General features: G+C 41.4%; 1 protein-coding gene across 7 annotated transcripts; it reads right to left on the bottom strand.

Annotated features, from left to right (window-relative positions):
* Positions 1-262: 262 nt before the first annotated feature.
* LOC102904934 (TRPM8 channel-associated factor 1) lies at positions 263-42,385 on the bottom strand. Of its 7 annotated transcripts, none has more exons than XM_006997164.4 (9): positions 42,097-42,385; positions 14,826-15,459; positions 10,082-11,076; positions 9,722-9,819; positions 8,977-9,190; positions 8,431-8,670; positions 7,286-7,623; positions 5,646-5,896; positions 263-2,632 (listed from the first exon to the last, which is right to left on the bottom strand). In XM_006997164.4, the coding sequence occupies exons 2-9, from the start codon at positions 15,443-15,445 to the stop codon at positions 2,623-2,625; spliced, it is 2,766 nt and encodes a 921-aa protein (XP_006997226.1). In that variant the 5' UTR covers positions 15,446-15,459; positions 42,097-42,385; the 3' UTR covers positions 263-2,622. The 7 variants fall into 7 exon arrangements, with proteins under 7 accessions (XP_006997226.1, XP_076422530.1, XP_015845805.1 ...); XM_076566415.1 differs by having other exon boundaries at positions 5,620-5,896; positions 42,097-42,270; XM_015990319.3 differs by lacking the exon at positions 42,097-42,385 and adding an exon at positions 21,541-21,717 and having other exon boundaries at positions 5,620-5,896.
* Positions 42,386-60,948: the final 18,563 nt, after the last annotated feature.

The following is a 60,948-nucleotide window of genomic DNA, read 5'->3' as shown; positions in this document are numbered from 1 at the left end:
CCTGCAAGCCTGCTATATAGGAACCTTAGTCACAAGACATGCAAGAAGAGCAGCAGGTTTTGTGTTTTGTAGAATAGCCATAGAAATAAGGGAAGGTGAAGTGTCTTTGAATCTTGCCAGACAGAGTGGCTAGAATTGCAATCATTGGGGACTTGTGATCACTTAGACTGGCACAGCAGATGAACCCCAATGCCTGCTGCCCTCATCAGCTAGTCAGTAGTTTTGGTTCAACCACATCCTCGTCAATATGAAGCCTCTGAAGGATGTTTTATTTCAGTTTATTACAAACTTGTCCAAGTAATACATGCACAAGGTAAAAAATTAAATAGTACAGAGGAACTTGAAATGAAAACAGAGTTTCCTATCCCACCCTCTTCTCTAATCCCATTTCCTAGATGCTTTTAACAATATCTACTTTTGGATCTTCTGGTGGCTAACTTCCTACCTTTAAATAACATGTTTGAACAATAATCTCTTGACTTATTAACTGTAGACAATCTTTAATAATTCACCCTTACAAAAGATAAGAATTTAACGTACAGCATCTCCACCTTTCCCTGCCTGCCCTTCTCTAAATGTTTGATAGGTATACCATTTTTTAATTCTTTTGAGGGTCTAACATATAGCATTGGCCAGGACACTAACCATGTAGTTGTGTTCCATTAATTGAAGACAGTGTCTATACAACCCCACTTTGAATATTCAAGTAGCCCCACTCTTCCTTCTACTTCTCTTCTCCCAACTAATTCAGTCTCCACTTTCCTGTGCCTCAGCTGGCTGATATCAATTCAATTTCTCTTCTGGGTAAAACATTTAGACTTTCAGGCTTTGTTCATAGGTGGGTCCATACTGAAGATCTATAAGTGGCATCTATATTATTTTGGCTATTAAAATTCATTTTACTGAGCCAAGTGGAAGATATACATGTTCCTACACTCCCAATGTCATGATGCCTGTACCATTGGAAAAGAAACTTACCTACCTACTGCCAATGACCAATCAAGTCTCTTCTCATAGTCCACAAGTCTTCAAAATCCTATCTCATTTTGTTCTTCTTCACAGTTGAGCCTAAATTTCTTGATGGTTTGTTTGTTTATTTATTTATTTTTTTGTGATAAAAGACTGTATGTCCTCCACATTTCCAAATGTCTCATTTACTCAGTATTACTCTGGCACATTCTTCTCAGAGTCCAAGGTTGTGTTCTTTTCTATTAGATAACTACCACTCTAGACGGAGACATCCTGGGTGAGGTCCACTGGTGGCCAGGTCCTCTTTCCTCCTCTTTTTTTTTGGACTTTCATTCTTATTTTTTTAAATGGAAAACTTCCTTAATAATGGTACAAAGGAGAGAAGTAGGTTTTCTAAAAACTCACCTGTCCACAGATATCTTTATTTTTACATTGCTCTCATCAGTCTGACCTATATGGAGTTCTGGAAACAAAAGTTTTCAAAAGTGAACACAAGTAAACACAATTACTCCCTTGACTTCTAGCATTCAGCTGACATTGCCAGGCTCTTCTCATCCAGGCTTGGCTCAGTTGTCCTCTCTTCCCTGGGAACTCGGAGTAAGTTCTCTCTAACCCTACCATTCCAAGTTTTCTTAGCACTGTACCTAGATGTAGTTGGTATTGGGTCCCCTCAGTCTGGTATTCCTCAAGTCTTTCTTCTTCACTCTTCATCCATGCTATCTATATCCTGTCTTCTGGGAACTCACAATGGTTAAACAGTGATTGTCTATTTCTCTTTCCTTCCTTCCTATTGTTTGTTATTTCATTTTTCTGCATATATCGGGAGATTCATTCTACTTCATTTTCCAGCCTATCTATGGAATATTTTTGGCAATCTTATTTTGCTTTACAAATGTTCGGAATTTTCTCTTAGTATATTATCTTACAAATGCACCTCAAATCTCTCTGGAGAGATGGTCAGAATTTTAAGGATTTTTTTCCCATACGAGCTTTGTTTCCTTTACTTTATAATACTTTTTCAATTTTTTTTTACATCTAAGTGGTTATTTTTCTTATGAGTCTCCCTTGGTTCCTTCTATGCATGGAAATTCCTATCAGAAAACACACATTAAGAACCGTGCTAACTATTGCCTTTGTAAAAGACTCCTGTTTCTCTAGCAAATCTCTGTTATGACTAGAAGCCCTGGTTATGTGAGTAGGGGCCTCAATGCTCAGAAGAAAATTAACAGACAGCCTAGGGAGCCACTTACATCCACGAAAAAAATATCATCTGGAGCACTAATTCTTACCTCTCCTCAGGTGGTTTATTTGATTCCTTTATTCAAACAACAAGAACAAAGACAGCTTCACTAGGACCAATGGGAGATTTTCTGTGTTCTATGTACAAGAGTTGGGGCAGAATAGAATGGGGGTCAATTTACAACTGGTACAATTATTTAGTAGCTAGACTTTTCTAGTGCTCAAGTCTCTTTGGGGTTACGGTGGTCAGATCTGGGTATTCTGTCTGAAATGTGCCTTCATGTTTCCCATTCATTAACAAGCTTCATTTACTTTATCTCTTCCAGAAATGTGTTGAGATCTTCTCCACCCAAATGCTTTTAGATTCCTTTGCTGCATGGTTTCAGTTCTCTCTTGCATTCCTTCACTTCAGTTTCAGTGGGGCCTAGGAAAGGAGGGAAGATAAACTTACATGTTTAGTCCATCATCCTAGGTCGGGAGCATCCCTGGAAGTTTCAGACAGGGAAACAGCATAGACAACTTGATTTAAAAGATCCCAGGCTCTACTGCTGAAAGCAGATTAAAGGGGTGGGGTGGGAATGGAAACAGATTAAGGGGAAGGGAGTGAGAATGGAAAAAAAGCTTATTCTAAAAGATTGAGAATCTAATTTTCTCTGAGAACATGAAGCATCTGGGACTTTGGGAAATCAGGTACTTCACTAAAATAGCCCGTGACTCAAAATCCAATAAACCAAAAACTGCTTTCATGTACCCAGGAGAGAATGACAAGCACTCTGAATAACCAGAACCTAAGGAGTTGCCTGATGCTAATGGCTCTCTCACACTTCTACCAGGAGGTACCTTAGGAGCCTGTTTTAAGTTCTTCCTCTCCACTGATGTTCAGGAGAATCAGAGACATTTTGTCCTGTTAAGGTTAGATAAGGGCTAAGTATGAAGACTCCAGGCTCTGACAATCCAGAATATAAATGTTGTTGGCTTGTTTCTTAATTTAATTATTCAAAGCACCACAATTATGAATACCCATTCTGCAATCAGAATGCTTGGCTTCAAAATCATGGACCTACAATTTATTAGCAGTGGTATCTTTTTTTTTTTTTTTTTTGGTTTTTCGAGACAGGGTTTCTCTTGTGTAGCTTTGCGCCTTTCCTGGAACTCACTTGGTAGCCCAGGCTGGCCTCGAACTCACAGAGATCCGCCTGCCTCTGCCTCCCAAGTGCTGGGATTAAAGGCGTGTGCCACCACCGCCCGGCCTTAGCAGTGGTATCTTACATATTCTACTTAATCTCCATAAAATCCAGTTCTCTTATTCATAAAATAAGTGATAATAATTTCTACTTCATAAGATTATTGGGAAGATAAAATGATATACCTATATATGGGGATGAGTATAATGCCTGGAAACACTCAATACCTCATAATTCATAATTATTTTAAAGATTGAATGTTTATGTTCAAAATGCCTAAATGATAAATATACATGAAATAAATTTAGAATTGAGAAGTTGCATGGTAAATAAACACACACACACACACACACACACACAAATTTTATAGTCTGTGCATTCACTCACTAACAAGATATGCAAATAAAATAGATTAGACTAAAATAAATTGAAAATAAGTGGGAAAACTGGTTATGCACAACATCAATCCTAGAGGTAACACTCATTAAAACCACAAAAGATACTTTAAATGAAAATGGGGAAAACCAAGAGATCTTTGAGTGTGTAGTAATTAAATTAAAGTTGGGTTAGCTCTGTGGAATTATCTTGTCCCAAAGTGAAGTTTTCTATATGTATGTAATCGGTAACCCTTGACAGCAACTATGTCTTGAATCTCACTGTGGAAAAATAATAAAAGATTGGTATCTATTGTTTGCTAAGGCTAAACACTATCTTATGATTTTTCTGGTTTTTGTCAAGATCTCTAGATTTTAGCAAAGAAGAAATTTGAGCTCAAAGAACTAGGTAAAGGGATCAAACATAAGTAGCTGTGAAAGACAAAAGAAAAAGGACTGCATTGTGTAACTGGGTGTGGCTGTGCACATCTGTAACACCAACTTGGAGGCTGAGGATGAAAAAAATCATTGAGTTTGAAGTCAGCCAGCCCTGCCTAAATAGAAAGGCCTGGTCTCAAACAATGATCAAAAGAACTCCATTGTGAGTTTAGAATGCTTTCTTTAGATTCATAAAGTAATATACCAAAATAATCTTAGAGGCTGGTATGTGTAGTGTAGGATAGGGTAGGACAGATAACAATTATTTCTTTTAAGTTTGTTTAGTGTGTTTGTGTGTGTGTCACAGAACGCATGTGGAGGTCAGAGGACAACACACAATAGTTGGGTCTCTCCTGCCACCAGGTGACTTTTGAGGATTGAACTCAGCTCTTGAGTCTCGGCAGCAGGTGTCTTTACCCACTGACCACTCTCTCTGGCCTTCAGTGACAGTTACACACTGTCTATCTTAAAAAAAAAAACTATAAATGATTTTGAAGAAATGACAGATGCTCGAGTAGACAGATGTATTATGCTCAATTCAGGTATAAAAATGTATCCATGCATTAGACATCACATGGTATCTTGTTGATATATGTAGGTTTTATATTTTCATGTATCAGTTTGAAAAATGAAAAGGCTATGAGAGCATCTGTTAATACTACCTAAAAGTGAAGTCTGACTCTAGAATAATTTTGGGTTAATTAGGTAATAAAAATGCCAAATGACATTTCCTCAACACCCTCTTACTTCTGTAATTACTTTAGAGGCATTGTAAAACTTAGTTCTCCCAATAATCAGATGCAATAGATCCCATTTTATAGAATGAGATCGTAGAGCCATGGACAAGTCAAGGATCTTGCCAATAACACAGAAATGGTCAATAAAAGACCTAGAGTTTGAGTACAGGGAGTCTACTAAGAAAAAGGGTGATGTTAACCTCTGAGCTGTGAAAGAGAATGGGTCAGCATGAAATGAAGCAACGCTTTAGTTATCAGGCACCATATAGTTCACACGTTTCTTTAAAACCATCAGTCAGACACTCCATGACCACTCCAAGAGGCAGAGACTTTTGCACGTATCCCGAAGACAAGGAGGCCAAGGGAAGGCTTGTCCTCCATGGTTCATCAAGACAGACCAAGGGCCAGCACAGAAACAAATGCCCAAGCTCCCAGCACTGGGCAGGGTCAGGAGGGTACCTGACAACTGAGAGGCAAAGGGGTAGAGCTCATAAACACAGGCCTTATTCCTAAGGGATTCTGGCTTCACTTTGTGCCATGTTCTTAACCCACTTCCTAGAGACAGGAGTCAGGAATAAGACACAGGAGCAATGAATTAAGAAGACAAAGCCAGAACTTTAGAAGACAGAGGTAGAGGAATAAACCCCCACCTCTGCCTACCTCCCCAAACCTCTCTACCTGCCACCTCGATGGGCACTTCTTACATCTGTGTGAGGAGGTACAGTTTCATTATATTTTCCTTCCACTCAGGCAGATAGGCTAGGCTGGTAGCCACTTCCTTGTGGATGGGCCAGGCCCAGGACTCAAAGAACGGAGCCAGATTCTTCTGCACTTGCTGGGAGAACAACTTCACCCACAGATTCATTTTGTCGGCATTATCCGAGGGCATGTTGGTCTGGCTTCTGTACTCCGTGAAGAGGCGAATAAATGGCTCCCAACCAAAGGCCTCTTGGAGCTGGAAAGGGAAAGTTCCAAGTAGGTGAGACATCCAATCTACCAAAAGAAGGACCCCCAACCCACACAAGTGGAGTTAGTCAGTTCAGTCTCCTAAATGTTAGTTCGCTTTGCATCCATCACTGGCCATTTTGTGTGCTGGCCTTACGCCACTAATCTTAAGGAAAGTGTCGAGGACAGCACAGCGCTTGGCAAACCCTCAGTGAGTGGCAGCTGCGGAAGCAGCTCCAGTGATCAGTGCTTCCCTCCACTGTCACTGCTCATCTACTCGTGAGATCATGAAAAGAATAATGTGATCAGAACCCAGGGATTTCACACTGGGTGGGGTAGAACAATCCTCATTATCTTTCACAGTTGCAAGGTTAAATTCCAATAGCTTGGAAATTCCCACAACCCTCATTCATCCTAATACTAATTCACAAGGCCACTAAAAATGGCCTTTGAGGTAGAAAGTGAATCAGGTAGAAGTCTATTAGGTACAGTCTAGATAATTGTAACAAAGAATGAGCTCGTTAAAAGTGTTAGAAGTCGTCATCCTCTGGGGCTATTGGAAAGAGCCCATGCTTGACAGAGTCATAGGGCCTGTTTAAAAGTAACCTTCATGTGACTATTGGAATGAGACCATGCTATCTACAGTCACATGGTTTTGGCGCTAAGGGGCCCCTTGGTAGTTATTAGAACTAATCTGTCTTTACTTCATGGATGAGCCAAGTAGCTCACACAAAGAGAAAGTAGCAGTAAGCATGGACAGTGAAGGATTTGAACAGGTGGAAGAACCAGAATAAATCATGCCGGGCTTGAATCCAACATGATGTCGCGCCCCCCCCCCCCCCCCCCAGTGATCTAGGGACTGATCTAGGCACTGGGGCTGAAAACTGGAGCAAAGAAAGACAGTTCAAAGGCAAGGTGAACCTCCAGACCCAAGGCAGAGAGGAGACCTGAACTGCCTACATACAGTGGAAAAAATTGGGTCACAACCCATCATAGAATGTGTGAGGAGGGTGGCCTGATAGCTATGAAGTAGGAAAGGTGACTTCAATCATCAGTATGCCTGGCTTTAAAGCCACATTGAGTAAAGTGTATTTGTAGTACTCCATGTGCCTCAATCAGATTTTAGATTTCTCAGTGCTATGTTCTCTGTGCCTCTCTCTGGGGGTGTGGTTGACATTATGAAGTCAGTGCAGGGCTATGCACTTTGTAGGGTCATGCAAAGGATTGCACTGAGAGGCATCATTACATTATCTGTTATCCCCAGACTCTCTCAGGGTTTCATATGGCTGAATGTGGGAAGCAGATGGAGTAGGTAATCTCCAGAGTCACTAGCTTATGAATTAACCATGTGGGCTTGGTGGCCCCACTTGTCTTACCACCTCCCAGTCTTTCTCAGTACCTGTAAGTATGTTTCCAATGCAGTCCAGGCAGTCCAGTTCTTTATATTGGGTCCCTTGCTCAGGTAGATTCGGACTCTCTTTTCCCGAACAGGGGGCCACAGGGCAATATTGGCACGGCTTCGAGGTATGCCCAGCACTGTTTCATGTACATAAACACACCACAGGTTGCAGGTGGCTTCAGTGGTGTGTGGCGGGAACTCCCACTCCTGCCTCTGCTGGTTGCGGCCCAGCTCATGCACAGGGCCCCACAGTCCCTTGGTCCTGATGATCTTCTCATTGATGAGCTCCTGCACTGACTCCAGATGGCACATGATGGGATACCCTGCATGCATCCAGCCTGGAGATGCAGAAGAAAGAGGATAAGGTCAGAATCCTCTCACCTCATCATGAAATCTATCTTGGAACTGTTTCTTTTCCAAAACACACAGTAGCCCCAGGCTCCTTCTAACACCCTACAGCTTCAAGAGGTCATCCAAGCCCAGACACTCCCAGGTTTTCCCTCTGCTCATTTTGCAGTGACAATTTCATCTTTCTTCTGACTTGAGCCCTGGGGGAGTATAGGTTGCTGAGGCCTATATATGCTGTTATTGGAGTGTCCTATTTTATGGGGCAGGGTGGTCGTGGTACCCACGGGAGACTGTGTAATTTATAACCCTTTCTCAGATTCTTTGAAGATGCCTCTGCCCCACTCCTCAATGTGGGATTACCGACATTGACACCATATTACAGGATTTATTTATGCAATGTAAAAATAAGGATCTAGAGAAATTTCCATGGGGCTTCCTTGTTTGCACCCACCCCTTTTGTTCAGGCTCCTTGGTTCATTTTCAAACAGCTCTTTGTTCACAGTCTTCCAGTAATCTCAACTAGGTCAAGGCCTTCTACTGTATTTTCCCACTTCTTAAGATTCCCTGAGAGGAACCTAGCAAAGCTCAGGCGACATCTCTTGACTTCTTTGATGACATTTCTTGACATGCTAACTTAAGCTACTATTTATCTTGATGTAATTTCTCCCCTTTTCATTTAAACCACAAGAAATATACCTATATGTCTTGCTAGCAAAAACATTTTTACTCTCTGTACCTTCAAGGCTGTGGAAAGAAGGGAAGTACTTGAGGAAGTGAGCATCACTCGGAATACCCACCGACTGAGATCTGCACATCTGCCACAATCCTCTGTGGCAGCCGCAAAGGGAAAGGCTCTCCACCCAGCCTCGCCACAGCCTTCATCACTTCGTCCCAGAGGCGAAGCAGGGACTCGGGATTGTCCAGAGCTCGAAGATTTGCAGTTGGCACAGTCAGGATGATGTTGTTGGTGGCCAGCTCTCCCCATGGACCAGGATGTTCCTGGAGACGCCTCCTCCATTCTGCCTGGGTTGTTTCCCCTATGAAGAGAGGCCATAGACTTTGAACTGTCCTTTTTCAAATCCCTTAAGTAAAAACATACTTACAACTTGGGCCCCAGATGAGAATCCCAAGATGAAAACCAGTGGCATCCCTTTCCTCCACCCTTCTTGGAAGCCCCTATGGGTATAATTTGATTTTTTTTTCTTGGCATCAAAGCAGAATGTAAGAAACCCACCACCTCCCTCCACTGGTCTACCCCTGTCCCCTGTAATAAACAGCCCCAGAAACGTCTTCATTCTCCACATCTCCCACCTCTCACTGTGCACCTTGTAGTGCTGACTTACCTAGCTTGAAGTATGGAGCACGGACAGCCCCCTTCACTGAGATGGGCACAGACCCCAACTTGCTATGCTGAGGCACGATGATATAAAGGAGACCACCCCAGAGGCAGGTGATTGATTTCACGGGCTTGTCTAAGCAACATCTGTTAATCACAAGGGGGCCTCGGAACAACTTGCTGGCCCTGGTCAGGTCATCAGTATGACAGCCGATTTGTATCTAGAGCAGAGAAATCACCCTCACAGTCACATGAGTGATGGGGTGGTAGTGGTGGTAGAAGAGAATCTGAGGCAAACTCAGGAAGGAGCATTAGGCTATGACCGCATGTACCATTGATGATATCGTGTATGATCATCATGAAATCAGAGCATTTCTTGAGTTCATATGTACTAAGTTATGAGGTAGAAAGTAAACTAATATCCACTGACTGAATACCTATGGAATGTCAGGGAACCTTCCATTGAGGTCTCTTAGTCCTCACTCTATGATATAAGTCAAAAGAGCAAATTTTAAGAGTAGAAGTTGGCATTCTGAGGCAAAATGATACAGAGTCCTAGGCTCCAAAATGTGTCACTTGGATATATTTTGTTATATATCAAAACACAGTTTCCTCATCATTAAGAAGGGAAAAGTGTTTAAAAACTGCCATGAATTACCAGTAGGGCATTATGCTGACCCCATACAATGCCAACTGGGATAGCAGGAGCATTTGGATTCTGCATCAGGTGGTGAGATGGGGAGTGGCCTTACCTTCAGATCAGCCGAGGCAGCTTCTTCAGGCAAGGAGACCTCTATGACTTGCCTTCCGGGTATATAGAGTCCAGTGCTCATCCAGCAGTATCGTGTGCCTGCCAAAGCACAGGAAGGGCACTTTATCTCTGCTTCATACAGTGCTGCACAGACCCCATGAAGCCAACCACTCATTTCCCTGCCTCTGTGCTGACTCCTCCAAACACTGCTCAATACCCAACCCCTGTCTTCTTGAAGAGAAAGACAGTGAAGGATAGCAATGACCCTCTGCAGGTGACCAAACTTACCAGTACCACAGCAATCTCATGTCCCCGTTTTTGTTGATGCACATAAAAGTAAGCTTTCATCCTCCTGCCATACCTCGATTGGTGCAGTTGATATCCACGGTGATGGGAGACTCTGGGGGGCGCAGATGGAGGCTGCTGTACATGTCTTCAATTTCTGGGACTAGTAGTGAGAGGTCACTTCCAGAGTGGGCCAGACCTGTGGCCAGGGAAAGCATGGCCCCCCTACAACAGTCATTGATTACAGGGTTTTCTCGGGTTGCCACTGGGAGCCGATAGCGGCTCAGCAGCTTCCGCAGGAGTCGGTGCACGGACATGTAAACAGGGATCTCCTCTGCAGGAATCTGCAGGAAAGCTGCCCCATCTGGTCCCAGCTTGGCTAGCCAGCCCTTCTCCACATTCCCTCTCTTCCTGCCCATTATCACCTCAAACTCTGCCAGGGTCGAGCGGAAGTGATAGGTCCTTACTCCCAACTTAGGGGTGCGGAATGGGCCTGGGTTGAGGCTTTGGCTTGTGATACTGATGCCAAAAGGGTTGAGGAGCAGGTTTCCTGGGAAGCGAGCCAGAGGGGACACTCCTGGGTTCTTAAAGGCCCACCACCAGGCTTGGGCTCCAACAAACAGCCCGCCACCCTCTGCTACAAACTCCTGCAGCTCCTTAACCCCCACGTCACTCGTGGGTTCAAAGCAATAGACACTTGCATCACTGGTCAGCTGGGGCTCAATGCTGGTGTCTATACCCCCGACTGCAAGCAGACCACTTAGTGTTCTTAGCTCTGTCTGCACCACAATCTTGCCTTTGCGGCCCCCATCCAGCCAACGGACAGCATTGAGCAGAAATGGGCCAAGTTTACCCACAGTGAATAACACCTTATGACCAGTTACAACCACTCGGCCCCGGCCATAGCGGGCAGCTGCTATCACACACCCATGGTAGGTATCTAGCCCTAAGGGAAAAGCCAAAGCCCCATGCACTAGTAGCTGGGATGGGAAACAGTCCGAGTTGGTGATGTCCAGATCTGAGATGCCACGCAGAAGTTCACTTCTGTCATCTGAGAGGTCATCTTCACAACTGCAAAAGACATACATACACTCTTGATTAGGGGGGCCACTCTGCATACAGTTCCTTGAACACTGCCTGGGACACAAGAGCACTACTACTTTGACTAATATTGTTATTTTCAGATGTAGAAGATTTGGGAGAAGAGAGCAGATGAAAATTTGTTGGAAAGGAGACACAAGATATCACCATTAATTCTGATATGCTCATTTTCAAGTCACACATTCTTCAATGGAAACTGCATAGAAAATCTGATACTAACTTAAGTTCATGCTTATTCCATCCATGTCTTCCAGTACCCAAAGAATTAGGTGAGGCATCATGTTTTTAATCTTATAATGGGTTTTGTTTATACATTTCACACCACTAATTTGATAGAAGAGTCTGTGAAAAGCAGAGTTTGTGGTGCCAGCGAATAGTCAGTATCTCAGAAGATGGAGTAAGAGGCAGTCATTAGTCTCAACTCTCATGAGTCCTATGGTCCCTTAGTGGGAGGGAGTACACATCCAGAACTCCACCTGTCCGTAGCTTGCCCAACAGGAGTGCTGCATGCTATGGCATTTTGCTCAGAACCAGTGTTTTTCCTATGCATAACCCAACCCCTCCCACCATGAGGACCTCAGGCCCCCTATAAACTCCAAAGTGAGATTGAACCCTAATGCTTAGGATGACCTCTACATGCTTGCAATTTCAGAATTGAATCTCTCACTTCTGTAGGTGTCAAGCTATGGTACTCATGTGTCAGGAATTGGCATAGAGGTAATACAAAATGGGTGTCAGATAGACAATGGATTTTCAGTTTCTGTGCTGTACACAGCTCAGGAAAATTTTCAGGGAAACTGGGGCCTTGTTGCAGGCTGGCCCTCTCCTTCCTTGAAGCACTAGCCACAAAAATGATAAACTATCTCTCCTGGCTCTGATTTTACTTGTCTTTCACAGACTATTCTGAGATGGGTCAGAAGTTACTAAAATAAAGATAAACTAGTAATTATCACCCGATCTTGTACAGGGCACAATCAGAAAATTGGGAGGGGGGGTATTTACAGAGGTCACAACATAGATGGAACCAGAAGAATCAGAAACCTATGGGAGCAGAAGAATCTGGAATGCATATAAGTAAGAGAAAATGGAGAAACAAAAGGGCCAGGATTATCATTTGTTTGGGAAAACACATCACAGGAAGCAGGATTGATCAGCCCAGAACTTCAGTGCACTCTACAATGGACGAGATCACTACACATCACAACATACAGATGGTCAACAGGTCTACAAAAAGGTGCTTGCCACCACTACTCACCAAGGAAATGGAAATCAAATCCACAGTGAGGAACCTCTCCCCATCTATTAGAATGAGTATTATCAAACTGTCAAAAGATATCAAGTCTGATGAAGATGGGAAGAAGGAGAAATTCTTGCAAACTGTTGGTAGGCATGTAAACAGGTTTGAGGAGTCCTTGAGAAACTAAAATAGAACTACCATATGACCTAGCTAATCCTCCATTGAGTAGGTACCCACAGAAATTAGATCAGAGACTCTCACGTTCCTTGCAGCATTTTCACAATAGCCAAGATAAGAAGAAAATCTCAGTGTGCTCAGTGATGAGAACATAATTTGTTACATGAAGTTTTGGTGAGGATATGACTTCATTTCTTTGGGGCAATATTTAGGAAGGAGATGGCTGAGATGCTACCAATCTTTTCATTTTGTGGTCTTGTGCAAAGTCATCCACAGGCAATCTTTGCCTAAGGCAAGGTTGCAAGTGTTTCTGTTGTTTTGCTTGTCTCATTTGCTTTTTCTGTGCTATCATTTAGAAGTTTTTCAGTTTCTCTTCTATACCTGGGTCCAGACCTGTTTTTGAGTATTGTATGAACTACGTTAAGGGTCAGAGTTCACCTTTTCCATTAGGGTGTCTAGTTGTTCCAAAACTATATGTTGAAAACACTGCTTGTGTTTCATTTATTTTAGTACACATTGTCTCTTTTCTTATGTTTAGTTTCATAATTTGTGTCTATCAAGAAGTCTGTTTCATCTGTGTTGTATAATTTACTGGCATAGATTGTATCAGTTCCCTTATTACCCTGTTAATATCAGTAGACCCATATTAATGACACTCCTTCTATTCTTAAAATTTTTAATTCTCTCTTGTTGTCATGATCAGTTTATTTAGCAGTTATCACTTTGCTGATGTTTTTCAATCGAACAAGTACAGATTGTATTGATTTACTCTATTCTATATATATTCAGCACATAACTATCAACGACCTCTAAGGATTTACAGATCCTTCTTGCAAATATTTACCTACACCTGCCCTGATGTTTTCTAAGTCACTTGGGGGAGACAAGCTAATGTTTATTTTCAAATTTAAAAGTTCGGAAATCTCTTACAGTAATCTGAAAGTCTAAAGATTCTTCTATGGCCAATATCATTTCACTAATATTCAGGATGGAAGGGACACGTATAACATACACTTGAAAGTTGGATAATTCAGGTTTCAATGTAGTGTTTAAGCAAATGTGTTGAGAGCATGTGGGTATGCAGGCTATGATCAGTTGTCCAGCATTCATTTCTATGCATGCCTGATGACTTTGGGAGCACACAAGGATAGCACTAACCAGAAGATGTGAAGGGAATGATGTCTAAAAGGGGAACCCATAGGGTGTACTTAGCCACTCTCCTTCTAGGTGGAAAGAGTTGGAAGGACATCCTAATGGCACCCTGTACAGTTACTAGCCTTAGATCCATTTCTAGATTCTTCTGCACTACAATGCATAATGTCTTGCTACACAGTTACTTGGCTTTTAAAATGTCTTCCAGATATTGTCACTTGAGAATCTTCCATGCCTTTTGTACTCAGATCTTTGCAACTCAGTCCTAAGATAATAAATAATATCTGAGACAATATTCAATAAACTCTGAAATGGGTAAATGAACAAAAAGAGAGCTTGAATTCCTTGGAGAAGTCCCAATTTGGGGTTAAGATGAGACAAGGTGACTTCTTTCCAAAAATAGAGAGTACATAGATTGTCTGGTTAATTTATCATGAAGATTTATTAATTTCACTTACTTTTCATCCTTCTAAAGGCCTCATTGTTTCTTCCTCACTCAATCCAATTCACTTTGTTCCCATCAGTCAGAAATAACAGTGTTATTTGTTCTGAGAAAGCTAAGGATTTTATGTATAATGAGAAGTGGACTAGTGTACATTTTCTGCTTTTAAGAGGACTGCATCTTAGAATACCTTTCATTCCTCAATCAAATTACACATCTAATGAATGTGTGCTGAGTGCTTATTAATCTGTTGCATATACAATACTGTTTGTACATAAAACCAACCTGAATATACTCTCAAGAACTTTCAGTGAAGCTTGCCTCTGTACCAGCATCGTCTTCTCCATTCTCAGATGATCATTTGACCCCAGAGATAAAAGTCCTCTTCGAAAGCCTAGTATGTGTAACTGTACTGTCTCTTTTCAAATCAACTTCCAAACCAACAACTTCCTGTTTCCATCCTAACCCCATGTAAACATTTCAAAATACTTCACAGCCCTCCAGACTTTGGCCCATGGGGTTGTTCTGTGGTTTTCTTTTTCTAATATTTAATACTCTGAGCCTCAGAGTATTAAAAAAAACATCTAATGGACTGTGGCAAATACAGGTCTGAGTTTCAAATTCTTTTTTATTGGTCTGGAAGGAAGCTGAAGATGGAATCATGTCTGTGTTTTAATATGAGGCCAGCTTCCCACTAGGTAAGATACTCACCTAACTAAGACAGGGATCTTAGGCATCTTCTTAGAAACTTTATAGAAACTTGTGTCAGCCTTGATTTCAGTGAAGTACACACCAGCCACACTGGTCACCAGATTCCCAGGAAATGTGAACAGAACTCTTTCATCTTCGCCCTGGTTAGCCCAATCCCAGGCTTGGCCTCCTATGAGCAAGCCCCCTCCACGTTTCACAAACTGGACCAGCTTATCAGTCATGCTTTCATTGTAGGCATCAATGCAGTAAACTCCCAGGGAGTCATTCACTTCGGGCTCAATCGTTGAGTCTATTCCACAGCTCTCGAGGATTTTCACCAATGGTGCTAAGGATGAGTGTATACCAATGGCAGACTCAGAGGAGGAACGAAGCCACCCCACAGCATTGACAAGAAAGACAAAGAGCTGGCTTTCCACCAAGTAGTCCTCATGAGCTACTACCACCATGCGACCTCTGCCATAGGAAGAGGCAGCAATGAGGACCTGGCCCATGTCATTCACCATCACAGGAAATGAAGCCTCTCCAATAAGAAGCAGTTCACATGGGACAGCTTCCTCAGGAACATCCCAGCTCGTCACTCCAGTCATAAGGGCCTCAAAGGCAGCAGAAGGAGTCGCCATGGTTTTGCTGGTTTCTGCAGAGAAAAAGAGGAAAGATTCAGTTTGGTGAAGAATGGCTAAGTAATCAAAAACCAAGCAAGGTATGGTTGCTGTGGAAATGACCTTACCATGTGATAAGACTGACATCGAAATAACTCGAGGCTCAGTATACACGCATTTAGTCCATCCTCATGGTCAAACTTAGAGAAAGTAAGATTCTATTCACCCACAGAAGGAAACAGCACAGAACGGAGGGATGATGGTAGAATTGTGTCTCCAAAAGACGGTAGTTTGAATTCCTAACCCTCTGTTATCTATGAATGTGACTCATTTTGGAAGTAGGGTCTGGAGGTGATACCTAGTCAACAGGAATCATGCTGGATTTGGAAATTGGAAATTGAGAGATTGAAACATAGCGTAGATTTCTATCAGAAGATGGAGATAAAGAATGTTGAGATGTGTCTGTAGACTGAGGAATACCAAGGATTGCTGGCAAAACCCAGAAGCTATAAGAGAGGCATGGAACAAATTCTACCTCTGAAACTTCCGAAGGAATCAGCACTGCTGAAGCCTGGGCGCTACAATTCTAACCCTCTAGAACAGTGGCTCTCAACCTTCCTAATGCTACAGCCCTTTAATAGAGTTCCTCATGTTGTGGTGACCCCTACCATAAAATTATGTCACTGCTACTTCATAACTGCAAAGTTGGTACTGTTATGAATTATAATGTAAATATCTGATATGCAGGGTATTTGATATGCAATCCCTATGAAAGGGTCATTTGACCCCCACAGGAGTCATGACCCACAGCTTAAGAACCACTGCTCTAGGATTTTGAGGAAATAAAATAGCATCATTTTAAGCCACTCTAATTGTAATCATTTGCTGTGGAAGCCTCTGGGAACTGGTGCAGTGGTGCAGACTGCTCTGCTCTCTCACTCCTCCCATCCATCTTCGCTTCCTCGCTGATCTTAGTAACCTCAGTTTGGAGCATTTAAAACAATAGGCTGAACAGTCAAGGATCTGCAGCTTGGGTCAGTGTCACAAGCTGAATAAGAGGGACATGAAAATTCTCTGTGGCTGAATACCTGTCCCAGACAACCAGAAGCAGAAAGTAGCAAATTATGAAATTATGGCAGATTCTTCCTTGAACCCAAGACATAGGTGAGGAAGGTGTACCGGTATATGTCAGCTCCAAACACCCTTTGCTTCTTCACTGCAAGTGCCAACTCAATGCTGCTTTATAATCTTCCATTGGTGTTCAGTCATGTGCACATACCACACATTTGCACTTCTACTTGTTTGGTTAAGAGCAAATCATTCAATTCACTTCTGTTTGTGAATAATATGCAATACTCACAAAGTAGACGAAGAAGCATAACCTGTTGTTGGATATTGCAATCACCAGACTGAGTGTTTATTCATGGTAATTGCATAGTTCTTCTATTTTGAAGCTAATGTTAAGGCTAATGCTAACCCTGAGTAATAATGGCAATGGCGTATATTTTTACATATTTCTCTGGACCACTGGAAAAGTCCTTGGCCTGTGTGCTTTGACTTTCACAGCCATGGATGGGAAAACCTCTGTCCCAGGTATCTAATAAACTCAAGTCTCTGCTGAAAAAGTGCAGCGATTATCTGTATATAGCGTGTCACTAACACAGAAGCCTTAAATTTGAAGTTGCACATGGTGGTACATTTCTGAAATCTCAGCACTCAGGAGGTAGAGGCAAAGTGAGAAAATAAAATCCTGTTACGTTAAGCCACCCTATGTGTTGTCATGTCATATGGCTGCCTCTGGGAACTGATACGGTGGTGGTCTATGTCACTAATTCGAGGGCAGTCTTGGCTACATGAGACTCTGCCTGTGAAAAAAAGAAAATCTTCTCTCACAGAAAAGAAGAGCTTCTCTAAGCAAAATTATATCAGATGCCTTTAGCTGTTAAATACCAGCATTAACTTTTTAACCACTTCACAGAATATCTAAAGGATACAGAGTCAGGAACTGGGTAGGGAGAAGCGTGTCCCTTCCTCGCCCTTCCTGCTGCCCACAAATAACCGGGACAGCAGCACACTGTGCAGAGTCCTAGTGTGGCCACTCTTCCTATTTTATCCTACTTCCATTTGGCCACAAGCCCTGTCAATGTCTTTTCTGACATTTTGCCAGCACACAGCGATTAACCCAATTTGGTTCTTTAGTAATTCATGTCTGTACTGAAGGAATCTGGTTTCCAAGTCTCTTGGGCCTGTTCCTACCTTTATTCTTCTGAAAGTACTCTAATAATATTTTGTCCTTGAAGAGCAATCCACAGAGCTTCACCTGTGTCCACTGGACTCCCTTCCCCAATGTGACCTTCCACTGGGTAGGGCGGCTGCTCCTGCAAGTTTATGGTGGATGCCCTTCTCCCTCCTTCCAGCTATTACCAGGATAGTCTTGACTTCTCCTCCCTCCCTCATGTTTTAAGAACAGGACAGATTCTCCTTCTCCTCCCCTCCTCCCTCAAACTATTACCTAGGACAGGCTCTGCTTCCATTGCCAATTCCCTTTCTGTCTCCCCCTCTCGCATCCACACCACTACCTTTCTGTCCTTGGGAACTCTACTTTTCTAAGTTAAAATGTACACAGAGGAGGAAACTTGAGACATTTGGTATGAAAAAAATAATGCCATGAGACAGGCAATAGGAAATATAATTAAGGTTATTAAAGAATGAACTAAGAGGAGGAGGATACAGAGTAGAGAAGATGGGAAAGATGAAGGAGAACATGAAGATAATTAATTGACCCATCCATACTCCCTTGTAATAAGAGTGGCAGATTTAAAGATATATGTCCATGGATCCTGAATGCCCCACAAAACTACAAATGGACACCAGTAAGTGAAACCCAGGAATGAACATAGATCAAAGACAAGGGAGTTTCCTAGGATCATTTTCATGTATGTGGGTTCCAGGTCTGAAACTCAATCATGTACTTAATCAATTTCCACATATCTCCCTAGACACTCCATTGTACCCCAATGATGTCCTATTGTATATCTCCTCACACTCATACACATTCCCTCAATAGATGTCCATCAGACTCTTCTGTTTTGGCCAATGCTTTCCACAGTGTAGACGGTCACACACTCTGAGAAGAGAATTCATATTCATCTTTCTATCTCATTAGTCATTCTTAGCTAGTTTGTGTGTACATGAGCTAAATCTATTTGGCATCTACTTAGAATGACCTAGATAATACTTTTAGTGAGGATTTCAAGCCCCCGTGTAAATTTTGAACCTATTTTCTGTGACTAACACAATGATAACAAGAGTAGCAACTGTAGCAATGACAGTCATAACAACACACTCATCAGCTTTCTCATATTGTAACACCTAATTTATTAAATTTGCTTAATTCCAACAAACTTATAAGGCATATATTATCATTATCCCCATAGTACAGTTTCTGGGGAAGAAAACCCCAAATGTTTTGAGTGGCCAGGGAATTTGTCACTTGCTTAATATCACATAGGTAGGTAAATGATGAATCTAGGATCCCAATACAGGAAATGCAGAGCTGAAGTACAGTTCTTTTAAAATAGGTATCTATTTTATGTGCATGGATATGTGTACTGGCTAGTTTTATGCCACTTGACACAAGCTAGAGTCATCTGAAAGGAAGGAACCTCAATTGAGAAAGTGCCTCCATAAGATCCAGCTGTAGGGTATTTTCTTAACTAATGATTGATGGGAGAGGGTCTAGCCCATTGTGGGTGGTGCCATCCCCAGCCTGGTGGTCTTGGGTTCTACTTAAAAAACAAACAAAACAAAACAAAAACCAGGAGAACAAACCAGTAAGCAAAGCTGCAGCCCTCCACAGCCTCTGCATCAGCTCCTGCTTCCAGGTTCCAGCCCTGCTTGAGTTCCTGTCCTGACTTCCTTCAATGATAAGACTATGATGTGGAAGTATAAGCCAAATAAACCCTTCCCTCCCCGACTTGCTTTTGATCATGGAATTTCATCTCAGCAATAGTAACCGTAACCAGTACTATATGTGTCTGAGTAGTATGTATGTTGACCATGTGCCTGCAGGAGCTGACAGAGGTCAGAAGGAGTTGGAGTCTCTGGAATTCGAATTACAGGCAGTTTTGAGTCACTATGTGTGTGCTGTATTTGCTAAGTTCCAGGGTTTTCTTTATACTCAGAGGAGCTCCATGGAGCCCACCATTAAACACAGCAACCTTGTCATATTAGGAAGGGAAGAGGTGAAGAGTTTTTCTCATACAGATTTTCATCCTGTAAATCGCTCCCCCATAGTTCTTATCCTCTCTTCCCTGTGCTAACTATGGTCCCTTTGAACTTACAACTGTCTCCTTCAGTGCAAACCGTATCCCAGGCAAAACCTGAAAGCAGACTTTCTAATCCTATCATAAAGCAGTCCCATAGACTCAAACATGGTTTTCCCCATGAAGGATTTATGGGATTGGAGGTGGGGCCATCTTGGGAAAAAGGATCCCTCACAGCTTGCATTTCAGTTTGATTTCAGATCTTGAAACACAGACTTAAGTATGTGAGATCAGAGAATGCATTTTATGATTTGCATTCCCTAGGTAGCTATTCCATGGATGTATGACTGAAAAATGGGTATGAGACTAAACGCACACCCAGGGGTACTTCTCAGTAAACAGCTAGCCTGACCTTGCGTTAATATCCGGAACACAGTTCTCGATGTCTTCTCTTTCCCATGCCCTTCTCGTCTAAGAAGCCTTTCTTTCTTATACATCGGATATTTTCCCCAATGTCCACCACGTTCTGCTAAACCAGAATTGAAACTGCTTCAGTTCTTTTTTTTTTTTTTTTACACTCCATCCTAGACGGTTTCCATTACATCTTTATTTAATTTTAACTTAAATTGTTTCATTCACACATCTCCAATCTCCAAGGATGTGTAATGCATACAGAAGAATAGGCAATAAAATGATAATACAATAGTTAAAAGGCTAGGCTTCCATATACATGATTATGATTAACAGCATCAGCACCCCAAAGTCATATCTCTGGAGCCCCTACCTTGGATCCCTCCATCCCATCCTCCACAGGAGTAAGATTAAAAACTTGGCTTTTACTTCCCATATTTCTGCCTCATCACACTGACTCCTGCCTTCCACGGTTTTCACGGGACTGTCTCCTTCTAGCTCACGTTTGTTCGTTTTTCTCACTGGGTAACTAAGAACAAGGTAACTGCGGATTCTGACCCAGGAGTTGAGAGACCCGCCCTTCGCCATTAGAGGCCCAGGTGCTGCCTCCTAGCTGTGGGTCGGCTTGCCCCAGAGGGATTCTATCAAATTCGCTGTGTGATAAAGATCTTTCCGAACCACCCGGAGCAGCCCCAACTACGCAAGAGCCTGGCGCACGCACGCTGCCCCATTTCCTTTCCCTTCCCTGTAATGGTTAGTCTTCACAGTATGTGGGTGACGTCAGAGGAGGGGTGGGGGCGCAGGAGAAGGGAGGTTTGGCTAGCAGAGGAGGAGGGCAGCCAAGTGGAAAATCTCAGGCTGCGGATTCTCCAGGCCTCTGGACCAAGGACTGCCCTCTTCTCTAAACACACCCACACTCCAGTCCCCTGTGAACAATGCGGAGTGGGCCAGAGATCTAGGTCCTAGTGACCCTGCTTGCTAGGCTCAATAAGCCTTAGGATGGAACGGTGCTCTATCACCAGCTACCTGTGTGACAAGTACGCCCAGCCCCCTCCGCTAAAGCCGCGCATTAGAGGTGGCCACAGCTGGTGGGGCCAGTCTGGAACTCGCCCACACAAAGCGGTTGCACACAAACGTCACTGTCAGACACAGGCCAGATAGGAGCAAGATAGCGGGGTCCGGGATGGGGGTGGGGGGTGGGATGCTCAGCCACCGAGCAGAGCAAAATCACCGTTAGCAGGCAGGCAGGAAGCACTAGGGAGCCTCTGGCCAGATCTGGACACACCCAGACCCTCAGCACCCAGGTCCCTCTCGCAATTCGCCAGCGTCCCCCCCCCCCCCCCCCGTAGCCCTGACCACCCGCCCCGCACGCCTCCAACCCAGGCCCCAGCCCTGGTCACAGGCTCCTTCGCCTACCGGCTGTCCCTGCAGGCCACTCACCCTGAGATTCCACCAGGGCAAGTGTCTTAGCGTTTCGAGGGCCGCGCAAGCGGGCGGGCCTGGGGCTTCTCGGCAGAGTACCGAGGCGTCTCAGAGCAGCCGCCGAAAGCCTGGAGCCGAGCGGGGAGGAGACCGGAGCAGGAGGAGAGGAGGGGTTCCTAGCCAATCTCCTCCCCACTTCCTCCTGGCTGGAGTGGGAGCCCGAGGGGCGGCGCTTGGCAGGAGACAACGCTTCTTTGTGTCGCTGGCTCAGGCGACAAGGCATTGAGGTGGATCAGGGACACCTAGAGAAGGTCTCATCCTAGCAGTGTGAATGGCCTTTTTTTATTAAAACTTCTGTGGGTGATGTCTATTTGCTAGGAGGGTACAGAATGAGCAAACCAAGGCATGAGCATTCTGTGACTGACTGAACGCTTACGCAGAACCTGAACCCCTGTTTAGTTTAGGATGGATGGACCTTGATATATTGCCCAGGGAAACACACGAATTTCAGGGGCTGTTGAATATGCTTTCGTTTTTTTTTTGTAGTGGGGAGGAGAAAGGAGACAGACCTTTCTTCCTGTCAGTACTGTTTAATCTGAGGAACAGGAGAGGACACGGTATACAACCACACTGATCTCACCGTTATGTGTGTGTGACTTTGGTAAGTGCAAAATAATATTTCAAAAGAACAATAGACAGTTGGAGTGCATTGTTGTGGGAAACCTTTCCTTCCTGACAATCAGCTGACCTCCCTTTATGAACTGCCTGGCCCTGTTTGTTGATGACGCCAGCTGTTACACTGCCAGGTCTCGTAAGGAAAATGCAGAGAATGACTGTCAGTGGTGGGGCTGACTCAAATCTCAGTGTTGTACTTCACCAGCGGTGTGGATTTAACCAACCATTCTACACCTCTTTTATTTTCTGCGAGATGGGGATGATAAATGAATACCTCTGCCACAGATAGAAGGCTTAAACGGACGGGCTAATACTTGTTCTCAAGTGAATACCAGGCATAAATAAAACTGTGTGATTATCTGACAAAAATAAATATTCAGACATCCCAAGATTCAGTGTTTTGTGTTTGAGGAACACACACACACACACACACACACACACACACACACACACACACACACACACACATTTGAATCCAAGTAGGGTTGTGATGCATATCCAAACTCCACTTCTTCTCTCCATTTCCTTCCAATAGCTTTTCTCCCATATAAATCCATATGAATGCCAATCAAAGGTCCTCTGGGCAGGTGAGCTCAGTGGCAGGGTTTATTTAGAGAGACCAGTTGGAACAAAATCAAATAACCAGAGTTCAGGTCCTGCCATGTAAAGGGCATCCAAGAGACAGGAAGTATAGCCCATTACTTGTCCAGGTCTCAGAATTCCCAGGTAAGGGAGAAGGCTGTTGACATGCTCGCTAAGTCCTGTTCTAATACAAGAAGTCAGGATTGACAGTACAGTCAGGAGGTCAAACGTTAGAACTAAAATGCATGTTGCTTCTGTAGAAATATACATAAAAGGTAAAAATCATATGGGAAGAGTCCAAGCTAACCTGCCTCCAAGGATGGGGTTATGAGGCTAGGTTTCCGAAAAGGGACAGGAAGGGAAGCGGGAGCAGGAAGGAGAGGGAGAGATTAGGAAAGTGATAGAATGTCAGCATCTGAAAAACTGTACAGTTTCGTTATGTAGCTTTGAAACACTTCATAATGAAAAATGTCTAAGGACAGAAATGATCAGACTTTTCGTTGATTAAGTTTCAGGGGAGAAAAGTCAGCACATTGAACAAGCATAGGAAAGCTAGGTAGATAAAACGCAGAAGCCACCTAGGTGGGAAAACCACACCCAGCAGCCTTGAGCCCAGTGCTCCTCGTCCTAGCGTTCTGAGCTTCCAGGGACCTCAGAACTTCAGTGTCTCACCCGGACTGCAGCAGACCCCAGAGACTAGGGCCTTTAACTCGGCCCCCATGCCTGTGCCCGCTCTGGTTCCAGAAACTGTCTTTGGAAGACTCACCTTGGGTCCACAGATTTCTATAAAGGGGTCACTATGGTAGGAAGGGTGTCCTTCCTGCAGGGGTGTGACAAGAAAATACACATGCAGTCCAGGGATTCGGTGGGTGGTGGTAGGTGGGCTGCAGAGGGGAGCGAGGAGGGGGCCAACCCCAGGAGCCAATGGGCCACTTTGGGGATGAGGGTGGATCTCCGCCAGACGCCCGGGTTTTCCCAGGACTTACTTTGTGTCAATTTCTGACTCAACTCTGGTTAAGATCCTAAACCCTGGACCCAGCCCAGGCACTTATCCTGGGAGTGTAGACACACACACACACACACACACACACACACACACACACACACACACACACGCACACACGCACACACGCACACACGCACACACGCACACACGCACACACGTGCACACACTTAAAATATTGACACACACATATTTAAAATACTTGACACACATTTAAAATTCTCTCTCTCTCTCTCTCTCTCTCTCTCTCTCTCTCACACACACACACACACACACACACACACACACACACACACACTTAAAATACCTGATAAGTAATGACTGATTTTCAAGATTGACTTTCACTATGTAGCCTAGGCTACCTTCAGGTTCCACATTGACCTGCCTCTGCCCACCTAGTACTGGGGTTGCAGACTATCCCACCCTACCCAGATGCAATAGGTCTTAATGTTAAAAACACACAACCTGTTTTCAAAGGACAAGTGATAGCTCTGTATATCCACTAGTAGTTAAGAGCCCTCTGGAGTCCTCTCCTTTCGAGTCCCCCCTCCTCTTTTCTCCCTTCTCTCTCTTCATCTCTCTCTTTCTTCTCTCTTTGGTCTTCCCTCTCTTTGGTCTCCCTTTCTCTCCTTTCTCAAGATCATATTATCATATGTATACTCACCACATATGTTATTATACATTATTTAAATATAATATAGTCAAATAGTTCCAATTTTGTACTAGAAGCATGATAATTATATAGAAACTATGTCAAAGTATTAGAATCAAATACTTCAGAAAAGAAAGTGAATTATTTATTAGTTTTGTTCCCCTGATACACACCCCTTGATCTTGCTAAGTAGCCTTGGCTAGCTTCCAACTCTTGAGCCTCCTGCCTCAGCCTACAAAGTACTGGGATTACAGTCATGTATCATCCTTTCTGGTGCAACTGGGTAATTACTACTTATAAGTATTTATTCTTCACACACTTCATTAACATTTCAATAATAACCCATGTTATTTCGCAATAAAAATAAATAAATCCAGTCAATTAAAAAATAGATTACAAATTCCTGTTCAACTGCTGGCAGTGACTTCTTTGTGAAACCTGTATCAGGGTTTTTTGAATTTTGTTTCTAGTCCTGACTCCCTTAAAATTGAGGTGGGATCTAACACCCCACCTTGTAGCCACGACCTGGCTTTGTGCCATGTCCTGCTTGAACCTTATCAGTCTATGTAGCTTGTGATCTTGGGGCAGAACCCTGAGGGAAAGCCACTATGCCTTTTCATGGCGGGCCCCAAAGGCTGAAGGAGGTCTGTGCTGGTCCTGAACATTCTCCAGCTTCCCACCCCTCAACTTCCTTGTCTCTGTTCTCTTGGTATCAGGTAAAAGAAGTAGTTTCCCAGATAGGATCTTTGTGGGAAAGCAGATTCAATGGCTAAAGGGTACAAAAGTGATACACTATATCACTTAAGACTTCTTGACCATTCTGCAATCTAGAGGAAGTATAGGTTAACAACTGTGCTTTATTTTTCTTTCAATTTCCCACTTTACCCAGGTCATATGCTGGAGTTCCACAGTGTGATAGTTGCTATCAACTGGCAACTTGTTGAGATCTAGAATCACCTGGCAGATGGGCCTCTGGGCATGCCTGTAGGCAATTATCTTGATTAGGTTAACTGAGATGGGAAGACTCTGCCACTATGGGTGGCTCCATTCCCTAGGCTGGGATCCTGGACTGTATAAAAAGTAGAAAGTGGGCTGAGCACGGACATTCACCATTTTCTGCTTCCTGACTGCTGAGGCAATGTAAGGAGCTGCCTCAGGCTCCTGCCGCTGTGGCTTCCCCCATAAGGAAATATCACCCCAAACTGTACACTAAAACAAGGCCTTCCTTAAGTTGCTTTGTCACAGTATTTTGTAATAGCAACAGAAAAGTCACTAATGCACATGGTGTCCACTGGATTGATAAAAAGGATAAATGGCTGTGGGGGTGAGGAAGGAAGTATCTAGAATAATTCCTAAGCAAAACCAACAGCTGTCAGATGTAGAAAAGTGACCACCTTTCAGGTTTTCTGCACCATGAGTTTTCTCTTCTCCATTTTCAAATGAGTTTCCCTCTTAAGCCTTTTGATATCTCCATGTATCTCCAAATGCCCTCTAAAAATGATGTATTTTATTATATTTTAATATTGAGTGTGTGCATGCACGCCACACTTGGGTGCCTTTGGAGGACAGAGAGGGCATTGGGACCCTCAGGAACTTGAATTACTGGTAGCTGTTAGCTGTCCACTGTGGATGCTGAGAACTGAATTCAGGGCTTCTGGAAGATCAGCAAGCAGTCTTAACTACTGTGCCATATTTGTGGCCCCTCAATACCTTCTTCAACACATCAGCTGGTTCTTCTTTCGTATTGTGTCACAAGGTCTGCATTACTAAATCAGTTCTAAGTTCTACACCCTTTCTTATTTCTACTCCCTGAGTCCCCTTGTTTTACTTATTGTTTTTGCCCTCCATAGTCCCAAGTAAGGGACATTGCTATGGAATTCTAAAGGTACTGATATAACTTTTGAGACATTAAGTCTGTGTGCCCAGCCACATGAAGGAACGATGTATCCACAATCTATAGTATAAAATACTCTTTCAAAGTATTAGCTGATGAATTCTCTCAACATGTATTTTCAGTGAAAAATTTATGATCCTACTTTCACAAGGAAAAATGTGATCACATAAAAATAAGGAAATACTAGTTACTTCAAGAACTGGAGGAGCAATAATTTTTTCTTTAGAAGTTTTGTATTTAAAATAAAATGTTAAGAGCAACATTTTGAAATGAAAAACAAAACTACTTGCTAATCACCCTTACATTTCTCTAGCCAATAGAAGTACATACACATATTTATTTAAAAAACCATGTACCAAGCACCATCTATAATACTATAAAACTGAAAAGTACTCAATGCAGTCCTCCCTGCCTTCTCAACCACTGTGCCATTCAGCTATCACCCAAGTACTATCAACAATGTGTTCATCTAAGTCTTGTCTATTTTGTAACAACAGTCCCGTGTGACTGAATCTCACCAAATGCAGTAACATGATAGAAGAAAGGAAAGATTACATGCTGTAGGAATGTGGTGGTTTGAATGAGAATGGCTTGTGTATTTAAATGCTTGGTTACCAGGGAGTGGAACTGTTTGAGAGTGATTAGAAGGATTAGGAGATGTGACCTCGTTGCTGTAGATATGGCCTTTATTGGAAGAAGTGTGTCAGTGGAAGTGGGTTTTCTTCTAAGAGTTGCCTTGGCCATGGTGTCTCTTCACAGCAATAGAACTGTAACTGAGACAAGAAGTATATTTACATTGCAGTGGTTTAAACATGAATCGTCTATCCCAAAAGGCTCATTAGTTGAAGGCTTGGTTCCCAGTGATTGGTGTGACTGGCAGGTGCTTAGATCATGAAGGTTCTCCCTTCAGACTCTAAAGCGAATGGGCTAGTAAGAAGAAGTGGGTCACTTGCTGAGAACCTTTGTGGCCTTTATCTTGTCTCAGACTTTTTCTTTCTACTCCTCTTTGCTTCCTGGCTGAGATGAGGTGAGCAGCTTTGCCCAGGCCTGCCTTACCACTGTAATATTTCCTCCTCTCAGCCCACAGCAAGGGGCCAAGTCTACCATGGATTGAAACCTCCAAACTCACCAGCCAGAACAAGCAATTCCTCTTTTGAATTGTTTCTCTCCAGCATTTGTCATAGCAACAAGCCTAACACATACATGCATTTAAAAAAGGAAAGCCAACTTGAAAAATAAAGTTCAGAATAATGTTCATCTGTGGATAAGACAGTGAATGGCCCAAAATGGGCTCTGGCTTATTTTTAATTTTTTTGTTTTGTTTTACATGTTATTTTTAAACCTTTTAGGTACTGAGCCAAGGATGTTTTAAGTTCGTAAAAATTCATAAAGCTACACAAACATCTATGATTTACTGATGATACATTTTCTTGCAAGTGTTATGCTAATAGGAGTTAAGGGAGTTATTTTTATTTTTCATTGTAAAATTATTTTGGTTAGCTATCTCATGTTAAACCACAAATAAAAGACTACAAATACAAAATATAAATGCACCATTATGATATGAAAGTAATATGCAAAGCCAAAATAAACTGACACTAGGAGCCCCGAGAGAAGCAAGCACAGGAAATACCTTTCACCATGATGGTTCTGAAGAATCCCAGAGAATGAATGAAGAGAGACGATGGTGTCACCAGCCTACAACAGCATGAGCAAGCTCACATTGTAAAGGGTGGGATTTAAGGCTCACTGACTAGATGGGTACTCTTATAAGGTAAATTTAGCAAGAAATAAATTACCCAAAAAAGGAGAAATTAATGCAACTTGTCTATCTTAGCTTTCCTGGAGGATGAGAGAAAAGCCATTAGGATTCATAACTAACCTCACATCAGTCACTTATATAGATTTAGAATGTAAATGATTGCTACTTTTACTAACTGAAAACTCTAAGCAAATAACATAATTTGAAGTAGTCCCAGTTTGGTAATACTTCAAGTATGTAGAAACTTATATAGGTTGTTTCCAGAGAAAGTATACTTCAATGTATATAAGGAATTGTTATAGAGAACAAAACTCCACACAAACAAAGCACCTCACAGTAATAGTTGTAAAAATTCAACAGACATTGCAGGAAAGACCATGGACAGGAATCATCAAAAACAAGATATCAGAAACAGCTAGAATTGAGAGAAGTATTAAGCATAGAATATAAACTAACCATATTTAACAGATAGAAAACAAAGGAGAAAATTTTAAAACAAATATGAACATTAAATAGCTATATTTATAAGATATCAAACAGAAATGAAAGAATAGGATAGATAAAATATAATGTTCAAAATAAAAACAATTGTTGAATAGATTAAATAGAAGATTAGACAAAATTAAATGTAAATTACTGCACTGGATCTAAGGAAATTAAATAAAATTATTGGACTATATTTAGAGTAGAGGAAAGCAAAGGAATGTGGAAATACAAACAATGAATAAAAGATATGGAGGGCGCCTTAAAAAAATTAAAAATGTACCTGCTCTGATCTCTAAGTGAATATTAGAGAAAATTACATCAGAGTTAATTTTGGCAGAAGTACTACCATTAATTTTCTATAGTTATTGAAAAGCCTCAGTTCTCAGATCCAGGAAGCCTAACACATTCAAACAAGATAGATCTTTTTTCAAAGTTATATCATAGTGAACTCAAGGACAGAAAGAATCAACGGTGTGGTGGTGGTGTGGGGTAAGAACTGTTCTAGAGGGTAAAAAGAATTAGGATCATTGAGAAGTAGCTGACAGCTAAACATCATACAGCCTTCTCTGAAACAAGAAGACAATATGATGATATATCAACATAAACAAAAACCTAGGTATTGGAATTTCACAGCCAGCAAACTACATCTTAAACATTTTTTTTCAGGCCAACAAGTAATGAGAATTTATGAGACCTGATTAAAGGAAATTTTAAAAAATGTATATTAAGAATAAGGACAGTGATCTGAGCTAAACAAAGTGAGAAGTTAGGGCATAATGGTGAGAGATCAGCTGTTCTCACCTTGCAAATGTTATCTTTGGAGTAAGACCCACTGAAGACAGAATAAAATAAAATAAAATAGCAGGAAAATATAGACAGCCTCCTCCAAAGAATAAACAACTGAAGACCCTCGATGAGGATTTTAAGAAACAAATCTTCCAGAAACAGAAAACCCAAGACTCCACCTTCCCTATAACTTTTTCCATTTGAACATTTTCCCACTCATAACAGAATAACTGAGGCTACTGTTAGCCTGACTAGTTAGTTTGAGATTAGCAAACAAACTGAGCTCAAAGGCAGACCTGAGAAGGAGAGCCCCAGAAAATAAACAACAACAAAAACTCTACGTGGAGATTTCCTTTTCTCATTGGGTGTTTCCTATGATACTTGTAGGAAAAGATGCCAGAAAATCTTGGCAAAAGGTCATTCATTTCAGCAGCTGAAAACAGTAGTGGACATCAAGCTAAAACGAGAAGGTTCCTGTACACATGCTGTGATTGCAGCTGACACATTAGGAAAACTCACAGTTTATCAGTAAAGTTCACATTTTAGCAGCAAAGATTATGTTTTCAGAGCAAAGTCAAGTCTGAGCTGTACCAGTACTAACAGAAAAGAAGGTATGAAGGTGTAAAAGTTTTCTTCTAGACCAGTAGTTCTCAACCTTCTTAATGCTGCAACCCTTTAATAGAATTCCTCATGTTGTGGTGACCCCCCAAAATAAAATTATTTTTGGTGCTACTTCATAATTTGGCTGGTGTTATGAATGGTATATAAATACCTGTGTTTTCTGATGGTTTTAGGTAAAGTGTCATTCAAACCTCAAAGGGGTTGACCCACAGGTTGAGAACCATTGTTCTAGAATGTTATCTGCACCTATATCCATAGTCTTCTTAGATGGCAGCAACATCAACCAGAATCTTAGAATTTTTTTTACCAACAATATCTTAAATTCAGTGAAAAGTTGAAGGAAGCTGAGAAGTAGGAAAAGCTGTCTAGAGCTCAAGAAAAACAACAGATAAGAGAGAGGTTTTTGAGTGGTTCTGATAGGTAGGAGATGGCTCAACAAATAAGGGCTGGTACTACTGTTACAGAGAACAGGTGCTCAGTCCCAGCACCCACATCACGGCTGCTCACAATCACCTGGCACCAGGGGATTTGACCTCTTCTTCTAGCCTCTGAAGGCGCCACACCCACATGCACACACACACACACACACACACACACACACACACACACGCGCGCGCGCATTAAAAACAAATCTGAAAAAAGAACTGAACAGAATTATGAGGCATGGCAAGAAGCTACAAAATGTGTACAATTGGTGTTCTGTGGGAAAGGAGAGAAAGAGAAGTAATACGCTGATAATTAATATCTGAGAATTACTTAAGGCAAATGAAAAGCATTAAAATACAAACCAAGAAGCCTTGAGCTTCTGAGCAGAATAAGTAGAGAGAAATCCACACTCTGCATAGTCAAACTGCTGAAAATCAGATTTACAGAGATCTGAAGACTAACCAGAGACAAGGATACTTCTATTCAAAATATTAAAAATACAGGAACAGGGACAGCATAGAATTGGAAGAAAGAAACTAAAATCTGCCAACCTTTAATTCTGTGCATAGCAAAAATATCCCTCCAAGTTAAAGGGAAAATAAAGACAGTTTTAGGTAACCACACTCTGTACAAATTTGGAACAACAGAATACAGTACAAGAGCTACTCAATGGAGCTCTTCAGGATTAAGCAAAACTACCCCAGACGGACACACCACACTGTGGGGAGAAACAACGCATTATAAAGAGTAAACCATACACAAATGTAAATGAGGATTGGCTTTCTTAAATAAACAAACATCAGATCTTGTGGTAGACTATAAAGTGAAATTAAATATGTGATTAACTCAGCTGAATGGTTGGATTTATGGAAATTAACTGGGTTAAGATTTTGTTTTTAAAATAGGTAAAAGTAATAATTTGAGGTTATAAAGACTATAAGTCATAATATGCATACTTTTCATTAAAAATGATAAAATTATATTAGTCAAAAATAATATAGGGCCTGGGAGATGGCTTAATGGGTAAGTGCTTGCTCTCCAAAGACACGGAGCTGAATTCAACCCCTAGCACTCACTTAAACAGCCAGGGCGGGGAATTGAACTGAATTCAACCTCTAGCACTCACTTAAACAGCCAGGGTCGGGGATTGGGAGAACTCATCCTCATAACCCCAGTGCTGTGAGCTGGAGACAGGCAGATCCCCTGACTTTCTTGGTCAGGCACTGTAGCAGAAATAGCAAGTCCCAGGTTCAGTGAATCACCTTCTCTACAGGGAATAAGGTGACAGAGTAACACACACATTTTTCTTATCTTGTCTCTGTGCATGTCTAATTATGCTTAACTTATGTGTGCTGTACCCACACAATACACACATTCACATCCACACAAATAATATAGAGGGAAAATACTATAAAATATTTGATTCCAAAGGAAGCAAAAAATCAATAAAGAACAGAGAGGAAACAATGCTCAACTTAGTAGACTCCAACCCCACTGTTAGAGACATGTTTGTTTCCTTCCAAACTCACCTGTTGAAACTCAAACTGCCAATGAAGTGGAGGCTTTGGATGGCAAAGAGGTCTAGATAATGTCATAAATGTGGAGGACTCATGATTAGTTTTCTTGTAGGAAGAGAAAGAGACTAAAGTTTCCTCTCATGTGCCAGTGGAGATACAGTGAGAATGCGGCCATCTCTAAACCAGAAGCTTGCCCTCACCAGACACAGTACCTGTCCCATCCTTCTTACATCTCATGCCCAAGCCCCTAGAATCACGAGAAATAAGCATATGGGGTCTAGCCTACATAGTCTAAAGGATTTCTGTTGCAGAATCCTGAAATGGCTAAGAAAGCCATTAATCAATAATCCCATTAAACATAAAGGAGTTAAAAAAACTATCTACAGGATGAACTTTATTTAAAAGAGGACCAGGAGCCTGCAAGATGGCTCAATGGGTTAAGGCATTTGCTGCTAATCTTGAATGCAGTTCCTCATGCTTCCATAGCAAGTACTGTTACCCAGTCCCCAGAACCTACATGGTGGAGGGGAGAACAGATTCCCACAAACTGTCCTTTGACCCCTAGAGACACACACCATGGCATATGCCTCTCCCTACAAGTAAATAAACAAATACCCACAAAGTAAATAAATTTTAAAAAACTGAATTATTTTAAATATATAGATGTGGAGATTGAAAGTTGTTAAAGTTTTATTTTATTTTGAGACAGGGTCTCATTGTACAGCCCTGGCTATCCTGGAACTCATTATTTAGACTTCAGGCTCACAGAGATCTCCCTGCCTCTTTTGTTCAAGTTTTAGAATCATAAGCATGCTCTACCACATCCAGATAGTTGGATTTTGATTTTAAACATCCCTTCAAAGGCTCACAAGATAAAGACTTATTTTTTGATGGCTAATAGGATACTATGGAAACATCCAGAGGTGGAGTCTAGTGTAAGACCTCTGGTCACTGGAGGTGTGCCAATGAAGGTGGACAGTGGAAAACACACCCTTTCTCTTTCTGTCTCTCTTGTGCTAGCAGTGAGGTGACGGGCTTTGCCCGACAATGTATTCCCGACATGATACAGTACCTCATCACAGGCCCAATAGTAATGGGTCCCACCAGTTATAAATTGACACCTCCCAAACTAGACATCAAACCACCTTTCTTTTTAAGTTGGTGATCTCAACTGTTTGTTAATAGTGACAGAAAGATGGCTGACCCAAAAGGAAATTAGTAACAGGCTAAGTAAATGCCAGTGCAGCTAATGTTGCCAGATAGAAATCTAAAACAAAATTCATGATGATAAAGTAATTTGTTCTACAGAGCAACAGAACAGTCTTAAATTTGTATTCTTAATAAGATAATTCAAAATTCATGAAGCAAATTCAATAGCAAAAAAAAGGTGAGAAATGAATCCACAAACAGAGTTAGCAGATTTAAATATATGATTGTCACCTATTCAATCAAACAAGGGCCAAAAGATCAGTAAGAAGATAGATGGTTTGAATAACATAGTTGACAAATGGATCTTATTAAAAGTATAGAACATATACATTCCAAACAACAGAATACTTCATTTCAAGAGTATGTCAAATGTTTTCCCCAAAGAAATCATATTGTGGGCATAAAACAAGTTGAAGTTTTTCATATGTATAAGGAATACAATTTCTGATAATAATGGAATTCAAATAGGAAGAATAACCATTAGAAATTTCTCAGTTTCATTTGAAAGAATACATTTGTGTATGTGTGTACTGCGTGTGTATCTATGTGTACTGTGTGTGTCCCTGTATTTGTGTATGTGCACACATGTATACTGCGTATTTGCAGGCATGCATATGTCATCCTAGTAGTCACGTGTGTAAAGGCCAGAGGCTGACATCAGGTGTCTTCCTCAGTCACTCTCTCGTTATTTTTTGAAATAGGATCTCTTACTAAACCCAGAACTCACCAATTATCTAGACTGGCTAGACAGCAAGCTTTGGCTATCCTCTGGTCTCCATACTCCACTCAGCACCAGGGTTGCTGATATGTGCTAACAAACCCATCTTTGTGTGGGGGTACTGGCGATCTGAACTCAGGTTTTTATGCTTAGGTGGCAGGGGCTTTACTTACCATGCCATCTTCCCAGCCCTGAAATAATACGTTTCTAAGCAGCTTAAGTCAAATGAGAAACCATAGTGGAAATTAGAAAACATTTAAACTCGCCAGGTGCTGATGGTTCATGCCTTTAATCCCAGTACTGGGGAGGCAGAGCCAGGTGGATCTCTGTGAGTTTAAGGACAGCCTGATCTACAGACTGAGTTCGAGGACAGGTTCCAATGCTACATAGAGAAACCCTGTCTCAAAAGACAAACAAACAATAAATAAATAAAGATAGATAGAAAGAAAGAAAGAAAGAAAGAAAGAAAGAAAGAAAGAAAGAAAGAAAGAAAGGAAGGAAGGAAGGAAGGAAGGAAGGAAGGAAGGAAGGAAGGAAGGAAGGAAGAAAGAAAGAAAGAAAGAAAGAAAGAAAGAAAGAAAGAAAGAAAGAAAGAAAGAAAGAAAGAAAGAAAGAAAATATTAAAACTCAATAGTTATAATAGCAAAAATTGTGGGAGGAAAAAATGTCAAAAACTTTGAAAGTAAGACTGATTGCTGATTGCTTGGGAGAAACTGTAGCACTAAGTGTGTATGTATGCATGTATGTATGCGTGTGTGCGTGTGTGTGCGTGTGTGTGTGTGTGTGTGTGTGTGTGTAAACTGAGATTCCCTCTTAAATTAGCAGGAAAAACAATTGCTTAAAACTAAAGAAGGTGAATAGAAGGATAGTGAACGTACAAGCAGAAATCGAAATTTAAAAAAACATTTGTATATTCACAAGAAACAAAAGCTGGTTTTAATGAACCTAAGTAAGAATAATTAGTAAGCAGAAGAGAGAGAGGGAGGGAAGGAGAGTGAGAGTGAGATGCTTATTAGAAATGAAAAGGCTACGCTGTCATAGTCCCAAAGGGCAATGGAAATATGATGAAGGATGCTAAGTATTTCAGTGTGTCAAATTATTGAATGTAAGCTTGACAAATTCAGATGAATTTTCATATTCTTTCAAAACACAATTTATCCAAAATGACACAAGAAGAAGCATAAAATATAAATGATCCTATCCGTTATGGTTAATCAAAACTTCAAAAACACCCCACAAGATGTTTAGATTCAGAAATAATCCTGTAGTAAATTCTTTAAGCATTTAACACAATGCATTACTAATATACATTTAAAAATTAAAAAAATCCTCCAAAATCTAATAATAGTAAAAAATAAAGCTAGTACTTATATATGGTAATGCTCACTAAAATAATTAAAACTCTATGCAAAAGTCCAGTGTGATGGCGCACTACTTTAATCTTAGCACTCAGGAGGCAGAGGCAGATGGATCTCTATGGGTTCAATGACAGCCTGGTCTACATAGAGAATATGAAGCGAGCAAGAGCAAAACAGTGAGATGGTCTCAAAACGAATCAATGAATAAACACATTTAAAACATTCTAAGCAAAGTATTGGCAATTCAAATTCAGTGATATTTTTTAAACAGTTCTGAAAACACATATATACAGTTACTTGCTTTATAACAAATAAATTCAATCCATTGGTGTCAAGATATGTTTTCAATAACTGATTCTTGAATGATTACGTACTTGTGTGGAAAAAAAATAAATCCTAGTTCACATCTCAGGTCTTGCACAAAGAATAATTTGAGATAATATGCAGCTTTAATGCTGGTAGGAAACAACTAAGCATAGGGCAGATTTGGGGAACTAGATAGACAGGGTTTTCTTAAACAGGATTCAAGTATCCACTACAAGTGTTTTGCTTTAACGATGAAAGTTCAAGGGTACTAGCTGAGTGTGAGCGCTCACACCTGTAAGACCAGCACTTGGGAGTGTAAAGAAGCAACATTGCTGTGAATTTGAGGCCAGTCTTGGTTACAAAGTGGGACCTAATCTCAAAATTTGTTATTATTTTTAATGATATTATTAAAATTAAGAAAAGTAACACAGTCATTTTTGTTGGAAGCCCTCATTGTCAGAGTGAAAAGGCAAGCTAAAGCAGGGAGAATATTTTAAATTTATTAATATAATGAAGAATGCATCTGTATGTCCAGAATATGATAAAGACCCATGTCTTACCTGAACAAATGAACAAAACACCTAAAGACTTTATGAAAGACGAAACCTAAATGGCCAGGACATAAAATAAAGAAATGTTTCATGTAACTCTACAGTGAGAAATGCCAAATTTACCTTATGATGAGATATTTTGGCATAACTTTCTGTATTTAATAATTCTTGCAGACAAAAATTTGATGAGAATGCATCAAATATACATATAACATCACTTAACATTAGACAGTATACATTCTTTCCAACCTTAAAGAAAACTGAGTTTCAATCCTAGTTTTAATAACTCAACGGAGTCATTATCCTATTCTTCAACTACAGTGTGAGTTAGGCTGCATTTACCATACGGTGATTTAAAAAAAAAACTTCTTTTTTTTCCAACTGATAGATTTTTGCATTTTATTTCCGTGCTTAATAAATGTCATTATTAATCTTTTGTTCCACAAATATCCAGGCAAATTTAAACACTGGCTTGCTACTGTCACCCTCAGGGATCTTAGAGGAGTCAGAGAAGCCAAAGAGGTATCCACTGAATCATTGTCATTACGACAAGCTAACAGTGAAGAAGCTTCCTATGACCAACTGGAAACTGAAAGGCACATTTCTGGACTAAGGAGATATCAGTTGATAAAGTTCGTGTCATAAAAGTGTAAAGACTTGAGTTCAAAACCCATCACAGAGAGATAAAAAGCTCTGCATAGTGGTATGTGGAATCCCAGAGCCTGGGTGCTGTGGATGATTGATTGATAAATAAAACGCTGATTGGCCAGTAGCCAGGCAGGAAGCATAGGCAGGACAAAGAGAGAGGAGAGGTCTGGGAAGTGGAAGGCTGAGGCAGGGAGATGCTGCCAGCTGCCGCCAGACGCCACCATGAGAAGATGTTAAGATACCGGTAAGCCATGTGGCAACATATAAATTAATAGAAATGGGTTAATTTAAGACATAAGAACAGCTTGATAGAAGCCTGAGCCATTTTTTTTTAATTTTATAAGTGGGTTGCAGGACTGCGGGGGTTTGGTGGAACCTGGAGAGGAGCTCTCCAGCTACACCTGGGAAACAAAGACAGGTATCTGCAGCTCACTGGCTGGCCAGAAAAGCTCAACTGCTGAGTTTAAAGTCCCAGGGAATGGCTTTGTCTCAAAAAACAAGATGGATAGACCTTAAAAAAACAATGATGCCTGAATATTGACCTCTAGATTCTGTATGTACACATGTGCACCCTGTCACACACAAATATGCACATGCTGCGGGGACACACATGAGACACATTTCTAAAGAAAATATGACTAAAACAAGATCACAACACTAATTATAAGTTCCTAAAGCTGTATAATAAGAATGTTCATATCAAAGCTTGTGGGATCTAGCTAAAACATGGCAACAGAGCCTTAAAACTTTAAAAGCTTAGGAAGAAAATTCAATTGATGTGCTAAGTACCTAAATTTCAGGCTTTAAAATACATAAAAAAACTAATGAGGTAAAAAAAAGTGTGTGTGTGTGTGTGTGTGTGTGTGTGTGTGTGTGTGGTGTGGTGTGTGTGAGAGAGTATGTGTGTAAGAGCCAATAAAGTACACCAAATTCTGGCAAAACAAAGTGGAAATAAAAAAAAGATACACATATTACTAAAGAAAATGTCATATCAATAGAAAATAGATTTAAAGCAATAATGATTTTATTTTATTAATATTGAATACATATATACAGTTTATCAAAATTGGCTTAATAAGAAAACCTAAATAGTCCTATAATTGTATTTTAAATAATGAAATCATTTCTTTCTAATTAACTTACAAATAAAAACACACAGCTAGTTTAAAAAGGGCATTCTCAGCTGGGCAGTGATGACGCATGCCCTTAAACTCAGCACTCGGATGGCAGAAGCAAGCAAGATCTCAGTGAGTTTGAGGCCAGGCCAGCCTGGTCTACAAAGCAAGTTCTACAAAAGTTAGGACTGTTACACAGAGAACACTGTCTCCAAAAACAAAAACAAAAAAACAAACAAAAAAGGCATTCCCTATAATTATTAAAGTAACTAAAACAACAAGCCTAAAATCCCCTGAACTCCAAACCTAGAAGGCTTTACTAATTAATGATTAAATAATTGCAATATTGTGCAGATTTTTCATGATAGGGAAAGAAAGAACACTACCCATACTATTTTGAGATGATACTAACAGCAGTTCAGGACAGTACAGAAACACATAACTGTAGACCAATGTTTAACTTACACAAATGTAAATAATGCTTGTCTTTGTATGTTATGTATAAATGCCATAATATACACTAGAGGGGGCTTATTCTTGAGGTATCAGATAGCTTACTAGTAGAAGTTAAATACTATGTCTTGCCACATAAACATATTTAAAGAAAAATAATTAAACTTTTTTTAAAAGATTTATTTTATTTTGTATTACGTGTAAGTGTGTGGGTATACGCATGTGAGTGCAGGATCCCATACAGTCAAAAGGTGTTGGCTCCTTCTGGAGCTGGAGTTACAGGGAACAGTGAGCTACTCCAATCCTCCACAAGAGAAGTACATACCCTTAACCACTGAGCCAACTCCCAGCCCCATGAATTACATGACGCTTTTAATAGCCACAGAAACAATTGATGAAACATTCACTTATGATACACATACTCACCAAACGAAGAATTTGCTGGATAGCTATGTGAAAGCTAATTTTAAAGTTTACATAGTAAAACCTTCCTATGTGGCATACTGTACTGATGGTCCTCGCCAAAGTAGGAAAACAAGAAATTAAAGATAGTAGATATACAGATAAGGAGAGAAACAAAATTGTCATGATTTTTAGATGATATTATTGTCCATGTGGTAAATTTGAAAGCAGTTACAGATAAATAAAATGTCTAATGAATCCCATAAAATTTGATTGACAAGTAATTAATATATAAAAACAAGTATATTAATGAGAGTGGGGAACTTAAAATAAATTTATACACATATGGAAAAATTGATTCATGTATACTATTGAAATAAACAATAAAGTAATCAATTTTCATGTGGATTAAGCCTGACTGCCAAATACAAAACCATTGGCAGCCTTAGAAACTACTGGAAGACAACACAGTAAGTTAATTTATAATTTCAAGGACACAACTGTGTCCTGTGTGTGCCTTTGTGTATGTGGTATGCATGTGTGTGTATATGTTTGCATGTGTATAGATGCACTAGGGTATAGGTTTACATGTACATATGTATAGCTCCTTGTGGAGGCCAGAGGTTGATGTCAGGTGATAATAGGTGCTTGTGAGCTGTCTGTGAATGCTGGGAATTGAACTCCAATCTTCAACAAGAGGAGTACACACCCTTAATGGCGGAACCATCTCTCAGCCCCATGAATTACAAGATACTTTCAATAGCTACAGAGACAATTGATGACATTGTTTTCACTTTATTTACTGAAGCAGGGTCTCTTCCTGGACCTGACATTGAGAATTTGATATTCTAGTAGGTAATCTTGCCTTGGAGGGGTCCCCTGTTCTCTCTACACTGGGATAACAGGTGGGCTACCACACTAGCCCAACTTTTACGTGGGAGTGTGGTACCCAGCCCTGATCCTCATACTTGCACAGCTTTATCCACTGAACTACTGAACTACCTCTCCAGCCCCTCGAAGATACAATTCTTAAACAAGACACACGATAAGAGAAAGTACTAGAGACTTTAAATTTCTCACTGAGAGATGTGGAGAGATAAAGAGAAAGAAAATGTCAGAAGCAATCTGGAAGCAGGTATTTGCAGCACATACCATAAATTAAATATTGACTAAGACATGGATTGTATAAAGAAAAGACTCCGATGTCAATTAGATACAGTAAAACAACTCACTAGAAGAATACATACAAACCGGGTTATCAGAAATGCAGACAGAAAGCTTAACTCTTAGGCAGCATATATAAAAGCAGACTGCCTTGTTAGCTATGTGGATGCTAAGTAAAATCCTAGAGTATGACTACTTGCTACTTGCCAGGCTGACTAAAAATGGACTTTGTTATGACAGCTCTGTGGAGCATCAAGATCTTTGATCCTTTGTTAGAGGAAGTGCCAGCTAGTTTAGCATTCGAGGAAGAGCTTGGAAATAACCCAATAAAGTTGGATATATACAAATCTTATGACCTACTCATTCCACTCTAGGATGTGAGCTCTAAACATGTGCACACATAGTCATGGATGCTAGAAGGCATTATCTAGTTGCTGTTGTTGGCAGTCTTGAGAATGTTCACCTGAAGGCATCCATGCCCTTGTAAGATCTACCCCCTTGGGTGTGTGGGGGTGTGGTGGGCAATCACTTCTAAGGAACAGAAAAATGATAAAAAAAAAAAAATGAGATGTCACTTTTGAGATTAGGAAAGAAAAAAAATCTGGCTCTTGCCTTTCTGTTGGCAAGCCCTTACTCTGTGGTGGGGGTGAGGGGAGCAAGATGCTATGTGGTAGCAAACCTCTATAAAGAGGCCCATACTGTAAAGGAAGATATGCCTAGCCGAAGTCAGGAAGGTCCCAAGTCTCCAACAATCCCGAGTCAGCTCCTGTGAGTCTGGAGGTGACTTCAGCCTGAGCCGATAGCTTTTTACTATAGCCTGTGAGAACCTCCAGAGACTCCATTTAAGCCACTAGGGAATACTAGGTCCGCAGAAACTGGGAGATGGCAAGGAAATATTGGAGGTGGTTTTGTTGTTGTTTATTACTGACTTTATAGTGCTTACTGTTGGGATAGTTTGTCAAATAAACAACAAATGCATCTCCCAAGCTAGAATCCCAGATGTCCAGCAGTAGAATTCAGGAAATTAAATGGTAAGAAATAAAAAAGAAAGAAGCATAAACAAGGGTGAATCTCAGAAATGTAAGAATGTAGAGGATAATATTCATGATATGAAAGTAAGACAGAAACATAAAAAGCAATGCATGTATGTTTTACACACAAACATTAAACTATGCAAAACACCAAGGAAGACGTTCAAAAGGAAAATCACGCAGGATGCCATGTCTCAGGGAGGGAGGGGCAGGGACGAGCCCCTCCAATGTGGTATCCAAGGTCCCACTGTACCTTATTTTTACCCACAAGATGGTCAGGCTCTTTGGGATGTTATATATTCTTTTTATTCTTAAATTTATAAGCAAAGCAAAACAGAAAGTGAAGAGCTGAAATGCAATCAGTTCACAAATCCTTTGGAGAATAAACAGACGGTTGGCTAGTCAGCGCGTAGACGGGGACATTCTATTCTTCACATACATTTAAGGGGTTTTTCCTCCACATTTCCACGATTGTCTAAATTGGCAAGATCCTTTTTTTTCTCCCATTGTGTCCTTTGGGGCTTCCTGCTCCGCAGGTTGGGCCAACCCGGAAGGCCAGCTGGGGGACTATTTATCCCCCAACTGGATAATCCAGCGCTTGCTGTTGCAGGCCAAAGGCATTCTAGACCCGCATTCTCTGGAATGCCCACACCTATTCTCAGCAGCACCCTGCCCACATCCTCCCACCCACCTCTTAGCGCAAATTCACTCCAGGCTCCCTCCTGAGTGCTTAAAGCACAGGTAGAGGACTTTTACCTGGGAGCAGGGGCAGGAGGCTAAGCAGAGACCATGACCCTTAAAGAATTCTGCGTGGAGCCCCCCTCCGGTGTGTGTGATAACATCACCTTTAAGGTTCCTTTGATCAAATCCGGATGGCTCCCTGCTGCACACAAACCACGCAAGAAGGAAATGAGGCGGGGGAGGGGAGTGGGGTGGAGGGGGGGATGTCCTGGCTGGCGAAGGGATAACAATAAGGGGATACGCTGAAGGAGATAGGCTGCACCGGAAAGCTCAGAAACTGACAGAGAGGAAAATCACCACGGTGGAATACCTCAGCCACGTCAGCATGCTCAGGGTGCCCACACAAGTCCCCCACGCAGCCCCTGGACACTCGCCACCCTCCCCCTTTCCCGCGGAGCACCCCACCCTTCTGGCAGTGGCCTTTGTCACTGCAGGCCTCTCCTGGTGCAAACCCAGTCTCTGAACCCTACTCACTCTTTGCCTCGCTGTTCCCTGAAGTGCAGGTTCCGGGCACAACGAAATAGCTGCGAAGGGGGCACCGTGGTCCCCAGAGGGAAGAAGCTTCGGGCCTAGAAGGGAATGGGCGGCGGACTAGAGGCTGGGGGACGTGGAAAGTCACTAGCAGAGAAGGGGAGCAAGCGATGGACCAGCCCCGAGAAACGATTGGCCACAGGAACGTGTGGGCGGTGCTCGGCTCTCTGTTCCCAGATCTCAGAGGCTCTGCTTTGTGTCAATTTCTGCTCCAAGATGCACCACTCTGTCTGGGATGGAGATGCAATTCCACCTCCTTGGACATGCAGCCGGGCAATTTGTTAAATAAATAAATAAATAATCTTTAATACTATGAACAAATAGAGCATTGATAAAACAACAAATCTTTGTAGAAAATAATACACACTATACTAAGAGTTAGATCTATGAGTCCTGTATTAATTTTAGTTAAAAAGTCAAGTTTTGGTTAAAAAAAAAAGTGTGATTACATTCTGTTATATCTTATGTAAGAGAAGGCTAAGAGTGAAGACGTCAGCTCCTGATTCATGCATCCACAGCCACGGAATTGAACCTGCTCTGTGTGACGAGTTAGGAAAACCAGTGAAAAGCCTGGATTTTTAAAAATAAGTTTTGCTGCATTCTTTTTTTCCCCAATTACATTTATTTATTTATTTGTTTGTTTGTTTGTCTGTTTACATGTGGCGTGTGTGTGTGTGTGTGTGTGTGTGTGTGTGTGTGTGTGCGCGCGCGCGCGCTTCTGCTTGGGGGTGGGGGTGGGGGGACATGCAGTGTTGGAGTGCATCATGCCACAGCCTGTGTGTGGAGGTCAAAGGACAGGTTGTGGGAATCAGTTCTTTTCTGCACAGTGGAGTTCCTGGAGAACAAACTCAGGTGGTCAAGCTTGGCAGAAAGTGCCTTTACTCACTGAGCTGTTTCACTTTCCCAAGCCTCTGGATTTTGAATAGGTTGCATCTTTGTTTCATAAGCTAGGGAGTGTATGAGTTAACAGTGGCTGCTACAACAAACTGCCACACAAGGAGGTGAATTAAACAACACACTTTTGGCATCTTGCAGTTCTGTACATCAGAAGCCTGGCACAGGCCCTACTGGACAGAGCTGTCCATGCTTTCTGGAAAATCAAGGGGAGAATTCATTTTCTCCCTACTCCAGCTTCAAGGAATGCCTCAAAGTTTTCTGAATTTCCCTGCTCAGGGCCTTTTCCTGTGTGCAGAGACAGTGGGCTCATCACTCTGCTTGTGTTGGTGCTTCTCAGTTTCCCTGCAGCCTTTGGTTCCTTAGGGGACCAGTGGTTCTATCCAAATGATCTCTCAGTTCAAGGTCAGATATCTAGCAGGCCTAATTCCATCTGCACCATCATTTCTTGGTCCTGTAACATTGCATGGTCATAGGCTCTAGAATGACAGACATGTGGTTTCTATGGGGCCATGTGTCTATCACAAAGGCTATGTTAGTATCTATCTTTTTATCCTGCTCTGTGATACTTGTCTCCATCAGGGTCAACCTAGGACTTTACCAGTCAGTACACATGACAAAGAACATGCAAATGTCTTTTATAACCTTAAAGGGGGACGGGTATTTTCAGACCACTGCCGTGGGTGACTGCATCATACCATCACATTGACCTCACTCTACAGTGAGTAGGACATCCCCCTTGCATTGTGGGTCTCTTCATCACTGGCCGTCAGCTTGCTGGTACCTAACTCAACAACTTATCCTTCCTTGGGGTCTTTGTCACAGCTCCATCCTCTCCCAGCCCCTGTGGGGAGTTTCTTCTGACTGTTACTCTCATGTTCTTTGCCAGCTAGTGCTGGGCCCTGAAGAAAAAGAGGGGTGAGGAAAGCCAGCACCAGGCTCCCAGTGTAGTTCTGACAGCCTCCAGGAATTTGAGACTTTTCTCACATTGTCACGGAGTGTCACAGTTGTAAGCTGAGTGATTGCAGCCTGGTCCTGTTCTACACTGGTTCTAGGTGGCCTCCCTCCCTCACATCTTTTGAAGGTTCACATCTCTCATGCTGTTCACTCCTCTTTTCTCCCCTGGATTGTTCAGCTTCCTCCCTGAGGTAGTTCAGTTCTATAGGCGGACAGCGCAGTGGGTAGATTGTATCAACAGAACACTTGCCTTGCTCTCTTAGCACCACTTATGACCACTTAAAATTCTACTGCTTTTCAGAATTGGAACTCACTGGGACAATGTGTGAGAAAAGTCTTCGTGAATTCCCAGCAGCCCTCAGAAGTAGAGTGGGAGCCTGATGCTGCTCCCCTTCTTTCCTCCAGGGCCCAGCACTACTTTAGCAAAGAGCATGTGAGTGACAGGCAGAAGAAGAGTGGAAGCACGCGAGCTGGGAGAGGAGGGGGCTGTGACAAGGACCTCAGTGGTGGAGGACAGTATCGCCTGTGTTTTCTCCACACTGGGTGAGAAGGATCTCCTTGCACTGGCTCTGTGTTTGTGCATACCCCAACAGGCAGAGAATGGGGTGGGGGAAAGGAGTGGGGGAGCTGCCTGGTGATCTGCAGGCTGGGGAGAAGAAGACATAGTTCAGTCTATTTGCCACACAAGCGGGAGGGGCTGAGTTTGAGCCCCAGAACCAAGTAAAAAGCTGGCTGTGGTGGCATAGGCTTGTAATCCCAGTACTATGGAGGCTGAGACAGGTGAATCCCTGAGGCTTAGTAGACATCCAGCCGGCTTACTTGGTGAGATCTGAGCCAATGAGAGACACTGTCTCAAAACAAAATGAAACAAAACAAAAACAAGCCACAGCAAAAACTCAAAGGCCGACGGCTCCTGAAAAAGAATACCCAAGGTTGGCCTTTGGCCTTCACATATGGCCACGCATCAACACACACACACACACACACACACACACACACACACACACACACACACACACACACACTAGCCCCCAAGTTTGATTGTCTTCTCCATGTCTATCTGTGCAAACCCTTTCTGCTGCCTGCATTTTGGAGTTCATTTGTCCACAGAGGAAACCGGATGGCATGCCTCTGCTCTGAAATGCCATGGCTAACGCCATGCCTAAGTCCATAGTGAGAACAACACAGACTGAAAACGGTCTCTTATCTTCTGTTCCTGTGAGGAGAGAGAGGCCTGCAGACATGCATCCCACTGGCTGTCGACTTTGAGGGGAGGAGGGGTATGGCAAGAGAGCAGTGCAGCCGCCTTGGCAAGCAAGCATCAGCTCAGCTGCAAGGAGCTCTGGTCTCCTGGAAACAACAGATAATCCCCAAACCCCACCTACTTCCACAGCTCCCCTCACACACTCAATTCTGCTCCACAGAAACACCAGAATCCTGCAGCTCTAACCGTGGCAGCTATATAAACTAGTTCCTGACCTTTGGAGGTATTTGGATTTGTAATCACGTCTCTAATGGCTCACTGCATGATGTCCCCTTTGGTGGATAAAGGGTAATCCCAGCAATGTGGCAACTTGAGCTGAGAAAGGGAGACAGGACTGCAAAACACTTGGAAAGTCTCCAAAAGAAAAAGCTAAGGATGAGGCATCTTGTGACTCCCTGGACTTTGAGCACTAGAAGTAGTAGGTGGCAAGGACTCATACCACTATCCTCAATTATGAGAGTAGGGAACATAGTTTTTCTTTTGCATCCCACCTCACACTGGGGATCCAGGGACTATCATGAGACAATATCCTAGGGCAAAGGAGCAGGTGGTATTCAGATGTGTCCCAGGGCACTAGCATTTTGTATTTAGAGCTATTTGTGGAAATGATGCTTAGTGCCATTTGATGAGGAAGTCATTGTACTCTACGAGTTTTGTAGCTTGATTCATTCAGGTAATGCTACTGGGCTGGAGCATGTACTACCTGGGCATTTGGATGAACATTGTTCTGTATGTTTCTATGAGAGTGATGAAAACAAATTGTCCTTCTTAATGACAACCTGAATGGAGGAAAAAGGCTGACCTCCCTGCAACTAAAATATTATTCCTTTACAACTGCCTTCTAACTGGGACATTGGCTTTTTTGTGTGTCTTTCTTCCTTCCTTTCTTTCTTTTTTGAGATAGGGTCTTATGATGTAGACTTGGTGTCTTAGTTAGGGTTTCTATTGCTATGAAGAGACACCATGACCATGGTAACTTGTATAAATGAAAACATTTAATTGGGGCTGGCTTACAGTTTCAGAAATTTAGTTCATTGTCATCAAGGTGGGAAACATGGCAACATGCAGGCAGACATGCTGCTGGGGAAGGAGCTGAGAGTTCGACATCTGGATCCTCAGATATCAGGCAGAGCACTGGCTTGACCTTCAGAAACCTCAGAGCCTATCCCTAATGACAAACTTCCTCTAACAAAACTATACCTACTTCAAAAAGACCACATCTCCTAATAGCGCCATTCTCTGTAGACCAAGTATTCAAACACTTAAGTCTATGGGGGCTTTCCTATTCAAATCATCACATTCTACTTCTTGGCCTCCATATGCTTGTAGTCAAAACATAATGCAGAAATGCATTTCCATCTTCAGTAGTCCAAATAGTACATAACAGTCTCCAACTTGTTTAACAGACCAAAGTTCAACATCTCTTCTATAATCCCTGGCAAAATCAAATGAAAAAGCAGATCATGTACTTCCAACATATAACAACACAGGCAATTACTGTTCCAAAGGGAGGAGATGAGCATAGTGAGGAAATACTGAACTAAAGCAAGAACAAAACCCAGCTGGGCACACTCTAAATTCTGCAGCTCCCTGTCGAACATGAAAGCACTCTTCATTTCTCCAGTTCCTTTCAGCTTTGTTGACTGCAATACACCTCTTTATCTTAAGCTGGTTCCACTCCCTGTTAGTAGCTCTCCTCGGCAGGTATCCCACAGCTCTGGCATCTCCAACATCTTGGGGTCTCCAACACAATCCAGGCTTCACCTTCACAGTTTCACTCAGTGGCCTCTCTAGGTGTCCATGCAGGGTCATCACTGTCACATGCCTGGCCTCAGCAGCTTTCTTTAGTCATGGAGGGAGATTCAATAATCCCTTTCTTGTATCCTTGACTCTGAAGCCAGAACCATGTGGCCAAAGCTGCCAAGTTCTACTGCTTGCTGGGCCTAGAACATGCCCCCCTAGTTCAATTATATCTTCATTAGCTTGCTGGTTTTGATGGTTTCCTTCACTACCTAAACTTGGCTATCCTGAAACTCAATCTGTGGACCAGGCTGGCCTCAAACTCAGAGATTCTCTGTCTCTTGAGTGCTGGGATTAAAGGCATATGCCACCACACCTGGAGGTAAGCTATTCTTTAATTTCTTTTCATGTGTTGGAAGCTTAGCTGGGTGGAGTCTTGCCCCGAGGTGACCACTCCCTTTATCCCATTTAATACCAGGCTTCTCTTTAATCTGTTTATCTCCTTGAACACAAGACTGAGCTCCATTCCACTTCCTGGTGCCCCCTTTCTCCTCAAATTGTACATTTTGTACTTTTCTTTGCTCAGCTTGTTTCTTTTCATTATAGAGCTGTATAAAAGTAACCAGTAATAACCATATGACAGAATCAATACTAGGCTATTTTGGGATTTCCTCTGCCAACTCAATTAATTCAAAACTCTTCACTTTAGCCTCAGGCAGATTTTTCAGACAAGGGGAAAAAGCAGCCACATTCTTACCTAGAGACAAGAACAGTCTCTAGGCCACATATTAAAATTCTTTTCCTCTGAAAACAACTTGAGCCAGGCCCCCACAGTTCAAATAATCCTCAGTATCACGGTCTCCCATGTTCCTACTAGTATGGCCCACTAAGTCCCATTTAAAGCATTCCACTGCTTTCCTAACTCAAGGTCCCAAATTCTACATTCCTTCAAACAAAAACATGGTCCAGCTTATCACAGTAATACCATAGTCTCTTACGAAAATTCTACCTTAATTAGGGTTTCTGTTACTGTGAAGACACACCATGACCATGGCAACTCTTATAAAGTAAACATTTAATTGGGGCTGGCTTACATTTCAGAGGTTTAGTCCATTATTATCCTGATGGCAAGCATGACAATGTGCAGACAGACGCAGTGCTGGAGAAGGAGGTGAGAGTTCTACATCTTGATCTGAAGGCAGCAGAAGGAAGACTGTGAGCCAAATTGGTCATAGCTTGAACATATAAGACCTCAAAGCCCACCGCCACATTGACACACTTCCTCCAACAAGGCCACACCTCCTAATAGTGCCACTGTCTATGGGCCAAGAATTCAAACACACGGGTCTATGGGAACAAATTCTATTCAAACCACCGTACTGGTTGGCTTCAGACTCATAGAGAACCACTTGCCTCTGCCTCCCCATACTGGGATTAAAGGTATGCACTACCACACTCAGCCTGAGACTTTAGTTTTTATCTTGCTTTTGGGTGTGGCTAGAAACTAAAGCTCTCCTGATTCTAGACCTGTTGGCCTTCAGCTCCCTTGATTCTCTCAGGCCTTTGGCTACTAAGTGAACCAGGACATTGGCTCCTCTAGGTCTCTAGCTTATTAAAAAGCCTAGAAGACCTTTTAATTTGTTAGCCTCCACAATTGTAAAAACTGATTTCTTATAATCAGCTTCTTTATGCCCATTTCTTTCTATGGTACACGTGTGTGTGTGTTTGTGTGTGTGTGTGTGTGTGTGTGTGTGTGTGTGTGTGTGTGTGTGTGTGTATACTTCCTCCCCTGGGTTCCATATCCTGGCCCACAACTCTGGCAGAAGACTCTTGCTGTACTGGAGACCACACCAGTACTAGGAATCCCAGGTAAGATACTACCCACTCACTGCCTGCTAGCACTCTTTAAAGCCTGCCTAGCATTCTCCAACAGCACCCTCTCTCCTCAGTTCTAAACCCCAGCCTACAACTCCAGGAGCAGATTCCTTCTGTACCAGAGGCCACAGCAGCACTAGAAACCTCAGGTACCAGGAACAACAGAGACCACACCAGTATCCAGAATCCCAGAGGCCACACCAGCTCCCAGAACCCCAAAACCCCAGAGACAACACAAGCACCCCAAACCCCAGAGGTTATGTAGGCTGCCAAAACCCCAGCAGAGACATACTGCTGCACCTGAAGAGTCACTGGTCACCAAAACCACAGGCCACTCAGGCCAGAAAACTAGAACGAAAACAGAAAGCAAGGGAAAAAAACACCCAAGAAACATCCATTCAACAAAGATAAACCCAGAAATCAGCACCAAAACCTATAATAACACTAAATCCAAATGACTAGAGGCCAGTGTAAGAACACAATCAACAACGCCCAGGGCAATAAGGCACCACCAGAATCCGGCTATCCTACTACAGCAAGCCCTGAATATTCCAACACAGCTGAAGCACAAGAAAATGATGGAAAATCTAGGTAAGCAATGGGGACTACAGATGCAAGTATCACCAATAGAATACAAGAGATGGAAGAGTTCAGATTCTCAGACATAGAAAATATGATAGAAAAAATTAATAAGCAGTCAAAGAATAATAGGAATAGAAGAGTAAGAATAAAATGAAGAAGAGGAAGAAGAAATAGGAGAAGGAGAAGGAGGAGGGGGAGGAGATTTTCAGCTCAAAGGCTGCACTGGCTGATTTTGTGTGCCAACTTGACACAAGCTAGAGTCATCAGAGAGGAAGGAACCTCAGTTGAGGAAATACCTCCAAGAGATCCAAGCATAAGGCATTTTCTCATTTAGTGATCAATGGGAGAGGGCCCAGCCCACAGTGGGTGGTGCCATCCCCAGACTGGTGGTCCTGGATTCTATAAGAAAGCAGACTGAGCAAGCCAGGGGAAGCAATCCAGTAAGCAGCACCCCTTCATGGCTTCTACACCAGCTCCTGACTCCAGGATCCTGCCCTGTTTGAGTTCTTTTCCTGATTTTCTTCAATAATGAACAGCAATATGGAAGAGTAAGCCAAATAAATCCTTTCTACCAAAACTTGATTTTAGAGTTATGGTGTTTCATCACAGCAATAGAAACCCTAAGTAAGACAAAGGCTCAGAAAATATTTTTCAACAAAAATCATAGAAGACATATTTTCTAACCTAAATAATGAAATGCCTTTAAAGGTACAAGAAGCTTACAGAACATCAAATAGATGGTAGGAAATAATCAAACTCAGGGCTGAAATCAACAAAATAGAAACAAAGAGAACAATACAAAGAATCAATGAGTCAAAGAGTTGGTTCTTTGAGAAAATCAACAAGGTAGATAAACTCTTATTCAAACTAACTAAAAAGCAGAGAGAGGATATCCAAATTAACAAAATCAGAAACAAAGAGGGAAACGTAACAACAGACATCAGGGAAATTCAAAGAATCAATAGATACTCAAATCAAAAACCTATATTCCACAAAACAGGAAATATAAAAGAAATGGACAAATTTCATGATAGATACCACTTAATACAGTTAGATTAAGACAGATAAACAATTTAAATAGACCTATAATCTCCAAGGAAATAAAAGCAGCCATTAAAAGTCTCCTACCCACCTACCCAAAAGGGCCAAGGGCCAAATGGTTTTAATGCATAATTCTACCAGACATTCAAAGAAGAGCTAATACCAATACTCCTCAAACTATTCCATGATATAGAAGCAAAAGTAACATTGCCAAATTCATTTTATGAGACCACAATCACCATGACACCCAAGCCACACAAAAAATCAACAAAGACAGAGAATTACAGATCATTTTCCTCCATGAACATTGGTGCTAAAATACTCAGTACTTGCAAACCAAATCCAAGAACACATAAGAAGGATAATCCACCGTGATCAAGTAGGCTTTATCCCAGAGATGCAGGGATGGTTCAGTATATGGAAATCTGTCATTGTAATCTCCCATATAAACAAACTGAAACAAAAAACATGTTTATCTCATTAGATGCTGAAAAAGCCCTTGACAAAATCCAACATTCCTTCAGGATAAAAGTCTTGGAGAGATCAGGGATATGCCTAACATAACAAAGGCAAGCAGATAGCCAACATCAAATTAAATTAAATGGAGAGAAACTCAAAGCACTTCTATTTAATTTAAATTAAATTAAATGGAGATAAACTCAAAGCACTTCTATTAAAATCAGGAGCAAGACTGTCCACTCTCTCCATATCTATTCAACACAGTATTTGAAGTTCTAGCTAGAGCAATAAGACAACTGAAGGAAATCCAGAGGATACAATTTGGGAAGGGGGAAAACAAGTATTGATATTTGAAGATGATATGATAGTATACATAAGTGACCCCAAAAATTCTACCAAAGAACTTCTACAGCTGATAAACAGCTTCAGTAAAGTGGCTTGATACAAAATTAACTAAGGAAAAAAAAAACAGCATCCTTCCTAAATACAAAGGATAAATGGGCTAAGAAAGAAATCAGGGAAACAACACCCTTCACTGCAGCCACAGATAATATAAAATATCTTGGTGTAGCTCTAACCAAGCAAGTGAAAGACCTGTATGACAAGAATTTCAAGCCTTTGAAGAAAGAAATTGGAGAAGATATCAGAAGATGGAAAGATCTCCCCTGCTCACAGATCAGTAGGATTAACATAGTAAAAATGGCCATCTTATCGAAAGCAATGTAAGAATTCAGCACAATCCCCATCAATTTTCCAGCAATTGTTTACAGAACATGAGAGACCAATACTCAACTTAATATGGAAAAACAAAAAACCCAGGATAACTAAAATAATCCTGTACAAGAAAAGAACTTCCAGAGGCATCACCATCCCTGATTTCAAGCTCTACTACAGAACTATAGTAATACCAGGTGGGGGGCTGCACACTTTTAATCCCAGCACTTGGAAAGCAAAGACAGGTGAGTCTCTGTGAGTTCGAGGTTAGCCTAGTCTACTAAGTAAGTTCCAGAACAACCAGGGCAGTTGAACAAGGAAACCCTGTCTCAAACAAACAAACAAACAAACGAAAAAGAAAAAAAAATATCACCAAGTGGATATTAGATAAAGAAGCACAAAAAAGAAAGGCAGGCTATTGTACACTAAAATAAATAAACACAATGTTAAAAGCTGAAATGCTTTCTTTGAATAGAAAATTTTAATCATCAACCTTGGTTTTGCAATGACATTAGGACTGAATGTCACTACCTACTCAGAGACCATTGTCTTCTGCTTCAGATGGGTAGGGTAAGGAGAAATACTACGTTTTGACAACAAGCTAAGAAACAACCAATTTTGATCTTCCAGTGAGCTTTAAATGTTGGTCAAACAGATTATTGCAAAGGCAGAAAGAATATGAGCAAGGTTTTCTAGGAAGAATATTTATATATGAAAATTTCTAAGCAGCTTTCCTAATAATCCATGAAGTTCGGCATGCTACACAGCCACTCTCTGACCTTAGTGCAAATTAAGAGTTCAGCTTCAGGAGCTCGAGCTGGAGAGAGTAGATGCTTTCAAATGTTAAGGATTATCTCAGTGCTCTTCCTATGAAGAAGATGGGCTGAATGGTTAAAGGAAAAACAAAGACCAAATAAAAACCAGTGCCTCTTGCATTTTTCCCATTAAGAATATATTTAAATAGAAAGACAAAATAAATCTCCTTTATAGTAAGAGAAAGCTATTCAACATTATTAAATAGTTATCTTTACTTTAACTTTTTTCTATTAAAAAACAGATTTAAGTTGTGCCTTACTGATTAACTTAAACTTCTCAAGATTTTTTAGAGCTGACAAGAAGGCTCAGTGGGTAAAGACCCTTGCCTCTAATCTGACAACCTGATTCAATCCCAGGGATGGGCATGGTAGAAGGAGAGGACCGAATCACAGGTTGACCTCTGACCTCTGCATAGGCACTATGGCACATGTGTGTACACATACAGAATAAATCAAATATAACACAAAAACACTCAGGATTTTTAATTTTGAAGGAAGTTGCAAAAAAACAGTGCTGGGTGTAGCTTTGCTTATTACAAACAGAAAGCAGACCTAGTATATATAGCACAGAGTTGATTGCTGCTTCTCACTTTTAAATTTGCTCCTTTGTACATATACCTGTATTATTTTATGTTATTTTATTATGTCAGTAGGTTTGTGTAAACACCAGTAAAGATCTAGAACTCGTCCATCACAACACTCCCTTTTATACTTTTTTTAGTCACACACATCCATAAAAATATATTTTTTTATATTGTATGCCAGACAGTGTTCTAGGCACTAGGAATATACCAGTGACTAAGCCCCCATCTATGAAGACAGAAAATAAATAATTTAAAATGTGAACAATATATGTTAACTGATGAGCAGTATAGGAAGAAATAAGTTTTAAACAGTGGTTGTGAAGAATTGAGCATGGCTACAGCTGCTGATTTTGCTTCTATCATCAGATGAGTCAGATACTGTGGTCTGCCTTTTGTATAATAAATAAATTTTATAGGGATTAAATGGTGTATTTAGGGCTACAAAACAAAGAAACATATATATATATATATATATACATGTATATATACATATATACACATACATATGTTTGTAGTTTTATCAACATCACAGCAAAAAATGTTGTTATATGTCTATGCTATTACCAGCTCTTTTCAAATGTTACTTTTAATTTCTGCATGGTAATTTGTGGTGACAGTCTAGGACACAAACTAAACAAGTTAATTCCTGTCTTGTGGGTCTATGGCAGAGCCTGTGGTGCTATTCTGTGAGGTCTATGACATTTTATTAGCCTCTCCTTTATTTTCTTCCATGAAATTGGCCATATCATTCTGCCTTTTTGTATACACGGTTACTAAGTCACTGTGATTTTTTATTAATTTTGGTGCTGGATATTTTTGCATCCATTACATTGCTGTGAGCTTTGCTCTGGCTTATAGTTAAGTTGCTAGGAATTACTTTGATATTTTTGGATCTTGCTTTTTAGGTTTGTTAGGCAAGGCCAAAGCAGCATTTATTTTGCTTGCTTATTAACCTAATTCTTCAACACTATCAAAGAAAGATGAATCTTCTGGCCCTTTGCTGCAAAGTCATCCTTCTGCTTCCATAAGCTTCTACAACCATAGATCTCAACTCACAGGGCTTAGAAATATTTGGGGAAAAAGTACATCCATACAAACATTTACAGACTGTCTTTTTATGCCATTGCTCCCTGAACTAGACAATGTAGCAGTAACTTATTCAGCATTGGCAGTGCGTTAGTTCTTGCAAGTACTCTACAGGTTCTGCAAAGCATGGCAGAGGGTGTACATAGATCGCATGCAAATGCTATGCTGTCCTGACCTACGTAGATTGAGTGTCTTATAGTCTGGGAACTAGCTCCCAGTAGATAACCAAGGATCACAGTGTGTTTTGTTGTTGTTGTTGTTCATTTTGTTTTGCTTTTCACAGGTGCAGGAGATTAAGCCCTGGTCCTGAGCCCACTAAGAAAGCAGTCTAGCCACAGGATTATAATACATTCCTATGCCTTGCAATGACTCAAAAAGAATAACAAGTTTGGAGAATTTTTACTTCATATATATATATATATATATATATATATATATATATATATATATATGTAAATTATACTAATCAAGAAAATACTGTGTTTCTAAAACAGCCAACAGAGTTACACTCTGTCCCTCCAGTGGCTATTTCAGCTCCCATGTGTCTTGAATGATCCTCTACAAAGCCCTCTTCCATCCTCTCTTATTGAGGTCTATGAGTTTGTGGTTTAAAAAAGAAAAGAAAAAAGGAAGAAATAGGGAGAAAACACACAGGCATTTAGGTTGGGAAAGAACTGGGTATGTATCTTAGTGTTTTAAGAAATTGTATAATTTGACAATTTTAAGAAATTTCTCTATGTAATTGGGAGGGAAAGACTGAGGAAACAGAAATAGAGGATAATTTACCAAGGATTTTCCAGAGAATAGTGATAGCCATAAAAGAAATCTAAACTGTAAGCCAGTGTTAAGTGTGTAAGATAGGGACAGAAGACGGGTTTGGAAAGCTGTCCCAGAGGCCATTTCTGCCAGCCTGGGAGGCCATGACCAGCTCATCTGAGCTGAGTCATCTTCTCTAGGGAAGAGCTGATGTGAAACAGCAACTGCAGCAGCAAAAAGCTGAGCTTGGTGCCTGGGAAGGTCAAGGGCTAAGTTTTGCAATTGTCATTTGAAGGTCTTCTCCTTGTGGTTATAGCTTGGGCCACACTTTCAAATAAAATTCAGATGAACAAATAAAAAATAACTAATCAAAATAAAAGTTCTCTTTCTTAATTTCTATTATGATAGTTCAACATAAAAAAAATAAAAGGAAAAACTTACACTTGTTTGCTCTCCACATTTTCCACCACTAATCATTGTCCTCCACCATCCCTGGTGAAGGACCACAGAAGCAAACATGGCCTAATATAAGCAGAAAATACATTTCCAAGAGGTATTAAAACTGAGATATTACTCAGTATGATTTTTTTCTAGTTCCATCCATTTGCCTGCAAATTCCGAGAACTCATTGTTTTGAACTGTTGTGTAATACTCCATCATATAAATGTACTGCATTTTCTTTATCCATTCTTCATTTGACAGGCATTCAGGTTGTTTCTAGATTCTGGCTATTATGAATAACACTGCTATGAACATAGTTGAGCAAGTGTCCTTGTGGTATGATTTAGCATTCTTTGGGTGTATGCCCGATATACCTGGGTCTTGAGGTAGAAAGTGATTCTCAATTTTCTGAAAGTGGCTGCACAAGTTCACACTTCCACCAGAAATGGAAGAGTGCTCCCCTTATTCCACATCCTCTCCAACATAAGCTGTCATTAAGGTTTTTGATCTTAATAATTTTGACAGGTATAAGATATTTCAGAATCATTTTCATATTCATTTTCCTGATAGCTAAGGATGATGAACAATTATTTAAGTGTATCTTGGCATGTGAGATTTTTCTGTTGAGAACTCTCTGTTTAGATCAGCACCCCATTTTTAATTGGATTATTTGATATTTTGATGTCTAGTTTCTTGAGTTCTTTATATATTTTGGAGATCAGCCTTTTGTCAGATGTGGAGTTGGTAAAGACCTTCCTGAGTGAGGTAACCCATAGCCAGAAAGACAAACATGATATGTACTCACTCATAAGTGGATATTAGCTGTAAAGTAAATGATAACCAGTCTACAATCCACAACTCCAAAGAGGCTAGGTAACAAGAAGGGTCCAAAGGGGAACACATGGATTTTTCTGGGAATGGAAAATAGAAGAGATCTGGATAAACTGGGGGCAGGGTGTGGGTTGTGGAATAGGAACATGAGGGATCGTGTTGAGCAGGTTGGGGGCAGGATAGAAGGGTAATGATAGAGTAATGAGAGAGATGTCTTGATGGGGTACATTTTGGGGTTAGGGAGAAAATTAGTGTCAGGGAAACTTCCAGGAATACACAAGGATGACCCCAGCTAAGACTCATAGCAATAGTAGAGAGGGTGCCTGAGCTGGCCATTTCCTGTAATTAAATTGGTGACTAGTTGTCATCAGAGAGCCTAAATCCAGTAACTGATGGAAACAAATACAGAGATCCACAGCCAAGCATTGGACTGAGCTCAGGGAATCCAGTTGAAGAGAGGAAGGAAGGATTGTATGAGCTGGGGGTAGGGGGGAGGCGGGTGTGTGTGTGTGTGTGTGTGTGTGTGTGTGTGTGTGTGTGTGTGTGTGTGTGTGAAGGTAATCACAAGGGAACTCATAGAAACAACTAACCTGGCCTAATAGGAGCTCACAGACTTTGGACATACAGCAAGGAAGCCTGCATGGAACCAACCTACACCCTGTACATATGAGTGACAATTGTGTAGCTTTGTCTATTTGTGGGATTCCTAGCTGTGGAATCAGGGACTGTCCCTAATGCTTGAGCTGGCTTTTGGGAACCTATTCCCCATCCTGGGTTGTCACCCAGCCTTAATACAAAGGGAGGAGCTTAGTCCTACCTCAACATGATATGCCATGCTTTGTTGACACTCATAGGAGGCCTGCCCCTCTCCAAACAGAGGAAGAGAGGATGGGGAGGGGGACAGAGGAGAGAAGGGAGGAGGGAATAGAGGGAAAGGAGAGAGGGGAAATTGAGGTCAGAACATAAAATAAATGAATAAAGTTTAAAAAAACTGATGTATTAGCTTCAAGAGTTGAACAATGCTGAAAAAATGTTCAAAACTCATTTGGTACCATGGATTCTGTGGAGACATCACTTTAGTAATCCCTGGGTTTGAATTTGATAGTATAGTACAGCCCCTTGCTACCCTGGCCACTCTCAGACATAACAGCATCCTCATCAAATCTGGAGACTGAACTGTCTGCTGCCTCTGGTACCAATCTCACCCAGTTTCATTCTGAGCATTTGCTCCTGAGTCTCTCCAAGGCTGTGTGCCAAATTCTGACATAAAAGTACTTGAGTGGCAGAGACTAGGTGAGCCCATGCACCTCTACAAGTGATGCTGAGAACATTTAGCCTCTCCTGAGAATTAAAGCTCCAAATGTAAAGGGACATGGAGACACTGGGAAGGAAATAGGATCATGACAGACATCTCTAGAACTCACACTGTTGACTATATCAAACCTATTTATTTACTTTCTCCATGTTAACATCTCCTACCAAAATTTTTATTGTGTGTGTGTGTGAGTGAGTGTGAGTGTGTGTGTGTGTGTGTGTGTGTGTGTGTGTGTGTGTGTGTGTGTGTCCACAAAGGCTAGAAGAGGGTGTCAGATCTCTTGGAACTGGAGCTACAAGTAGCTGTAAACCACCATGTGGAGTTTGGGAATTGATCTCATGTTCTCTACAAAAGCAGATACTGCCCTTAACTGATGAACCTTTTCTGTACCCCTCTAATTAATCTATCTTTTTTTTAAAGACAAGTCTCACTATGTAGCCTTGTTAGCTTGGAACTCATGTAGACTGGGCTGGCCTTGAACTCAGATCCTCTCCCTCTGTGTCTCAAGGTATGTGCCACCACGTTCACTCCAACTCTTTATCTTTAATAAAAGCTCTCAGCTAAAACAAAGCATTGCTGGAAAGCAGTAGCGGTTCTTGCATAGGCATCAAAGACTCATCTGTCTCTCTAAGCCTAGATACCAGACTCTTTATGGATGTTCTATAACCTATGGACTGATCTGAAAAATGCATCACGATGGACAGACTCTGACACACCAAGGAAGGACAGATACATCTTCATGCAGTGTTCTAATTGTTGCCAGGGTCACGTGGTCCCTGTTCTTACTTTTTTTCTTCAACAATGATCCCATGATCCATTCTCTCTAATCTAGCTCCTCAGCACAGTTGGATTCTTCATTTAAAGGGTTAACCACATACTCATTCCAAGAAAGCAGAAATATTGAGAGTAGGCACTGAGTGTGTAGAAACTGAATGCCATGTACTTCATAATCCTATTCAAATTCTTTTTTTTCTCTTATTTGCTTTATAGTTTGTCTCTCCCCCTCCAGGACAACCTTTTCTACATCAGTGCTAGTAAACTAAATTCTTGTGAGTGACCCTGAGATTACAGACATTCCTTAGGAGCTGTCCATGGGAAATACTGTGGCCTCATAGGAGAGGACAAGAAGACCCTGAGAAAGGAAACATAAGCTGAAATTCTAACCAATAAAACCAGCAAGAAAAAAATTTGTTTTCCAAAGCTGGACACTGACAAAAATTAAAGATAAAAATATAATTCAACACTTAATAGCCATAAAAGCATTCTTGAAGGTTATGTATGTTGAAAGCCTTTTAGGGACTCTGGAATTGTATTGCTTGACTTCATTATTTCAGTCTGCATAGGCCTTTGTGACAATCGATCACCATGGTTGTTCCCCTTACTGTACATTGTCTCCAGCATGAGTTGTCATTTGTTTTATTGATCTTGGCTATTCTTACTGGTGTAAGATGAGTTTGCAAGAAATATGTTGATTCCATGTAGAAGGCTGCAAATAGATCCATATCTATCACTGTGCACAAAACTTAAGTCCAAGGGGATCAAAGTCCTCAACATAAATCCAGTTACTCTGAACCTGATAGAAGAGAAAGTACGAAGTAGTCTTGAATGCATTGGCACCAAAGATCACTTCCTAAATATAACACCAGTAGCACAGACACCGAGAGAAACAATTAATCAATGGGACCTCTTAAAACTGAGAAGCTTTTGTAGAGCAAAGGACACGGTCAACAAGACAAAGGAACAGCCTACAGAATGGGAAAAGATCTTCACCAACCCCACATCTGACAGAGGGCTGATATCCAGAATATATAAAGAACTTAAGAAATTAGACATCAAAATGCCCAACAGTTCAATTAAGAAATGGACTATAGAGCTAAACAGAGAATTCTCAACAGAGGAAACTCAAATGGCTGAACGGCATTTAAGGAATTGCTCAATATCTCTAATCATCAGGGAAATGCAAATCAAAATGACTCTGAGATACCACCTTACACCTGTCAGAATGGCTAAGATCAAAAACACTGAAGACAGCTTATGCTGGAGTGGATGTGGAGCAAGGGAACTCTCCTCCACTGTTGGTGGGAATGTAAGCTTATATAGCCACTTTGGAAATCAATATGGTGCTTTCTTAGAAAATTGGGAATCAAAAAAAAAAAAAAAAAAAAAAAGAAAGAAAGAAAAAGAAAGCCGGGCGGTGGTGGCGCACGCCTTTAATCTCAGCACTCGGGAGGCAGAGCCAGGCGGATCTCTGTGAGTTCGAGGCCAGCCTGGGCTACCAAGTGAGCTCCAGGAAAGGCACAAAGCTACGCAGAGAAACCCTGTCTCGAAAAACCAAAAGAAAAAAAAAAAAGAAAATTGGGAATCAATCTCCCCCAAGACCCAGCTATACCACTCTTGGGCATATACCCAAGGAATGCTCAATCATACCACAAGGGCACTTGCTCAGCTATGTTCATAACAGCATTGTTTGTAATAGCCAGAACCTGGAAACAACCTAGATGCCCTTCAACTGAAGAATGGATAAATAAAATGTACATATACACAATGGAGTACTACTCAGCAGAGAAAAACAACGACATCATGAGGTTTGCAGGCAAATGGATGCAACTAGAAAAAAATCATCCTGAGTGAGGTAACTCAGACTCAGAAAGACAAACATGGTATGTACTCACTCATAGGTGGTTACTAGGTGTAAAGCAAAGGATAACTAGACTGCTACTCACAACTCCAGGGAGGCTACCTAGTAAAGAGGACCCTAAGAAAGACACAGGGATCACCCAATGACAGAGAAATGGATGAGATCTACATGAGCAAACTGGACGTGGCGGGGTGGTGGTAATGAAGGGCAAGGGTCGGGGGAAAGAGAGCTTAGGGGAGTGGGAGATCCCAGTTGGATCAAGAACAGAGAGGGAGAACAAGGAAAGAGATACCATGATAAATGAAGATCCCATGGGAATAAGAAGAAGCAAAGTGCTAGAGAGGTCCCTAGAAATCCACAAAGATACCTCCACAATAGACTACTGGCAATGCTCGAGAAAAAGCCCGAACTGACGTACTCTGGTGATAGGATGGTCAAACACCCTGTCATGATAGAACTCTCATCCAATGACTGATGGAAACGGATGCAGAGATCCACAGCCAGGCCCCAGGTGGAACTCTGGGAGTCCAATCGGTAAGAGAGAGGAGGGATTGTATGAGCAAGAGATGTTGAAACCATAATTGGAAAAAACATAAGGACAAATAGCCAAACTAGTGAAAATACATGAACTATGAACCAATAGTTGAGGAGCCCACATGGAACTGGATCAGGCTCTCTGGATAAATGAGACAGTCGATTAGCTTGAACTGTTTTGGAGGCCCCCAGGCAGTGGGACCGGGATGTATACTTAGTGCATGAGCTGGCTTTTCGGAGCCTGGGGCCTATGCTGGGACACTTTGCTT

The sequence above is a fragment of the Peromyscus maniculatus genome, chromosome 3 (assembly GCF_049852395.1).
Source record: "Peromyscus maniculatus bairdii isolate BWxNUB_F1_BW_parent chromosome 3, HU_Pman_BW_mat_3.1, whole genome shotgun sequence".
Taxonomy (NCBI): Eukaryota; Metazoa; Chordata; class Mammalia; order Rodentia; family Cricetidae; genus Peromyscus; species Peromyscus maniculatus.
This window is presented reverse-complemented; position numbering and strand designations above follow the sequence as displayed.

What these genes read in the sequence shown, in the direction of transcription:
- LOC102904934 (XM_006997164.4), bottom strand. Translation starts at nt 15,445, where the DNA reads ATGGCGACTCCTTCTGCTGCCTTTGAGGCCCTTATGACTGGAGTGACG. An exon ending in CTGCCTCGGCTGATCTGAAG is followed by an intron (nt 9,191 to 9,721) that starts GTAAGGCCACTC and finishes TCTCTGCTCTAG; the next exon opens with ATACAAATCGGCTGTCATAC. An exon ending in TGCTCCATACTTCAAGCTAG is followed by an intron (nt 8,671 to 8,976) that starts GTAAGTCAGCAC and finishes CTCTCTTCATAG; the next exon opens with GGGAAACAACCCAGGCAGAA.